Genomic DNA, 68,620 nt, shown 5'->3' with positions numbered 1-68,620 from the left:
CGGCCTCCTGAGTAGCTGGGACTACAGGTGTGCGTCACCATGCCCTGCTAATTTTTTGTATTTTTAGTAAGAACAGCTTTTCACCATGTTAGCCAGAATGGTCTCCATCTCCTGACCTTGTGATCTGCCCGCTTCGGCCTCCCAAAGTGCTGGGATTACAGGTGTGAATCATCGTGCCTGGCCCACAATAACATTTTTAAAAATGCCTTTTATAGAGATCCTCTCCCAGCTCTGGTCCCTTCTTTGCTGTCCCCCAAACTTCATCTAGGCCCCTGAATGGCTCTCCCTTTTGAAGAGCAATCTCTCTCTTCTCCACTTCTTGGGGTCTCATTCTCACTTGCACTACCCTGCTCAGTCACAAATGATTCTCCTTGGCACCTTAGACCTCTTTTCCTTTCATTTTGCACCCAGATCCCTTATATTAATATAAGCACTGATTAATCTTATTTTACCTAGACGCTCTTTTCTTTTTGAGACAGAGTCTTGCTCTGTGACCCAGGCTGGAGTGCAGTGGTGCATTAAGGCTCACTTCAGCCTCATCAGCTTCCTGGGCTCAAGCAATCCTCTTGCCTCAGTCTCCCAAGTAGCTGGGACTACAGGTGCATGCCATCACACCCAGCTAATTTTTTAAGTTTTATAAAAGCAGGTCTCACCATGTTGTCCAGGCTGATTCCAATTCCTAGGTTCAAGCCATCCTCCCGCCTGGGACTCCCAAAGTGTTGGGATTACAGGCGTGAGCCACCACTTCGAGCCTCCTTTTTATAAACAGAAAAATCTCACGGCTGCCCTGATTTTAACATGCCCCCCACTGACAATCCCTCTAGGTACCTGAGTTCTTAGTTCTAGGCCTGGCGTGGCCTCAGGCTCATTCTGGGACCTATGCACATATCCTATTCTCTGGCCTCACTTTTTCTTACCTGTATAATGGAGGGATAGGAGTCAAGGATCTGAAGATGCCAAGCAGGGCAGCGGGGAAATGGAACACGCCCCTTGCCAGTGGCACGCGGAGGATGCAAGAGTCAGTGTCGGGCTCAGTGTGAGGGGGTTCTTTCTGCCCCCAACTCAGCAACCCATTTGAACGGATCTGGCTCCCTGGAGAATTCTAGAATGAAGGGGATGAGAGTCAGGGAAGGGCTGGGAAATATGCAAAGTGCCTTTCCCTCCACTTTCGCGGATGGTACGTGCGCGCTCGCGGTGGCGGCTGCTGCAGCGACCACGTCCCCTGCGGGACCCACGCGGGGAGTGGGTTGGCAGTGCGCGCGTGGCGGCGGCAAACGGACCGTGCATGCGGCTGTGGGGTGGGAGTGGGTGTGCACGCGCCGGCGTGGGCGAGCGGGCCCCGGCTGTGCACACACACGGCGGGAGCGGGCGACAAATGCCGCAGTGCGTGCGCCGGGCCGGAGCGCACAAACGGAAGGAGCGGGCGCAGTGCGCAAGGGCTGGCGCCCCGCGGGCTTGGCATGCGCGCCCCCGCCCAGGGCTATAAAAGCCTCCCCACCTGCTTTCACTTGCCAAGCCGCGCGTCCAGTTGCCTGGAGAAGCCCGTTCACCGCCTCTAGCGGCTGCTCGCCTCGACATGGACCCTGAGCCCTGTCCCTGCCCTTCTGGTGAGCCTCCGTCCCCGCTCCCATCCTGCGGCGCAGCGCGCCCCTGTCCCTGCAAAGAACTCCACGCCCTGCGCCTTCGCTCAAGGACACTTGGGGGAAGGGCTTCTGATTCCCTATTCTTCACCTTGTGAAGGGCGGGCATGCCTGTGTCGCGGAGACCAGGGAGGCTTGGCACCCTATCTCTGCGTGACAGGCGTGGGGACCCCTAAGTTTGTCCACATTAACCCTTTCTGTGGCGTCGCCCTCTCTAGGTGGCTCCTGCACCTGCGCGGACTCCTGCAAGTGCGAGGGATGCAAATGCACCTCCTGCAAGAAGAGTGAGTGTGGGGACCCCTTCCCTCTGCCACCGTCCCCCCTGCTTTGCGGAATCGGTGTCTTACCACGCAGGATGCGGGCCCCGATCCTGTGGTTTCTGACTCTTGGTGGAACAGAACAACCTGGGCAGACCTTAAAATACAGATGCCCCTACCCCATTCCCAGAAATTGATGGCCTAGGCTTGGGACGCTCTATAGATGGCAGCTGGGATTGAGGGCTCCTACGCTTGTCCAGCCTTTCCTGCCCCACCCTTCAAACCCCTTAAAACCCAGGGAAGCCATTAGTGAGGCTGGGGATCAGCTCCGGAGTTCCAGTCCCTTGGTCTTTCTCAGGCCTTATGGATTCCCTCAATCTGACCTCCTCAAAATCTTCCCCAGCTCACAGCAGTGTAATACGCACAGGGAGTAAGAGGTGGGAGGAAGGCTCCCTTCTTCCCTATGTATAAGACTAGGCACAGGTCCCCACCCCATCCCCAAGGCTTTCCTGGGCCCCCTACACCTGCACCATATCTGCCCCTCCCATGTTTATCCTTCAAGACCCCTTTCAAGGTCGTTTACCCTGTGATGCTTTCTCCTTAAGGCCTAGTACCCGCCCAACCTGGGCTTAAGCCCAGTAGCCCCCAGGACTCCCTGGCATCCATCCAAAGGGCCCTGGTCTATTTCCTGGGTACCCCTCTCCTGCAGTGATGCAGGATGCCACTGCTGAGACATAGATGCTGAGTCAAAGCAGGCATGAGACTAGGAAGGGGGCTGAGACCAGCCCCGGCAGAATGAACGAGAATGATTCTCCACCCAGCACCCTTCCCTTCGCTTTGATGGGGAACGATTGGAGGGGGTGTGCACCAGACTGGGCATCTCCCATTTTATCTGCAGGCTGCTGCTCCTGCTGCCCTGCGGAGTGTAAGAAGTGTGCCAAGGACTGTGTGTGCAAAGGTGGAGAGGGGGCCGAGGCAGAGGCAGAGAAGTGCAGCTGCTGCCAGTGAGGATGGACCCCTCCATGTGGAGCACGTGGAGATAGTGCCAGGTGGCTCAGTGCCACCTATGATCGTGGTGAGGTGTGGCTGGTATCCCCTACCCCTGCTGACCTTGGGAGAGTGACAATAAATCCCATCAACAGCATGAGCCAAGGACTGGTCTCTTCTTTTTTTTCTTCCCCCTCCCGTCCCCAAGGACTGGTCTCTTCTTAAATCAGGGAAGGATGTGGAGCAGTAGGGGAGCCTACTTCAAGGGAGCCACCCAGTTAAGAGTGAAACCCTGGCTGGGCGTGGTGGCTCACATCTGTAATCCCAGCACTTTGGGAGGCTGAGGTGGGTGGATCACCTCAGATTAGGAGTTTGAGACCAGCCTGGCCAACATGGTGAAATCCTGTCTCTATTAAAAATACAAAAAATAGCCAGGCATGATGGTGTGTACATGTAAACCCAGCTACCCAGGAGGCTGAGGCAGGAGAATTGCTTGAACCCAGGAAGTGGAGGTTGTAGTGAGGTGGCACCACTACACTCCAGCCTGGGTGACACAGCAGGACTCGGTGTCAAAAAAAAAAAAAAAAAAAAAAAAAAGTGAAACCCTGAGACTTGGCTGGTCTGTTTGGGGCTGGGGTGCAGCCCGGGGACACAGTGAATTCTCCCTACCTTCAGATGGCACCCCACCCTCCTGCTAAGTCAAGTTCAAGTCTGGAGAAACAGAAGAGGCCAGGTTCATCTAGGTTTGTCCCTCTCCAACCTCCTAACTTCACTTTCTTTATCTGTATGTTGGAATTAGGGGGAGTTAAGGCCAGCTTCTAGCCTGTAGGGCCTGTGAATTAACTGTCCACAAAAACAAAACTGTAGGTTAGTTAAGACCAGCCCCTAGCCCATAGGACTGGTGAACTTGGGGATTTTCTAGTTGCTTCTGCAAAGCTGCCTGTTTTCAGAGTTGTTGGAGGAGTCCAGGAGGCCCAGGGGCTTGTCTTGGCTGACTGTCAGCTGCATTCCCAAGGTCACCATCCTGAATAGCCTGTTTCCCCAAAGCAAAGCACATTGTTCTGTTCCCTTTCAAATCTCATTTGTCAGTTTGTCTCCAGCCCTTCTTGTCTTCAAGGGGAAGTAGGGTAATAAGAGCTTTTATCCGTAGTGGTTGTGATCCAGTCCTTGATGAAAGAGAACACTCAGGTTTACCTGGGTGAACTAAGAAGGGAGAAATGAATTCTGGGAGACAAAAGTTTCCCAGTAAGAGGATACAATGCTGTGAACACGTCACTTTCCCTCCAAGTTAGTTTCTGTGGACAGTTAATTCAAAAGCTCACCAGGAGGTTTTTTTTTTTTTTTTTTTTTTTTTACCGAACAGGCTGAGTTTAGAAAAAGAGAAAGCAAGGAAAGCCAAGCCAGCTCCGAAAAGGAACAACAGAGGGAGCTTGCTCTAACCTGCTAGCACCACTCATTCCAAAACTCTGGGAAGTGGTGGAGGGTCAGGAATGGATCAACTGGACAGAGGACAGTCTAAAAACAAACTGCTGTGTTGCTAGAAGTAAGAGATGATCAAACCAGTGGGAAAGTACACACTACTTAGTGAAAGGTGTTGGAACAATTTACATGTCATATAAAGAATACGTTGCAATTGGCATAAATGCCTAGGAGGAAAATTCAAAGCTATAAAATAATTTGGAAGAGGGAAAATAGGAGAATGTTTATTACTTTGGGGTGGAAATAACCCTTTACATAAGAAACAAAACGTTGATAAATTTGAGATTACCTTGTGAGAAGTTTTTTTTTAAGTTCATTATCTTACCTGAGCCTTACAACTCTGTGTGATTTTATTTATTTATTTCGAGACAGTGTCTCACTCCATTGCCCAGGCTGGAGTGCAGTAGTGCAATCATGGCACACTGTAGCCTTGACTTCCTGGGCTCAGATGATCCTCCCACCTCAGCCTCCTGAGTAGCTGGGACTACAGGCATGCACCACCATGCCTGGCTAATTTTTGTAGGGATGGTGTTTCACCACGTTGCCCAGGCTGGTCTCGAACTCCTGAGCTTAAGTGATCCACTGGCTTCAGCCTCCCAAAGTGCTGGATTAGAGGCAGAGTTTTTTTTTTTTTTTTTTTTTTTTCTCTGAGACTGGAGTGCAGTGGTGCCATCAGGGCAGTGTTGACCTCCAGGGTTCAAACAATCCTCTCACCTCAGCCTCCCGAGTAGCTGGGACTACAGGCGAATGCCACCATGCCCGGCTAATTTTGTTTTGTTTTGTTTTTGGTAGAGGCTGGGTTTTGCCATGTTGCCAAGGCTATCAGTATGATTTTTAACTTCATTTTACAGTTTTACAGGTAGGGCAGTAGGAGTTGGGGAAATTTGCATGAGGACACACAGCTAGAATGGTGTGGTATAGCCAGGATTTGAACATAGGCTGTCTAACTAAAGGGTAGGCCCCTAAACTTAAGCATGCATTATTTTCTTGCTTCTGGCTTGCCTTGTGTTACAAAAAGCATAAAAAAGCAAGGCAAAATCACCTCATATACGCTAAGATGGCTAATATCAGAAAAACAAAAAGTGTTGGCCAGAATATAGAGACATTGGAACCCTTGTATGTTGCTGGTAGTAATGTAAAATGGTGAAGTGCTGTGGAAAAGCATATTTCTTAAAGTTAAAAATAGAATTACATATGATTCAGCAATTCCACTTGCAGATATACCCCAAGGAATTGAAAGTAGAGTTTTGAAGAGATATTCTTATACACGTGTTCATAGCAGCATTATTTATAATTGCCAAAAAGTGGAAGCAACCCAAATGTCCATTGACAGAGGAATAAAGTGTGTTATAGACATGCAATTGAATATTATTCAACTTTAAAAAGCAAGGAAATTTGACATATGCTACAATATGGATGAACCTTGAGGACATTATGCTGAGTGAAATAAACCAGTCACCCAAAGACAAATGCTGTGTGATTCCATGCATATGAGACACCAAGAGCAGTTATAGTCTATCTACACAGAGACAGGTGTAAATGTAGGCTGGAAGTTGCCAGCGGCTGGAGGGAAGGGTGATATGGTTTGGCTCGGTGTCCCCACCCAAAGCTCATTTCGAATTGTAATCCCCACGTGTCAGGGGAGGGACTGGTGAGAGGTGATTGCATCATGGGGATGGTTCCACCGGGCTGTTCTCATGATAATGAGTGAGTTCTCATGAGAGCTGATGGTTTTGTGTTTGGCAGTTCCCCCTCTGTTCTCTCTCTCTATCCTGCCACGCTGTGAAGAAGGTGCTTGCAGCCGGGCGCAGTGGCTCAAGGCTGTAATCCCAGCACTTTGGGAGGCCGAGGCGGGTGGATCACGAGGTCAAGAGATCGAGACCATCCTGGTCAACATGGTGAAACCCCGTCTCTACTAAAAATACAAAAAAGTAGCTGGGCATGGTGGCGCGTGCCTGTAATCCCAGCTACTCAGGAGGCTGAGGCAGGAGAATTGCCTGAACCCAGGAGGCGGAGGTTGAGGTGAGCCGAGATTGCTCCATTGCACTCCAGCCTGGGTAATAAGAGCGAAACTCCATCTCAAAAGAAAAAAATGATTAAAAAAAAAAAAAAAGAAGGTGCTTGCTTCCCCTTTGCCTTCTGCCATGATTGTAAATTTCCTGAGGCTTCCCTAGCCATTCGGAACTGTGAGTCAATTAAATCTTCTTTCTTTACAAATTATCCAGTCTCAGATAGTATCTTTTTAGTAATGTGAAAATAGACTAATACAAGGTGGGAATGGAGAGTTGTTTAATGAGTATAGAGTTTCAGTTTTGCAAGATGAAAAGGATTCTGGATATGGGTCACAGACAATCTGTACTCATCATTACTGAACTGCACACTTAAAAATCCTTAAGATGGCAAATTTTACGTCATCATATTTTACAATGTAAAGGAATAAAAAAGCTAAATAATGAAAGACAATAGTTGTTATTAATATACTGTGTGCTGTGGATTTGTGTCCCCTCCACAAAATTCATGTTGAAGCCCAAACCCCCAATGTGACTGTATTTAGAGACAGGGTTTATAATGAGGTAATTAAGGTTAAATGAAGTTCCAGGGGTGGGGCCCTGGAACTACAGGATTAGTGTCCTTGTAGAAGAGTCACCAAGAACTCACTTGCTTATTCTCTCCTCTTGTGCACAAAGAAGAGGTCTAGTGAATGCACCTCTCCTTTGTGAAGATGGTGAGATGGAGGCGGCCTATGAGCCGGGACAAGGAATGTCCTGATCATGCTGGCACCTTGATCGTGGACTTCCAGCCTCTGGAACCATGAAAATATAAATGTCTGTTGTTCAAGCTGCCCAGTCTACAGTATTTTGTTATGGCAGCCTGAGCTAACTCATATAGTATGTGTATATAGTAGTCCCCCTTATCCACAGTTTCACATTCCAGTTACCAACAATCAACTGCAGTCCAAAAATATTACACACAATAAGATGTTATGAGACAAATGAGAGAAAGATCACATTTATATAACTTTTATCACAGTATGTTGTTATAATTGTTCTATTAGTTGTTAATCACTTACTGCGCCTAATGTATAAATTATACTTTATCATACATATGTACACATAGGAAAAAACATAGTATATATAGGGTTCGGTACCATCCACAGCTTCAGGCATCTACTGGGGATCTTAAAAGTATCCCCTGTGGATAAGGGGTACTACTGTCTATGCGCATATTGATCATTTGTACACATACACACACGTTTGACAAAAGATTCATATCTACAATATATAAATAGTTTCTACAAAATTGATAAGAAACAGACAACAATTTAAAAATTAGTCAAAAGGCGTGTGCAGTGGCTTATGCCTCTAATCCCGGCACTTTGGGAGGCTGAGGTGGGTGGATCACATGAGGTAAGGCGTTCAAGTCAACATGGCAAAGCCCCATCTTGACTAAAAATGCACAAATTAGTTGAGTGTGGTGGGATCACATGCCTGTAATCTCAGCTGCTTGGGAAGCTGAGGCAGGAGAATCACTTGAACCCAGGAGGTGAAAGTTACTGTGAGCTGAGATCGCACCATTGCACTCCAGTCTGGGCCACAGAGCGAGACTCCATTTCAAAATAAATAAATAAATAAATTAGGTAGAGGGTATAACTAAGCAATTCATGGAAAAATAAACTTGAAAGGCTAAGGAACAAATGAAATAAAATAGAATGAATGTTTTACTTCATTCTATCAAGGAAATGGAAACTAAAATAACATTTTATCATTCATTTGGCAAAATCATAAGGTTGTTATTTTGTATTAATAGTGAGGGGTAGGGGACTGGTTACATATCTCCCTCCCCTGCTGGAGTGTAAACAGGTACATCTACTTTGGGCTGTGCCTATTTAACAGTAGTTACTCAAATTTAACAAGTATATACCTTCACCCAGGACCGTATTATCATCTGTATCAGCAGAAGTCTCAAAACAAGCTAAATATCCTTTAGTAGAGAAGTAGTTTTCAAAAATAATTATAATGGGCATTGGCTCATGACTATAATCATCATAATGGTGCAGTGGCTCATGGCTATAATCCCAGCACCTCAGGAGGCGGAGGCCGGTGGATGACAGGGGCCAGGAGTTTAAGACCAGCCTAACCAATAGAGCGAATCCCCAACTCTATTAAAAATACAAAAATTAGCTGGGTGGTGGTGCACACCTGTAATCCCAACTACTCAGGTGGCTGAGGCAGGAGAATTGCTTGAACCTGGAAGGTAGAGGTTGCAGTGAGCCGAGATCATCCCACTGCACTGCAGCCTGGACAGCAGCCTTTCTAAAAATAATAATAATAATAATAATAATGAACATCTAATAGAAAGAATGAGGTAAGACTTGGATACTGCAGTGGAAAGATCTGCACAACTTACCATTAAGTGAAAGAAAAAAAAAAAGAGAAGAAGCTATAGAACAGTGTGTATCACACAATGCTATACAATACATACAGTATAAAGCTAATTATGTAAAAAGAGAAATAAAGACTTCACATTTGTTTATATATGAATATAAATGTACAGAAAAGGAATGGAATTTTCCAGGAGAATCGAGGGGGTCTTTAACTTTACACATATTAATGTTTCACTTCTGTTTGACTAATTTTTAAGTATGCAAGGGAATAGTACCATTTACCTTTTTCTCACTCAACAATATATCTTGGCCAGGCACGGTGGCTCATGCCTGTAATCCCAACACTTTGAGAAGACCAGGTGGGAGAATCACCTGAGCCTAGGAGTTCAAGACCAGCCTGGGCAACATAGTGAGAAGTGAGACCCCGTCTTTCCAAAAAAATAAAAAATTAAAAATGAGCCAGGCATGGTGGCACACACCTGTAGTCCTAGCTACCTGGGAGGCTGAAGTGGGGGGATCACTTGAGCCTGGGAGTTTGAGGTAGCAGTGAGTTATGATCATGCCACTGCACTCCAGCCTGGGCAACATAGCACAACCCTGAAAAAAAGGGGAGGAGAGTGGAGGGGAGAGGAGGGAAGGGAAGGGGGAAAGAAAGAAAGAGAAAGAGAGAAAGGAGAAAGAAAATGTCTTGACAATTTTTCCACGTTAGGAGATAAAAATCTAATAACTGCCACAGAAAACATCATGGAATGGTTCTATCATAGTTCATTTTGCAACTGTCTTACAGACTGGTTGATGAGCATTTAGGTGCCTTCCACTTTTTTCAATATGCAGACTTTGCACCTGTGCCAGTGAGTTTCTCTGAGTTATAAGCTGAGATGTGCAATCGCTGAAGCACAGGAAATAGCCCTTATTACTTTTCACATATCCTGCCAGAGAGCCCTCCACTGAGGCTGTTCCAATTTGCATTCCACCAGCAGTGTCCGAGAATTTTCAATGCTTTATCCCTTCATTAGCCCTAGGTGTAACCTTGCATGTTGTCGACCCGGCAGGTGAAATATGACATCCTAGGTGCTAAATTGCATCTTTCCTTCTAGCAGTAAGGTTAAGCATTTTCCCACTGGTTTATTAGTTGTCATTTTCTGTGAACTGCTGTTGCACGTTCTTTGTCCTTTCTATATTAAGTTATTTGTCATTTTCTTATTGATTTGTTGAAGCTCTTTATATATTATTGTCTCTGATCCTCTGTCTTCCATTTGCTTTTTGTTTTTCAAACGTTTTCAAAGTTTCTGGCCTTCTTGGGTTATTCTTTTATTTTTTAACATCCTCATCAATGTATAGTTTACATGTCATAAAATTAACCCCAGTGAGGGTACAATCCAATGATACTAGCAAATTTTTAGAGTTGTGCAACCATCTCCACAATCCAGTTTTGAACATTTCCATCATCTAAAAGTTCCCCTGTGCCTACTTGTAGTTAATCCCTGCTCCGACTTCACCCCTAGGCAACCACTGACTTGCCTTCTGTTTCTATAGCCTTGCCTTTTCTAGACACTTTATGTAAATGGAATCATGCAATATATAGTCTTTTGCTTTTGGCTTCTTTCACTTAACATAATGTTGTTGAGATTCATTCCACTTTGTTGTATGTATTAGTAATTCATTCTTCCTTTACACTACTGAGTAGTGTTCAGATATTGTATTTTGTTTATCTATTCACCAATTGATGGATTTTTGAGTTGCTGTCATTTTTTGCTATTTTGGATGATAGCTATGTTTATAAATGGCTGTAAACATTTGTGCATGAGTCTTTGTATGGGGATATATGTAGGTAAGTGTGTTTTAGAGATGGGAGTCTTGCTATGTTGCCAAGGCTGGCCTTGAACTTCTAGGTTCAACTGATCTTCCTACTTCAGCATTCTGAGTAGCTGGGACTACAGGTGCGTACCACTATGCTCCACTTTGCTGTATATTTTTATTTCTCTTGGGTTGATATCTAGGAGTGGAATTGCTGGGTCATATGGTACTTTTGCGTTTAACTTTTGAAGAAATTGCAAAATTGCTTTTCAAAGTGGCTATACCACTTAACATCTCCACCAGCAATGCATAAGCATTCCAATTTCTGCGCATTCTCACCAACACTTTGCTGTCTATCTTTTTTATGATAGCCATTCTAGCAAGTATAAAGTAGTATCGCATTGTGGTTTTAATTTGCATTTCCCTAGTGACTAGTGACGTTAAGTATCTTTTCATGTGCTTATTAGCCATTCGTGTATTTTCTTTGGTGATAAGTTTATTAGAATACATTGCCCATTTTTTCCCTCTTTTTTGTTGTGGTAAAATATACATAACATAAAATGTACCATTTCTAAGTGTACAGTGCAGTGGCATTAAGTACGTTTACATTGTTGTGAACTGTCACCATCATCCATCTTCAGAACTTTTCCGTCTTGCCAACTGAAACTGTATATCCATGAAACACTGACTCCATCATCCTCCTGCCCAGCCCTGGGGCCACCATTCTACTGTCTGTCTCTGTGGATTAGACTACGATACTTACTTTATATAAGTTGGAATCCTATAGTGTTTGCCCTTTTGTGTCTGGCTTATTTCATTTAGTATAATGTTTTTAAGGTTCATACATGTTGTAAAATGTGTTAAAAATTTTCATTCCCTTTTAAGCTGAATAAATTTTCCACTGCATGTATGTATCATACTTTGTTTATCCATTCATTCATCAATGGACATTCAGGCTGTTTCCACCTTTTGGTTATCATGTGTAATGCTGCTATGAATATTTTATACAAATGTCTATTTGAGTCCCTGCTTTCAATTATTTTGTGTATGTATTTTTGCCAGTTTATTTTTATTTTTTGACACAGAGTCTCGCTGTTGCTTAGGTTTGAGTGCAGTGATGTGATCTCTACTCACTGCAACCTCTGCCTCCCAGGCTTAAGCAATTCTCATGACTCAGCCTCCCAAGTAGCTGGGACCACAGGTGCATGCTACCACATCTGGCTAATTTGCTTTTGTTTTCGAGATGGAGCCTTGCTCTGTTGCCCAGGCTGGAGTGCAGTGACATGATCTCAGCTCACTGCAACCTCTGCCTCCTAGATTCAAGCGATTCTCTTACCTTAGCCTCCTGAGTAGCTAGGATTACAGGTATGCACCAGCACACCTGGCTAATTTTTGAATTTTTTGTAGAGATGGGGTTTTGCCATATTGGCCAAGCTGGTTTCAAACTTATGACTTCAAATGGTCCACCTACCTCAGCCTCCCAAAGTGTTGGGATTAGAGGCAGTGCCCTTTTAAAAATTCCGTTGTTTGTATTATTGAATTTTAAGAGTTCTTTATATATCCTGGATACCAGTCCCTAATCTGAGACAGTCTTCTGAGACTGTCTTCTGATTTTATTAATGATGTCTTTGAAGCACAAAGTTTTTAATTTCAGGAAAATCCAATTTATCAATTTTTTCCTTGATGAATTGTGATTATGTTATCGTATCTAAGACCTCTTTGCTTAACCTAAGGTCGTAAAGATTTCTCCTATGCTTTCTTCTAGGTGTCCTATGTTCTATAGTTATAGGTCTTAAATTTAAGTCTATGATCCGTTTTTATTTAATTTGAGGTGAAAATCTAATTTCTTCTTCTTCTTCTTCTTCTTCTTCTTCTTCTTCTTCTTCTTCTTCTTTTTTTTTTTGCATGTGGATATCCAGTAGTCTCAGTATCATTAGTTTAAAAATTTAAGGCCGGGCGCTGCAGCTCACACCTGTAATCCTAGCACTTTGGGAGGCCAAGGTGGGTGGAGGTCAGGAGTACAAGACTAGCCTGAGGTCAGGAGTTCAAGACTAGCCTGGCCATCATAGTGAAACCCCATCTTAAAAAAAAAAAAAAAAAAAAAAAAAAAAAACCCAAAAAACAAAACAAAAAAAACCCTACGCATTCTCTATTGAATCATCTTGAGAACTTTGTCAAAAATCAATTGACAATACACATGATTCCCTTTTAGACTTTCCATTCTGTTCCATCAATCTATGCCTGTCCTTGTACCAATATCACACAGCCTTGATTACTGTGGCTTATTGTAACTTTTGGAATTGGATAGTGTGAGTCCTCCAACTTTGTTTTTTTACTGGTTGGGTTTTTTTATATCTCCTACATCTAGCCTTTTAATGAATGATCTTTTCTGGCTTTGCATGGGATTGAGCATGCACAGGAGATGTACATAACCACTGAGTCTCAACCCAGCCCTCCACACCGTTTCATCTGAAAAATATTTATGGATGTCCAAAAGTCACCATGCCCTCTGCTGGTCACTGGGGATACATGAAAAGAAACATCTCTGCCTTTCAGGGAGCTCGCAGACTGATGGGGAGGATAAGACCATTGCCAAGGACAACCCGAGTGGAATCCCGGATGCTTTAGAGCTGGAAAAAAAGTCCAGGCCATGCCGGGCGCGGTGGCTCAAGCCTGTAATCCCAGCACTTTGGGAGGCCGAGGCGGGTGGATCACGAGGTCGAGAGATCGAGACCATCCTGGTCAACATGGTGAAACCCCGTCTCTACTAAAAATATAAAAAATTAGCTGGGCATGGTGGCGTGTGCCTATAATCTCAGCTACTCAGGAGGCTGAGGCAGGAGAATTGCCTGAGCCCAGGAGGCGGAGGTTGCGGTGAGCCGAGATCGCGCCATTGCACTCCAGCCTGGGTAACAAGAGCGAAACTCCGTCTCAAAAAAAAAAAAAAAAAAAGTCCAGGCCAAGGCACGTGGGCTGTGTTCATTTGATAGATGGGAAGACTGCAGCTCAGGGAGGGAGGGGAGATGCAAACCAAAATCTCTGGGGGCTTTAAGAAGGGAGAGATGGTTCAGGCACTGTGGCTCATGCCTGTAATTCTGGCACTTTGGGCTGCCAAGGCAGGAGGATCATTTGAGGCCACGACTTTGAGACCAGCCTGGGCAACATAGTAAGACCCCTGTCTCTATAAAAAGCCTTTAAAAATTAGCTGGGCATACTAGGGCATGCCTGTGGTCCCAGCTACCTGGGAGGCTGGGGCAGGAGGATTGCTTGAGCCTGGGGGGTTGATGACATAGTAAACTAAGACAGCACCACTGCACTCCAGCCTGGGTGATAGAGTGAGACCCTGTCTCAGGGAAGAAAAAAAAAAAAAAAAAAGAAGGGAGAGATGTCATCAGGTTGGGGACTCAAAAAAGACTCCTTGGAGGAGGGGGCATTTGGGGATGGTAGAAAAGGAGCAAAAACCTGGAGTGTGTGTTTGGAGAAGGGTGTGGCACGGCAGGGGCAACAGCAGAAGCATAGGGCTTGGGGACCGGTAAGACAGAGAAGGAAAGTTGAGGCCAGAAGGGTGAGGAAGGGATGATGCAGTAGGAATTTAGCTTCTCCCTGACTTCAGGTTTTCCAGGATGGCTCTCCACAAGGCAGGCCTCGCCCTTCGCAGAGTCTCCTTCCAGCTCCTGGCAGGATCCGATTATTTCCATTCCTCTGCATTATTAAGCACCCACCATGAGCCGGGCACAGTGCCGGGTGCCAGAGCTAGGACATTGTACGCAGCAGACACAGCCCACTGCCTCGTGGGAAGACAAGGATTAAATAAAAGCTACACACAGCACAGGCCGCAGGGAGAGGCGGAGAGGCAGAAGGCCACGCTCTCAGGCTCTGGAGCTCCACTGCCTGGTGTGGCCTTTTCCTAGTATGTGACTGTGGCAGTGTTACTGAACCTCTCTGAACCTCAGTTCAAATGTGGATAATAAGAATCCCCATCCTTCAGGGCTAGCAAAAGGATGGAGTTCACATATGCAAATAATTGAACACATGTGATACTGAAAAGTGTTAGCAGGTTGGGTAGATTAGTGGTGATTCACACCTGTAAGCCCAGTGCTTTGGGAGGCCGAGGTGGGAGCATCGATTAAGGCCAGAAGTTCAAGACCAGCCTGGGTAACATAGCAAGACCCTACCTCTATTAAAAATAAACAAAAAGAAAAGTGTTAATGCTTTCTTACTAGCAACTATAATTGCAATACATGCTACAAAGAAGAGATGTGCTTGTAACAGAGGGATTTGGCCTATTTGGGGTTCCAGGAAGGCTTCCCTGGGCAAATTGCCTTTAAACAGAGACCCAACAGATGAGGGAGAGACAGGATTAGGGACAGTATCCAAGACAAACGAAACAGCATATACAAAGAGGCTGAAGTTACACACATACCAGTGCCTTTGCCCAGTGGTAGCCAGATTTTGAAGATGGCCCCAGTGATGCCAGACTCCGGTATTCATGCCCTGGTGTGATCCCCTCCCCCTGAGTACGGCCCGGACCTAGTGACTTGTTTCTAATGAATGGAATACTGAAACAGGGATGGGAGATCACTTCTGTGATGATGTTACAAAAGATGATGACTTCTTAATTCAAATATTGGAAGAAAAAAAGAAGGGAGAAAGTTGTTTTCCAAATAATTTGGGAAAGGGAGAAATACCTATTTTATGGAACAATGAAGAGTACTGAGAGAAGCGAAAATTTACAAAGAAAATTTCTACTATATGGAAACAATCTTCTAGAATGAAAACCTTCATCTGGATTGACTATAGGTTATCAACGGCATAATTTTTCTGATTGTTTGTTTATTCATTTATTTTTGAGATGGAAATTTGCTCTTGTTGCTCAGGCTGGAGTGCAATGGCGCAATCCTGGCTCACCCCAACCTCTGCCTCACAGGTTCAAGTGATTCTCCTACCTCAGCCTCCTGAGTAGCTGGGATTACAGGCATGTGCCACCACTCCGGCTAGTTTTTTGTATTTTTAGTAGAGATGGGGTTTCTCCATGTTGGTCAGGCTGGTCTCGAACTCCCAACCTCAAATGATCTGCCCACCTCGGCCTCCCAAAGTGCTGGGATCACAAGTGAGGGCCACTGTGCCCAGCCTATTTTACTTATTTTTGAGGCGGAGTCTTGCTCTGTTGCCCAGGCTGGAGTGCAGTGGCACAATCTTGGCTCACTGCAACCTCTGCCTCCCGGGTTTAAATGATTCTCCTGCTTCTGCTTCCTGGGTTCAAGTGATTCTCCTGCCTCAACCTCCTGAGTATTTGGGATTACAGGCACTACCACCACTCCTGGCTAATTTTTCTATTTTTAGTAGAGACAGAGGTTTCACCATGTTGGCCAGGCTGGTCTTGAACTCAGGTGATACACTCACTTTGGCCTCCCAAAGTGCTGGAATTACAGGTATCAGCCACCACACTTAGCCTATTTATTTTATTTTATTTTTTTAATAGAGTAGAGTGCAGTGGCATAATCACAACTTACTGTAACCTCAACCTCCTGGGCTCAAACAATTTTCCAACCTCAGCCTTCCAAGTAGCTGGGACTACCGGTGCATACCACCACACCCGGCTACTTAAAAAATTTTTTTGTAGGGATGTGGGTTTCACTATGTTGCCCAGGCTGGTTTCAAACCCCTCGACCTCAAGCATTCCTTCCGCCTCAGCCTCCCAGAATGCTGGGATTACAGGTGTGAGCCATCGCACCCGGTCTAATTTTTCTGATGTTTTAAAATGAAAAATTTCCTCTTCATTTCCTCCCCATATGGCAGGGAAGAGAAGGGGACAGTATCCTGCCCTAGGCTGCTATCATATCACTATTTGGGTGCCATATGATTGAGATCCCATGCCTTGGATGCCTCTTGAATAAATTTAGTATCATCTTTCACTCAGAATGAACAAATAAAAGACCATGACAATACAAAATTAGCCGGGCGTGGTGGCGCACGCCTGCAATCCCACCTACATGGGAGGCTGAGTCAGGAGAATTGCTTGAATCCAGGAGGTGGAGATTGCAGTGATCCCAGATCTTGCCATTGCACTCCAGCCTGGGCAACAAGAGAGAAACTCTGTCTCAAATAAATAAATAAATATAAAAAAATAAAAGACCATGACTTCTCTTTTGCTCCCACCCTTGTTGCACTCTCTTTGGCCCTCTCAGTGGCTGTCCTGTTGTGAGATGCTCTGTGAAGGGGCCCACATGACTAGGAAGGAAGCCACAGCGCCATAGCCTACGAAGAAACAAATTCTGCGGACAACCACATGAGGGAGCTTGGAAGCAGATCCTGTTGACACTTGAAATGACCACAGCCCTGGCTGCTACCTAGATTGCTATCTACGAGACATCCTGAGCCAGAGGGCCTAGAGAACCCTTGTCTGATTCCTGCCCACAGAAACTATGAAATAGTACGTGTGTTGTCTTAAGCTGCTAAGTAATTTGCAATTCAGCAAGCTAACTAATACACCACCAAAATGAAGGCAGGGGCTGTAGAAGGAAGAACAAAGAGCAGATTGCTGGTATGTGCGATGGGAGTCACGGAGTCACAGAATCTCCTGGGGAAGAAGGAAACTAACCTCTTCCTGTCCTCCTATTTAATGCTAGAATCTGCTGGCCTCTGCTGAGATAACAGGGAACTATCTCCCAAGCGGTCCCTTCCACTTATAACCAATTCTGCTTGCAAGAAAGGCCTTTCTGGCTGGGAGCAGTGGCTCACACCTATAATTCCAACACTTTGGGAGGCTGAAGTGGGATAATTTCTTGAGTCCAGGAGTTCGAGGCCAGCTTGGGCAGCATAGTGAGACCCCATCTCTACAAAAAAACACATAAAAATTAGCCAAGTGTGGTGGCACACACCTATAGTTCCAGCTACTCAGGAGGGCTGAAGTGGGAGGATCCCTTAAGCCCAGGAGGTCAAGGCTGCAGTGAGCCATGATCACACCACTCTACTCCAGCCTGGGCAACAGAGCTGAGACCCTGTCTTTAAAAAAAAGAAAGGAAGGCAATGGGAAGAAAGGGGAGAGGAGGGGTGGGGAGGGAAGGGGAGAAGGGGAAAAACCCTTCTACCTGGAACACAACCTTTATTCCTGCAACCTTATCCCACCCACTGTGATTGCCCTGATTCTGCCCTTAGGACCACAGAAAGCAAGACTAATTTCCTCTTTTCAGCGTGACATAAACATGTAGGTATGGGTTCAAATCCCAGCCCTGCCACTTACAAGCTGTGTTACCCTGAACAGATCCCATAACTCTTCAGTGCATCATCTGTAAAATGGAGATAATAAGAGCATCTGCCTTGTAGGGCAGTGTTAGGCTTTAAGTAAGATAAACTCACAGTGTTCTTAGTACAAGTCTTGACTCAGAGCAAGTGCTCAATGTTATTCTCCATGACTACTACAGTGGATTACACATGCCGGAAATTCATTCACTCCTCCCTTCAAGACAGGGGTCTTGGTTCCCTCCTCTTGAATCTGGGCAGGTTCTGCCACTGCTTGGCCAACAGAACGTGGTTCAAGCGACCTGTGCTAGTTTCAGGGTCCAGGGCTTAAGAGACTTGTAGCTACCACTGTCATCTCTTGAGACACTCACCTATGGGACCTGAGCCTAATTGCCCTGAGGCCAACCATGCTGAAGAAGCCACATGTGGAGAGCTCTGGTTAGCAGTTCCAGCTGAGCACAACCTCCAGCCATCCCTACCCAAGCGCCAAACATGGGAATGAAGCCATCTGAGATTGCCCAGAGCAGCCCATCCACCAACTGAGCAGCACCAAGTGACTTCAGCTAATGTCACATGAAACAAAAGAATCGTCCAAATGAGCACCGCTCCAACCCCTGGTCCACAAACCCAGGAAAGACAATAAAATGGTGGTTGTTTGAAGCTGCTAAATTGTGAGTGATTTGTTGCATAGCTGTAGATAACTGGGGCAACCATTGTCAAATATTTGAAGGTAACTGTTCCCTTCCGTATTGAAACTGCCTCTCTCAGCTGATGCTCACATGATAGGGTTTTGGGCCTTAGGATGCCCGTGATCCGCTGTCTTCTGGACAACTGTAGCCCAACAATGAACATAGCCCTCAGGTAATGGGGGTCTGCTCAACTGCGCCAGTTAGGACTCTATCTAGAATAATTTAAGCAAAAAGGAAATGTTGGCTTCAGGCATGGCTAGATCCAGGTGTTCCAAGATATTGTCAAGCTCCATTTCCTTTGTGATTATTTTATTTTCAGGCCTTCTCACAGAGCCAAAAAGCTTTAGAAACTCAATCAACTTCACATCCTCTCAGGTTCAAGTCCAGATGGAAAGTGTATCTGCCATTCCCCCAACATTCCCAGCCATAGTATCCCTGATCCTCTTTGGTTCATGACTGTGTGCCCCAATCAGAGGCAATCACTGTGACTAGGTAGGTGGAATGGCCTAGGAGCTCACAGATGGGACCTACTCCATCAAAACCACACGGACTGGGAATAAAGAAAGGCAATTCTTCAAAGAAAAACCAAGAATATCATCACAGGGGAAGGATGAGTGGATGGCTGGCCAGCACACCTATGCATATCCACCTCTGCAGTTAAAAGGAGAATGAAAAACATAACCTCTCTCATTCTACATGGGCTACCTCTCTTAATGCAACCCAGGGCCACATCGTCATCTCACATTGTTGACTCACGCCAGATATTCAGGGGATGTTTTCCTTATCCAATGTGGCTTGGTTTTACTCCCTCACCCCCTGCCAAGTCAAGGATGCAAATGTGCAAGTGGGTCCTCCCGCTTCACCTCTGTCCCAAGCACAGTGCAGTGGCTCACACCTGTAATCCTAGCACTTTGGGAGGCCGGGGTGAGTGGATCACCTGAGGTCAAGAGTTCAAAGCTAGCCTGGCCAACATGGTAAAATCCCATCTCTACTAAAAATAGAAAAATTAGCCAGGTGTGGTGGTTGCGCATGTAATCCCAAATACTCAGGATGCTGAGGCAGGAGAATCACTTGAATCCGGAGACAGAGTTTGCAGTGAGCCAAGATTGTGCCACTGCACTCCAGCCTGGGCAACAGAGCAAGCCTCTGCCTCAAAAATAAGTAAAATAGGCTGGGCATGGTGGCCCGCACCTGTGAGGCTTCTAGGGGCACGGAGATGAGCAGACTAGGCCTGTGGCCTGCTCCCCCTTCCCTGAATCATTATCCCTCCCTTCCCTCATAGAGTCAAAGTGATTCAAAGGAGACAGCTCAGGCCCAGAGCAAGTTTTACCGCCAATATGGCTGGCACAAACCCAGGGCTAGGACCAATGCTTTTGAGGGCAAAATTAGCCCTTCTGTTTCTTCACGGAGTTGGATTGTTGCCTTGAGTGAATAGGTGACCATCTGAGTTATTAGCAAACAGGGATTTGGTATATAATGTGTGCATACATAAATAACAACAAAAAAATCAGTCCACCGACCAGAGAGTTCTCATCCACAGGGCCACCAGACACCATGAGATTTCAAAAAGGTTGGCTCTAAAATCAGAGGCTATTTGGATATAAATTCGAGCACAAACCAGTCATTTGATAGATGTGTAAACCAGGGTTCAGAAGAGTCCAGGCATGTAATTGCCCCACGGTCACTGAGCAAGTGAGTGGCTGAGTGATCAGTGGAATTTAGTCCATCTGAGAGCTCACCCCTCCTGCCCTGTTTGGTATTTTTACTTAAGTGAGCACACAGGTTCCAGGGTGGTGAAGAGTTGTTTGTTTTCATTTTGTAATCGGCCTTCATACAAGGTGGGGGCTGGGAAGGGAGGAACAGTCCAGGGCATTTCCCCCATTAATTCATTTGACAAATATTTATTAAGTGTCGACTGCAAACTTGGCCCTGTGCTGGGAGATGAAGACACAATTCCGGAGCAGGGCGTCAATGACTGCCCTTGGAATTTCCAGTGATCAGGGGTTGGTGAGGAAGAGCAGAGACATCAATCCAAGAGTCAGCGCAGTTCATACATTCCACAGGCCCGGAAAGTGCCAGCAGGGGAAAGAACAGGATGTTTACCAGCACCTTCCACGGGCAGCCACGGGCATGGGGCCCAGGACAGGGTCCCCAGAGAAAGTGATGGTTCATCTGAGCTTACAGTAAGAGCTGCAAGGACAGCCTGTCCTCCCCCACCCGCCACCTCACTAAACTCCCACTACAGCAACTTGTACTCCCTCAGCCTTCCAGGAAGCTCCCAGTAACCACTTCCTGACTCCTAGCATGACACACTTCGGGCAGTCCGAGGTTGGTGACCTAAGGCGGTAGCACAGCGCCAGACACATGCAGGCAGGGAAACAGGATGTGCCTCTCCAGACAGTCATGTGGATGCCACCTGGGCTCTCCCCCTCAGCCTCGGCAGGGGAAGAACATTCTTGTGGGGTTTTCCCCTTCCAAATGTCTCAGAGCCATTCCAGCTAGCTCCTGCTAGTTCCTTCCTCCCCAAGCTAGAACACAAATCCTTCCCCTCCCTGCCTGGCAAACACCTTCTTACCCTCAGACCCCAGGCAATGGCCCACCTTCTCCCAGGCTGGACAGGGTCTCCTCCTGTCTGTTCCCCCAGCCCCTGAGCTTCCTGAGACCAAGCTTGTGGCTTCTTGCCCTTATCCTCCCTCCTTGATGTCTCTGTGTTGGAGGGCCCTCAGCATCTGCTGGGGCCTGTGCCACTCGCTAGCTGTGTGACCCTGGACAAGTAACTTCTCTGCGTCTGTAGTTTTTCCTCTCTACAGTGAGAATACTGGAGAGTCCTTATCTTATGGGTTGTTACAAGATTAAGTGACATCTCACACACGACACACTTTCTACAGTCCCTGTCGCACACTAAAGCACTCAACATGCAACGGATAGGTCAGCAGTTTACTATGATGCTACTATGGGTTTACTGTGATGCTACACAATTAATTATTAAGCCTTGACTGCTACAGAGTTGTAACCTGTGTGCACTTTGAACCGGTTTACCGTGCAAACAGCATTCCCGAGTTCCCGCTTTCACCTGTGCCCTAACGGCTCAGCTTCAAAAGTACAGGACAGGGGGGAGGGCAGCTGTGCACCCGGCGGAGGGCAAGGGGCAGGGTGCTGGGCGCCCGGCGTGGGCACCCGGCACCGGGTACACTACGTCTTCTCGCTGCACCCAGCCCGGGGCTCACGTGGGCCGGCTTCGGGGAACTGACCGGCCGCGGCCCGTGTGCAGAGCCGGGCGCGCCCCGCCCCATGAGCGCAGTCTGGTGTTTCACCGGGAGCAGCGAGTGACTCAGCGCTGGGCGGGTGCAGGCGGCGCCGGGCCAGGGCTGAGCTTTTGCACTCGCCCCGGATCTTTCCAACTATAAACACAGCTCGCAGCGCTCAGCTCCACCACGCCTCCTCCAAGTCCCAGCGAGTTCGCGTGCAGCCGTGTCCCGTCTCCAGCCGCCTCTTCAGCTCGCCATGGACCCCAACTGCTCCTGTGCCGCCGGTAAGGGGCTGGGGATGCCCTGTAGCGCTGGAGAAGCAGTTTCTGACCCCTTTTTCTTTCTCTGACTACTCAATTTCAGGGCAGGAATTGCTCCTTCCCAAAGCGTTTTGGGGTGTCTTTCTCTCTATTCTAGGTTATTCGGAGCCCCCTTTTTACCGTTAAGGAGATCTGAGTTAATGGCTTGCTCAAGTTTCCAGGAATTGGTTGTGGACAGAGAAACTCGGTCCCAGGCTCCTAGCACGCCGTCCCGGGTTCAGGTATCCAGGGACCGTTCTCACCTCTGTCTTTTCTCCTTACAGGCGACTCCTGCACCTGCGCCGGCTCCTGCAAGTGCAAAGAGTGCAAATGCACCTCCTGCAAGAAGAGTAAGTGGGATCCTCTCTTTCCTCCACCCCTCACTGTCCTCCAGCCTGTCCCCAGCCCTCTACATCATCCTCAGGGGAAGTAAAGCAGTCTGGGGATGCCCCCATTGCATGGGAGTTGTTGCCTCCTCAGTGATTCTTATCAGGGAGAGCAGGAATCCTTCCCTGTGTCCCTAGTACTCATCTCTGCTGCCTCCTTTCTGTCCCCAGGTTGCTGCTCCTGCTGCCCGGTGGGCTGTGCCAAGTGTGCCCAGGGCTGCGTCTGCAAGGGGGCATCGGACAAGTGCAGCTGCTGCGCCTGACGCCAGGACAGCCCTGTTTCCATATGTAAATAACATGACCTCTACAAACCTGGATTTTTTTTTTTTCATGTACAACCCTGACCCGTTTGCTACATTCCTTTTGCTATAAAATAATGTGAGTGATAATAAAAGAGCTTTGACTTGATTCTGCCTCTGGTTTCCTTTACATGCCTTAAAAATAAGGGACTGGGGTGAGGGGTTGAACTAGGAGGGCAGAGACCTGGCCTGTGGATAGAAGCGTGAGCAGCTAAGAAACAGTGTATTCTGGCAAGCCAGACTACCACACTGAGTTTCATCTTCTGTAAAACTGAGTGGTGTTGTGCCAGATCATATGGGGGCAGGAGGGACACATGCATGATCAGTTTCAGTGTCATGTCAAATGTGGCACAGAAACTTCGCCATTCCTCATTTTCACTTTCTGATTTCCCTGCCCAACTTCAGTTCTTCATGGGATTTTAGACTTGAAAGTGACTCCAGGGGGTGATATCCAACTCCCCAGTGGCTAGAATCTGACATCGGATTTCCAAAACTCCCTGCGGTGAATAACCAGTTTTGTTTTGTTTTCCATTAGTCATAGACCTAAATTCTGGTAAGATAACAAGTTAACAAGAAAATGGAAGTTTAAAAGACACAACGACCATTTTTTAGATTCAACAGGAAAATTTCAATAAATATTTGAAGAACAAAGTACATAGGAAAAATAAAAGCATTACCAGCACTACACATTTGTACAGGGGTTTCCAGGTTTGCATACTGGAAACAGTTCTGAGACTGGCCTGAGTGTATGGCTGGCACACCCTGAGCAGCGCTGATCCAGATATCCATGCAAGGAACCATCAGGCTTGGCCTGCCCAGTGTCACTGAAGACACTTGCAGACCCCTGAGAGCTCCCCGTCGTGCCTTGGTTCTGAATCTTTGCGAGTTCCTCCCAAGGTCAGGCTGAATTTACTCCTCTCAAATTTCAGTGGTTTGCTACTTAAACCAGCAAAATGGCTGGGGATGTGATGGGAAATGCCCAGCATGTTCCCAGCAAGATGAAGTGTGTGTGATCGTGGGTGGCAGATGAAGTTCTTCCTGTTTGTCCACACTGGGGGTGATGGCATTCAGCAGTTTGGAGGGCATGGTGGCACTCATTAGAAACGAGTGAAGCTCTGAGTGACTTGTAATTAAAGCCAATGTTAGTCCCCCTGGCTATGTGGAGGGAATGTTATTTGATGTTCAGTCAAAGAGGATGATGAGTCATTTGGCCCAGAAATCAGAAGCATACTTTGCCTGAAGGTGCTCCGTATATAGTTTTTAAGGCAACCTGTGCCACAGGCTTGGGTTTTCATGTCAGGCAGTCCCTAGTTCACAGCCCGCTTCACCACTTACTGGCTGTGTGACTTGGCAAGTCACTCAACCTCTCTGAGCCTCCATGTCCTCATCTGTAGAAAGAAGATGGTATCCCTATTTATGGATTAAATGAGATATTGGCCTGGCTCCTGGGTAGGGTTTAATGACCATTAGGATCACTCTGTTTACATGGACGTTCTTGGAGACAGAATCTCTCTTGATAAGCTCTTGGGGGAAAATGGATCTGGGAAGAATTACTCCGGGTCGGAGACTGGGGAGTGGAGTAAAGCCTTCCTGACTGTGTATCAGGGGAGGGTGGATGACCTCCTACACAAAGTCCTCTGGGATTAAGATGCTGCCACAGCATTTGAACAAACATAAGAACCATTCTAATTCTTCCTATCGTCTGAACACCCCATGAGCCAGTCAAAGAGTGAACGCGCAAGAACGGAAGTGATTATGTCACCTTCCAGAGTGGTTAAGCAACCTGCCCAAGGTCACACAGCTTAGAAGTCAGAGGTCGGAACCTCCACTACAGCTGGCCTCTTGTCTTGGCTACAGCTGGCAGATCATGTTGTCAGTCGGTGCTAAACCCTGCCTCTCAGAGTTCAGAGCTGGGTCGGCTCTTGGTCAGTTAGCCCAATTGTGTCCCTGGCTTGAGAGGTGGCATACTGAAGCTGAGAGGTCACAAAGCTACGCAGAGGGCATGACTGCCAGCTCAGTGTCCTTCCTACTGCTGCCTCTGTGCCAGATGTTCAGTGTCCTTGTTTTTCACAGAATTACAGCTGTGAGCCATGCTGCCCAGCCCTTGTTTAAAATATTTCTGGCCATAGAGAAGTGTTGTTGACATACCTGGGCCAGAGAACGCTTTATCATGGACACTTTCCTTGAAGAGGCTGGCTGGATTTAAATCAGTGCACAACTTTTCATCTCTCTGATGACCAGTCAGTTACTTGAACTCATTTTTTTGTAGTCCTCTGACTAGCAAAACCTATTCATAAACACTATTTCCATTTAGGATTGCTGTGAGGATTCAAAGAATGAAAGTGTTTGAAAGGGGACTAGTGGCGGGGCATGGTGGCTCCAGGCAGTAATCCCAGCCCTTTGGGAGGCTGACGTGGGCAGATCATGAGGTCAGGAGTTCAAGAACAGCCTGGCCAACATGGCCTAACGCCGTCTCTACTAAAAATACAAAAAAATTAGCCAGGCATTGTTGCCGGCGCCTGTAATCCCAGCTACTCAGGCAGCGGTGGAGGCAGGAGAATCTCTTGAACTGGGAGGCAGAGGTTGCAGTTAGCTGAGAGATCACACCATTGCACTCCAGCCTGAGCAACAGAGCCAGATGTTGCCTTAAAAAAAAAAAAAAAGAACTTGTATAGATTTAATGTTATGCAATAATCAGGTATACTGAAGAGAAGTAACTGGATGTCTTTTTAAAAAATTTTTTTAGAGACATTGACTCCCTGTCTTGTCCAGGCACGATTCAAACTCCTGGACTCAACTGATCCTCCCGCCTCAGCCTTCTAAGTAGCTGGAACTACAGCTTCCCGCCACCTCCCCCATCTTGCTTTCTAATTTAAAACAGGGTCTGCGTATCACCTGAAGTCATCTCTCCTTGGGGACATCCCACATGTCCAGAACTGCCATTCCGTAGTGGGGCCGCCCTAAGGCTGTGGGGAGCATGGAGACTTATATGCAAAGGAGGACCTGGAGAAACGCGTCCCCATATCCTCTCAGGTGAGGAGAATGGACTGGAGAGAGAGGCCGACCGGTGTTCCGGTGTTGCTGTGGAGCGGGTCCGAGGTACCTAGGTGTGGACAGGGACAGGCATGGCGGCGGACGAGGGGAAAAGAAAGCCGCATTGCTGGCAGTTGCTCTGCACACAACTCGCTCGCAACCGCACCCTCCCCACTCCTCACTCAGCAGATCCGGGGACGGAGGCAGGAGACTGCACGTGGACTCCGGGACAGGCCGAGATGAAAACCGTGGGGAGAGGAGTGGGGTGGAGACGACCGCGACGCCAAGGCTGGGTTCCCGGATCGCGGGGGGAGGCGGTTGGGAGAGAAGGCAACCTCAGGGAAACTAGGAGAGGCTGCCGGCACCTCGGGGACACCGCGTACCGCCGGGCGCACAGCCCCTCCCGCGCGAGCAAGCGCCAAAGGTGCCGCTGTGTACACCAAGCAGGGCTCAGGGGATTGTGCGCCCAGCCCCTCAGCTGCGCACAGCACAGCCCAGGACCGCGGGCCACTCGAACGCTGCGGAGCGGGTGCAAGCGCTGGGCGGGGCCTCTGCGCCCGGCCCCCTTCCCGAACTCTAATTAAAAGCAGCCGCGGCTGTGGGACTCCACTACGCCTTACACGTGCCTCAGAGTCTCTTGACTTCTCGCTTGGGATCTCCAGCCTCACCGCTGCTCGAAATGGACCCTAACTGCTCCTGCGCCACTGGTAAGGGAAGCCCGACTCTGCGCCTTGAGATCCCCATTTCCCAGACCCGGGACAGAGGGTCTCTGGGTTTCAGGAAGTCGCTTTTTTTTGCGGGGGTTGGGGGGCACCGGGAGGGAGTCCTGCTCCGCCTCCGGGTTGAAGCAATTCTCCGGGCTCAGGCTCCTGAGTAGCTGGGATTACAGGTGCATGCCACCACGCCCGCCTAATTTTTGTATATTTGGTAGAGAACGGGTTTCACCATTTTGGTCAGGCTCGTCTCGAACTCCTGACCTCATGATCCGCCCGCCACGGCACTCCCAAAGGTAGATTACAGGCGTAAGCCACCACGCCCAGCCTGGAGGTCGTATTTGAAGTTCTGAGAGGAAGGGGATTCCTTTACTTCTTTAGGTGTTTTCTTCCTGATCACACCCCTGAGAGCACTACCCTCCTCCCTGAGGCTCTAAGTAAGAGTTCAGGACACTGAGGCTCAAGGCTGTCCTGCTGCAAATCACCCAATTGGTCAGGGGACTGCTGGCTGGTCCCCAATGCTCTGTCCAGGCTCTGAGCAATCACGGTGGATGGGGACTGGAAATCTTGAACCCTCAGGGTTCAGGACAGAAGGTTCTGGCTCTCAATCTCAGTATTCTTGGTTTGTGTGTGCACCTGGGACCTTCCAGGTGGGGTAAAACAGGAGGGCGCTTCCCCTTCCCAACATGAGTGGAGAGGACACAGGGCTTCTGTTCCTCTGTCCTGAGTGGAAAAGGAGCTCTGCGGGCTGGCCCTGCACAGAGGAGGCGACACTGGAGACTCATTGACTCATTGCTTCTGCATCTCACTCACTGCCCACTGCCTTTTCTCTTCCTTGCAGGTGGCTCCTGCACGTGCGCCAGCTCCTGCAAGTGCAAAGAGTGCAAATGCACCTCCTGCAAGAAGAGTGAGTGTGGGGCCATCTCCAGGAATCTGGGGCTGTGGCTAAGGTTGGGAGGGAACCGTAGGCTGGCCCTGAGTGCATCCTTTCGGGGAACTGGGCTTTCTTTGTCCTTATTAGCCATGTCATTTTCTCTCCATGCTTTGTGCCCTGAGTTGGGAACAGAACAGCAAATATTTTTTCTTTTGCAACACAAACCCTAACTATACCACCCATGGTTTCAGAACAGAGTTGCCCCAAGCTGAAAAAACATCCTCTGGGTCTGGGGTCTGAGCTGGAGCCAGGCTTGCTACTGGGGCAGGGAGGTGCCTGGTCAAGTCTACTGCCACCTCTCACTCTCCCCTTCTTCCCCAGGCTGCTGCTCCTGCTGCCCCGTGGGCTGTGCCAAGTGTGCCCAGGGCTGCATCTGCAAAGGGGCATCGGAGAAGTGCAGCTGCTGTGCCTGATGTGGGGACAGCTCTGCTCCCAGATGTTAACAGACCAACCTGCACAAACCTGGATTTTTTTTTTTTAATACAACCCTGAACCATTTGCTGCATTTCTTTTTCTATTAAATATGTGAATGACAATAAAACAGTTTTGACTTGAATCTTACCCTGGTCTTCTTTGTGTGGCCTTGGCAAAAATGGATTGGGGTGGGAGTTGAACCGGGATTTTAGAGACCAGGCTCTGGATGGAAATGTGAGCCACTAACAATGTGAACAGCTTCAGGAAGCCAGGCTACCTCACTGAGTCTACACTGCTGTAAAGTGGCATTGCACTGTGCCACACCACATGGGTGGGGACCATACATGATCGCTTCCAGTCTCATGTCAAATGTGGCACAGAAACTTCATCCCTCATTTTTATTTTCTGATTTTGCTTTTGCTGCCCAACTTCGATCCACATTGGATTTTAGGCTCTAAATTGTCTACAGTGCTGGAACCCAACTCCTCAGTTCCTTGAATCCTACATGGGTGCTATGATTCGGATGTTTTGTCACCAAATCTCTTGTTGAAATGTGACCTCCAATATTGGGTCTAGTGGGAGGTTTGGGGATGATGAGGAATGATCCCCAAAGAATGGCTTGGTGCCATCCCATGGTGAAGAGAGTTCTTCCTCTGGTAGGTCACTCTGCAGCTGGTGGTTTAAAAGAGCCAAGCACTGTCCCCTTCTCTCTCTTGCTCCCTGACTCTCCATGTGATGTGGCGTCTACTCTCCTTTGACCTTCTGCCAGGATTGTAGGCTTCCTGGGACCCTCACCGGAGGTAGATGCCTGCACCACACTTCCGCACAGCTTGCAGAAGCAGAAGTCAAAACAAACATTTTTTCTGTTTAAATTCCCTAGTCTCAGGGATTCCCTTCCAGCAAAGCAAACAGACTAACACAATGGGGCTTTTCAAACACTGTGATGAAGGAACAGTGTTTATTTCCTATCCATCGTAGACTCAAACCTTGGTAAATGTAATCGTATCGATTATGGAGAAAATGAAATAAAATAAAAGATACAAAACCAATATTTAATATTCCACTAGAAAAAAGTTCAATGAATACATGAAGAAATAACAGAAAATGAAAGATGTACAAGCTTTGAACATATGATGATGTTCACTGCAGACAGGAAACAGCAAACTAGACCAGGTGCAGTGGCTCAGGCCTGTCTCTAATCCCAGCACTTTGGGAAGCCATGGTGGGTAGATCACTTGAGGCCAGGGGTTCAAGACCAGCCTGGCCAACATGATGAAACCTCATCTCTACTAAAAACACAAAAATTAATCAGGTATGTCATCATGTTCCAGTAATCCCAGCTACTTGGGAGGCTGAAGCATGAGAGTTGCTTGAACCCCTGAGGTGAACGTTGCAGTGAGCCAAGATTGCACCATTGCACTCCAGCCTGGGCAACTAAGACTCTCTCAAAAAAAAAAAAAAAAAGAAAGAAAGAAACAAACAAACAAACAAATAAAAAAAGAAAGAGCGAGCAAACAGGTCCCAGTGTGTGGCTCACACACCCTGAGCAGCACTGCCCAGCACATCCCCACAAGGGACCATCAGGCTTGGCCTTCCCAGAGTCACTGAGAGGACACTCACTGATCCCTGAGAGCTCCCTGTTGTGAAATGTCTCTGAATATTCGGGAATTTCTCCTAAGCTCAGGCTGAATTTGTTCCTCTTTCAAATTTCGGCCCTTGACTACTTCAAACCAGTAAAGTAACTGGGAATGTGGAAGGAAATACCTGGCACGTTCCTGACACAATGAAATGTGTGTGATCATGGGTTCCACATGAAGTACTTCATGTCTGCCTATGCAGGAATGATGTCTGCCTATGCAGGATTCCTCAGTTTGGAGAGTGTGGTGGTGCTCATTAGGAAGAAGTGAGGCCCTGGCTGACTTGTAATTAAAGCCAAAAATTAGTTCCCCTGGCTATGTGGAGAGAATGCAATTTGATGTTCAATCAAAGAGGAAGACGATCCTCCTGGCCTAGAGGTGAGGACTGGGCTTGCCTACTGCTGCCCTGTGAAGAGATTTCAGAAGGCAGCCTGCGCCTGGGGCATGGGTTTTGGTGTCAGGCTGTCTCGTTCACAGCCCACTTCTCCACGTACTGGTTTTGTGGCCTGAGTGCAGCACAGAAACTTTCACTTCCTTATTTGTAGAAAGCAGATTGTATCTCAATGCAGGGATTAAACGACAGCATGATCTGGCCCCCGACTAGGGTTTAATAAATAGTAATTTAATAAATTATTTAATAAATAATGTAATTAAAAATAGTCATTTAATAAATTATTTAATAAATAATGATCATTCTCTGTACACTGGCTTTTTTGGAGAATGAATCCTGTTCAATAGCAAAGCTAAGAGAACCCTTAAAGGCTTGAAAGCATTGCTGTGGATTGGGTGCTGGGAATGGGATTGCAACCTGGAGGATCCTGCCAGGAGGAGGGTGGATGACCTGCGGAAAGCACTTTGCAATCAGATGCTGCCCCTGCATTTGAGCAGACATAAAACCCTTTCCCATCCTTCATCTCATCTAATCACACGACTTCAGGAAGGAGAGTCACAGGCCTCAAGACTGGGACAGCAAATATGCAGGGCCTGGAGGGCTGATGCTGTCTTCCAGAGTAGTTAAGTAACCTACCCAATGTCACATATCTCAGAAGTAAAGTGCTAAATGAACCTATGCTACACTGGACCTGTCGCCCTGAACACAGCTGGTAGATTATGATGCCACTGGATACTAAACCTTGCCTATCTCAGTTCAAAGATACAGACTCTTTGGGATACACAAATTTGGCTCTTGGCTTGAGAGATGAGAGTGATGCCCAGAGCGATCACAGAGCTGTGTAGCGGGACATGACTGTCAACAGAGTTCATTTCCTACTGCCGCCTCTGTGCTACATTTTCCATGTCTTTATCTTTCATGTGACTTGGTGGCACAGAGTCGTGAGTGAGGGTATCATGGTGCACTCAGCATGCATGAGCGCAAATCCCACCTCTGTTACTTTTAGCTGCATGACATAACCTCTCTGTGGCTCAGTCTCCTCCACTGTAAAGGGGCATAATACTAACCTCTGGCTTACAGCATTACAGGATTTAATACTTAGAAGGGACTTATACTTGTGCGAAGTGGGTGCTCTACAATATTAACTATTGCTTTTTTGGATCACTTTAAGAAACAAAGGGGGTATTTATTTCTTTGCACACAAAGGCCTGGAGTGCTCAGGTGTGTATCCTGTTATTCTCATCTACCACACAAGCATGTGTCCTGTGGTCCAAAGAGAGCCATTCACTGTTCCCACAAACTTTTTTTTTTTTTTTTTTACATGGAGTTTCGCTCTTTTTACCCAGGCTGGAGTGCAATGGTGCAATCTCGGCTCACTATAACCTCCGCCTCCTGGGTTCAAGCAATCCTCCTGCCTCAGCCTCCTGAGTAGCTGGGATTACAGGCACATTGGGATCCCAGCCTCCTGAGTAGCTGGGATTACAGGCACCATGCCCAGCTAATTTTTTTTTTGTATTTTTAGTAGAGACGGGGTTTCACCATGTTGACCAGGATGGTCTCGATCACTCGACTTTGTGATCCACCCGCCTCGGCCTCCCAAAGTGCTGGGATTACAGGCTTGAGCCACCGCGCCCAGCCTCCCACAAACTTTTAATCAACATTAGGGTTATAAATCTATGAGCAAAATTCTGTGCTTTGTGTCAGATACAGAGGAATGACTGCCCTTTCTGTTACCACCTGCACCATCTTTTAGTTAATATTTTACATTGAAATTATTATTTTCTTAAACCTACTTTTACGAAAAGAAAACTCTTTTCCACCAGAGAAAATGAAAATAAATCTTGTCCCACACATAGAAGATAGCCCCAAATTAATGTGTGTGTGTGCGTGTGTGCGTGTGTGCACGTGTGTGTGTATGTGCGTGTATTACACTTACGGTTGTCTTTGCCATGCTACAATGTAGCTGCTAGCTTCCTGTTGTTTATTTGGGAGCTTTTTGGATTAGTTTTTTGAGAGATGGTTTCGTCTTTGTTCCCAGCTGGAGCGCAATGGCACAATCTGCAACCTGCACCTCCCGGAGTCAAGCAATTCTCCTGCCTCAGACTCCTGAGTAGCTGGGATTACAGGTGACTACCACCACGCCCGGCTAATTTTGGTATTTTTAGTGGAGATGGGGTTTCGCCATGTTAGCCAGGCTGGTCTTGAACTCCTGAGCTCAGGTGATCCATCAGTCTCGACCTTCCTCAGTGCTGGGATTACAGGTGTGAGCCAGGCCCCTGTTGTTTAAGAGTTCCAACAATAGAGACATGCTGGCAACATAGCTGGGCCAAAGGAACGATTTATCATGGACACTTTCCTTGAAGAGGCTGGCTGAATTTAAATTAGCGCACAACTGTTCATCTCTGTGATGACTAGCCAGTTATTTGAACTCTTTTCTTTGTGGTCTTCTGATTAGCAAAACGGGTTCATAAATTCTATTTCCATTTAGGATTGTTCTGAGGATTCAAAGAATGAAAATGTTTGAAAAGGGACTGGCGGCCAGGCACAATGGCTCACGCCTGTAATCCCATCACTTTGGGTGGCCGAGGCAAGTGGATCATGAGGTCAGGAATTCAAGATTAGCCTGGTCAACATGGCGAAACCCCGTCTGTACTAAAAATACAAAAAAATTAGCCGGGCAAGGTGGTGGGCGCCTGTAATTCCAGCTACTCAGGAAACTGAGGCAGGAGAATCGCTTGAACCTGGGAGGCGGAGCCTGCAGTGAGAGGAGATCCCCGCCATGGCACTCCAGCCTGGGCGACAGAGTGAGAATGTCTCAACAACAACAAACAAAAACAAAAGAAAACACTGATATGTTATGCAATAGGTATACTGAAGAGAAATAACTAGATGTCTTCTTTTCAATATTTTTTCAGAGAGGTTGACTCCCCACGTTGTTCAGGCATAACTCAAACTCCTGGACTCAAGTGGTCCTCCCGCCTCAGCCTTCTAAGTAGCTGGCACTACAGCTTCCCACCACCTCCCCCATCTTGCTTTCTAATTTAAAGCAGGGTCTGCGTATCACCTGAAGTCATCTCTCCTTGGGGACATCCCACATGTCCAGAACTGCCATCCGGTAGTGGGGCGGCCCTAAGGCTGCGGGGAGCATGGAGACTTATATGCAAAGGAGGACCTGGACAAACGCGCCCCGACATCCTCTTAGGCGAGCAGAATAGACAGTAGAGAGAGAGGCCGACCTGTGTTCCAGTGTTTCTGTGCACCTAGGAGCGGATCCGAGGTACCTAGGTGTGGACAGGGACAGGTATGGCGAGGGACGAGGAGAAACGAACGCCACATGGGTGGCGGGAGCTCCGCACACAACTCGCTAGCCACCGCACCCTCCCAGCCCCGCACTCAGAGGATCCCGGGACGCTAGCAGTAAGCTGCACACGGACTCTGGGACAGGCCCGGCAGAAAACGGTGGGGCGAGGTGTGGGGTGGAGACGACCGTTACCTAAGTCTGGCTTCCCGGAACCCGCAGGGAGGAGGGTGGAAGGCAACCTCGTGGAAAATGGGAAAGGCAGTGGGGACCCCGGGGACGCATCGCACCGCCGGGCGCACAGCCAAAGGGGCTGTCCCGCGATGCGCACGGAGCAGAGCTCGGGATGGTGTGCCAGGTCCCTCTGCTGCGAACAGCCCAGCCCAGGACTGACTGCGGCGCCGACTCAGCGCCATGGGGTGCAAGTGCGGGGCGGGGCCTCTGCGCCAGGTCCCCTCCCTGACTATAAAAGCAGCCGCGGCTGTTGGGTTCCACCACGCCTTCCACGTGCCTCATAGTCTGTGAATTTCTCGCGTGGGATCTCCAGCCTCATTGCGGCTCGAAATGGACCCCAACTGCTCCTGAGCCACTGGTAAGGGAAGCCCGACCCTGCGCCCTGGGATCCCCAATGCCCAGCCCCAGGACGGAGGGTCTCTGGGTTTCAGGAAGTCGCTTTTGGTGGTGGTGGGGGGGGGGGGGCGCGCGGCCGGGAGGGAGTCTGCTCTGTCGCCCAGGCTGGAATGCAATGGCTCAATCTAGGCTTACTACAACCTCCGCCTCCCGGGTTGAAGCGATTCTCCTGCCTCAGCCTCCTGAGTAGCTGGGAATTCAGATGCACGCCACCACACCCGGCTAATTTTTGTATTTGTAATAGAGACGGGGTTTCACCATATTGGTCAGGCTGATCTCCAACTCTTGACCTCGTAACCCGCCTGCCTTGGCCTCTCAAAGTGCTGGGATTACAGGTGTGAGCCATGGAGCCCGACCTGGAGGTCTCATTTTAAGTTCTGAAAGGAAGGGGATTCCTTTACTTGGTTAGGTGCTATATTCCTGATCACACCCCTGAGAGCATTGCCCTCCTCCCTGGGCCTCTAATTAAGAGTTCAGGTTATTGAGGCTCAAGGCTGTCCCGCTGCAAATCACCCAGTTGGTAAGCCCCCGCCCCCGCCCCCCCAGCCCCCAATGCTCTGTCCAGGCTCTGGGCAATCAGGGTGGATGGGGGCTGGAAATCTTGAACCCTCAGGGTTCAGGACAGAAAGTTCCAGCTCGGAATCTCAGTATTTCTGGGTTGTATGTGCACCTGGGACCTTCCTGGTGGGGTAAAACAGGAGGGTGTTTGCCCTTCCCAGCCTGAGTGGAGAGGACATGGGGCTTGTGTTCTTCTGTCCTGATCAGGAAAAGAGCTCTGAGGGCTGGCCCTGTACAGAGGAGGGGGCACTGGAGACCCATTGACCCACCGCTGTACCTTCTGCATCTCACTCACTGCCCACTGCCTTTTCTCTTCCTTGCAGGTGGCTCCTGCACGTGTGCCAGCTCCTGCAAGTGCAAAGAGTGCAAATGCACCTCCTGCAAGGAGAGTGAGTGTGGGGCCATCTCCAGGAATCTGGGGCTGTGGCTAAGGTTGGGAAGGAACACTAGGCTGGCCCTGAGTGCATCCTTTCGGGGAACTGGGCTTTCTTTGCCCCTGTTGGCTGTGTCATTTTCTATCAGAGGGCTTTGTGCCCTCTGGGTCTGGGGTCTGAGCTGGAGCCAGGCTTGCTATTTGGGCAGGGGGCTGCCCGGTCAAGTCAGCTCACCTCTCATTCTTCCTCTTCACCTCAGGCTGCTGTTCCTGTTGCCCTGTGCGCTGTGCCAAGTGTGCCCAGGGTTGCATCTGCAAAGAGGCATCTGAGAAGTGCAGCCGCTGTGCCTGATGTGGGGACAGCTCTGCTCCCAGATGTAAATAGACCAACCGGCACAAACCTGGATTTTTTTTTTCTTAAATATAACCCTAAGCCACTTGCTGCATTTCTTTTTCTATTAAATATGTGAGTGACAATAAAACAACTTGACTTGAATCTTATTCTGGCCTTTTTTGTGTCTTGGAATAAACGGACTGGGGTGGGAGTTGAGCCGGGAGTTTAGAGACCAAGCTCTGGATGGAAATGTGAGCTATTAACAATGTAAACACCTTCAGGAAGCCAGGTTGCCTCACTGAGTCTACACTGCTGTAAAATGGCATTGCACTGTGCCACATCAAATGGGTGGGGTGTTATAGATGATCGCTTCCAGTCTCAATTGTCAAACGTGACCCATTTTTTAGATTCAACGAGAAAAAATTCAATGAACACATGAAGAAATAACAGGAAAAATGAAAGGTGTACAAACTTTGACGATATGATGATGTGGAAGGCAACCTCAGGGAAACTGAGAAAGGCAGCCAGGACTTCGGGGACATGGCGTACCTCCAGGCCCACAACCCTTCCTGCGAGAGCGAGCAGGCGCCAAAGGCGCGGTCCCGCGGTGTGCACCAAGCAGAACTCAGAGGGTGGTGCGCCTGGCCCCTCTGCCGCGCACAGCCCAGCCCAGCCCAGGACCTCTTTCCTTGAAGTAAGCACTTACCATGCTTCTTAATTTAATGCAGAGTCACCACATCAGGGCAAAGATTTCTCCCTTGGTGACGTCCCAAGCTTTGAACGTCCTTGGTCTTGGTGGGCCAGCTAGGCTGTGGAAAGCTAAAAGAAGTTAAAAAGCAAAAGAGGACTTAAGCAACTGTGCCCATCACCCTCTCAGGAGTGGAGAACGGAAGGGAGGGAGGCGGGGCCCTGTGCGTGGCCTTTTGCTGTGAAGAGGAGAAACGAGGCCAAAGGACCTGGATGACTATGTAAGTGGGTCGAAGGTCAGATGGGAAGCCGGTCCTCTGCACCCGACTCCCGCGCTGCGCTTCCGGCCTCGGACCTATCTAGGAACGTGAGCACTAGGCTGGGGTTGCATACGGATTCCCACGGAGGCGAAGTTCAGGTCACTGGTGCCGGGTGCGAGGGTGGGGATACAGCCACCACCTGAGGCTGGGTTCCGGGACCGCCCGGGACAGGAGTGGACTGCAATCTGCGGGAAATTCGGGAGGGCCGGGATTATAGTCAGGACGCCGCGTAACGCCGGGAGCACAGCCCCTCCAAAGCGAGCGAGAGCCAAAGGGCCGCCCTCAGGGTGCCTCCTGCGCCCGGCCCGCCTGCAGCGCACAGCCAGGCCCTGAACCCGGGAGCGGCGCTGACACTGCGCGGGGCGGCTGCCAGACCTGGGGCAGGGCGTCTGCGCCCGGCACCCTGCCCTGACTCTAAAGTCAGAGGCCTGATCCTGGGCTCTGTTCCGCCTCCCACCGGACAGCCTGTTTTTTGTTTTTTGTTTTTTTGTTTTTGTTTTTTTTTTTTTGCCTCTGGTTTAGGAACTCCAGTCTCATCTCACTTCCAAATGGACCCCAACTGCTCCGGCGCCGCTGGTAAGGGATGCTGGATTTCGGGTCTTAGGGTCTTTATTTTCGTACTACAGAATAGAAGGTCCCTGGGGCAGGAGGCAGGTGCATTTTGAGCTCTACCTAAAATGGACTCCTTTGCTTTGCACTTCTCGAGCTTTCTCCGCACGGAGCACCTTCATCACTACTTAGAACACTGCCATCTTCTCAGTGCCTCCCATTTCTGAGGCGAGAGGACAGGTTGAAAATTGCCCGCCTGCAGGTCACCTTCAAGGCCAGAGGTGTGCTGAACTAGGACCCAGTGCTTTGTCCAGCATTTGAGCTGCCTGAGGTAGATGGGAGGCACGACACTCACGCTCACTGCCTTTTTCTTCCTTGCAGGAGGCTCCTGCAACTGTGCCAGCTCCTGCAACTGTGCCAGCTCCTGCAAATGCAAAGAGTGCACATGCACCTCCTGCAAGAAGAGTGAGTGCAGGACCATCTCCAGGAATCTGGGGGCTGGCCAGAGTCAAAGGAGGGATCTCCACAGGCCGGAGCAGACCAATGATGAGCCTCCCACATCTCCTTGCTTCAGCAAATGACTTAGGATCACAGCTGGAAGAACACTAGAGATGGTTAATTCCCAATCTTACCACGGGGGAGCTGACACCAACAGCGCACACCAGCATCCCAAGCACAGACTTGACACTTGAGGACTTTCCTCACTTAGTGTATCATTCTAGGAGACTGTCCTTCCTTTTACTGCAAACAGCATGTCACTCCCTCTCCAGGCTTCTACTATGTCCTGGGCACAGGAGGGGTGGGCAGCTTTTTCATGGCAAGACCCTCACCCCAAAGATTCAGGAGTTGTCTCCTGACAGGCAATGCCACCCTGAACTAAGGGTCCTTGGGGCTGGCGGCAAAGCTTGAGCCAGACCTCTGTTGGGGCAGGGAGGTCTCTGGTGGAGTCTGCTCTGACCTCTCACTCTTCCCTTCTTCCCCAGGCTGCTGGTCCTGCTGCCCTGTGGGCTGTGCCAACTGTGCCCAGGGCTGTGTATGCAAAGGGGTATCAGAGAGGTGCAGCTGCTGTGCCTGATGTCAGATGTAAATAACGCAACACTTACAAACCTAGAGGTTTTTTTTTTTTTTTAATACAAGCATAACCCATTTACTATATCTGTTTTCTCAAGTGAAACATGGAAATGACAATAAACATTGTTGGCCTTATTCCGCCTCTGGTTTTTTTGAGGGGTGTCCTGACATGAAAGACACCAGACCCAGCAGAGCTGGGATCATCCTATATGCTGAGTGACCTAAAGCAAGTTGGGTTACCTGTCTCCGGTCAGTTTCCTAGCTAAAAATGTAAGAGCATCATGCCAGATGATTTGAGGGCACAGGAATCAGTCGTGGACCTAAGCTTTGGTGAGATAAATAGAATGAATGAGTATGAAAAATAAAAATACAAAGTTCATTTTTCATATTCAACAAGGAAATCTCAAAGGGACATTAAGAACAAAATAACAGAAAAAATAACTGGTAATGCTGCACATCTGTTGTAAGGTGTAGTGATATTCAGTAGGAAGGAGGAAGGCCCTGGGTGTCTTCTAATTCGTGGCAACTGTTAGTTATCTGGCTATTTGGTGAGGCAATTGCTGTTTGATGTTCAAAGAGGAAGAGGAGTCACGTGGCCCAAGAGTAAGCATCATGCTGGCTTAAAGTGCTTTGTGAATAAGGGATTTCAGAAGGTAGCCTGGCCGGGTGCAGTGGCTCACACCATCTTGGTGGCTAACGTCATGCTCTGCTCAAGCCAAGGCAGGAGGATTGCCTAAGACCAGAAGTTTAAGACCAGCCTGGGTAATGTAGTGAGAACCCCTCTCTATGTAAAACAAAACATTAAAATAAAACAAGAAGAGAAGGCAGCCTGGCCAAGCGCAGGTGGTTTGGTGTCACGCAAGTAGGTTCACAGCCCACTTCATCCCTTACTGGCTGTGCGACCTGGGCAAGGTGCTTAACTTCTCTGAGGCTGCATTTGCTCATTTGTAGAAAGAAGATTCTATCTCTACTTTGGGATGAAATGTGATAGTGGCCTAGCACCTGGCTAGGACTCGGTGAAGAGTGCTGTTATAATCATTTGTCCACATGGACTTTGCAGACAGAGAATCCTATTAGATCTCATCAAGCTCCTTGGGAAAGGACCACTAGATCCTTGGAAGCATGACTGTGGAATGGAAGTTGGGAATGGGTTTGGAGTCTTGCTGATCTGGTCTTAAGGATATGTGGATGACTTCCTGCACCAACTCTCCAGCATAAGACACTGCTCCAGCATTTGGTCAGAGAACAAGCTTTTCCCACCCTTCAAGTCATTTGATCTTCACACAAACCAGAGAGACAGTGTGTGCAGAGGCTGATTATGTAGGGGAACACTGTCCTCTAGAGTAGTTAAGAACCTGCCCAAGGGTCACACAACTCACAAGGTCATCCAACTGCAGGTTGGATGAACTTATGGTACAGCTGTCCTCTGCAGAGCCGGCAGATCATCGTGTAAGTGGGTGCTAAGCCCTCCCCATCACAGTTCTTAGCTGGAAGCGCCCTTGGTGAGTTGGCCCAATTGTGCCCTGACTGAAAAGAGGCATTCTGATGCCCAGGAAGGTTAAGAGCTATGAAGAGGGATTGATTGCCAGCTCATTGCTCTTCCCTCTGCTGTCCTTGTGCCAGGTTTTCCATGTCCTTGTGTTTTACATGACACAGGGTGGTGGCTGAGGCAATGACGTTGCATGAGTGTAAATTTCAGCTCTGTCATTTATACCTGGGTAACACAACCTCTCTGTGGTTTAGGCTCCTACCCTGTTCCTGTGTATAGTAACAGGGTCTGGCTGGTAGGACCACATCAGTTAATTCATATGGAGAACTTAATATAGTGTTCGGTGTATCTCAAGTAGTCTGTAATAGCTATAATTTTATCTTTATTCACAGCATAGGAACATTTTGGTACCTCCAGACAAATAAGCCAGTCCTGATGGGCTTAGCTGTGTGTCCCATGTTGTTCCCATCAATAACATGAGCATTTGACACATGGATCAGAGAGGGAACCCTACCCATCCACAAATAGGGATCTACACTGCATGTATAAAGCCATAAGCAAGATAGTCTGTGTCCCCATAACAGATGTGAAAGGATTCTTGCCATTTCTGCCAACACCTGCACTGTTATTTTCCTTAACATTTTTCTTTAAAGAATTCTATTTCCTTAATGTATTTACAGAAAAAGCAAACTCTCTGACACTACTGAAAATAAGAATCAGTTACCTCGAAGACATAGAAGGTAGCCACACAGATATATATATATATATATATATATATATATATATATATATATATCCCTCTGGATCACTTCTGTTGCCCTCCGGGTTGACGCTGACATTTGTTTTTGTCTAAAGATCTCAAGCAGTGAAGAGGTGCTGAAGACACAGTGAGGGCGAAGGGAAGTTTCATCACTGACCTCTTTTCCTTGAAAACCTGAGTGGCTTCACACCTGCAGCACTGCTTTCACTCTCTGTCCTCGGCTAGTTACTTATCTCCTTGTGTTGTCCTTGTCTGATTAGTAAGATGCTGTCATAAAGAGTATTTCCCTTGAGGGTTGCTGTGAGGGTTGAAATAGCCAAAGTGACTAAACAGGGTCTGGCCGAGTCTAAAAGCTCTGTAATAGTTAAGAATCCTGAAAGTAATAACTACTTTTCATGCTTCTTAATTTAATGTAAGGGTGAGTACATCAGGAAAAAGATCCCTCCCTTGGGAACATTCCAAGTTTTGGGAAGCCCCATCCTTGGGCTTGCTGGGCCAGCCCCAAGAAGTTACAGCAAAGGAGGATGTGGACAAATGTGTCCATCACCTTCCCAGGAGTGGGGAATGGAAGGGAGGGAAGCAGGGCACTATGTCTGCTCTGTTGCTGTGAATAAGACAAGCGTGGCCAAAGGACCTGGGTGGCAATGCAGGTGAGGCAAAGGTCACATGGGAGGCTGGTCCTCTGCACACAACTCCCTCATTGCACTTCCCCATCTAGGGAGGCGAGCACTAGGCTAGGGTTGCACATGGACTCCAACAGAGGTGAGGCTCAGGTCACTGGTGCTGGGTGCTGGGATGGGGACACCGTGACCACCTGAGGCTGGGTTCCCAGACCATGCAGGTGCAGGAGTGGACCGCAATCTCTGAGAAATTTGGGTGGGCCGGGATTATAGCGGGACACCACCTACCGCCAGGCATGCAGCCCCTCCAAAGAGAGTGGGAGCCAAAAGGCCGCCCCCGGGGTGCGCACCAGCTGTGCTAGGGAGGATCCTCCACTTGGCCCACCTGCTGCGCACAGCCGGGCCCTGAACCCAGGGTGCCTCTGACACTGCGGGATCCAGAGCCAGACCTGGGGTGGGACCTCTGCACCCGGCACCCCTCCCTAACTACAAAGCCAGAGGGGGCTCTCTGTTCCACCTCCCACTGGCTTGCCTGCTTCTTCACCTCTGGCATAGGTACTCCAGCCTCACCTGCTCTCCAGATGGACCCCAATCACTCCTGCGCCACTGGTAAAGTATGCTAGGTTTCAGGGCCTTTAGGATCCCCGATTTTTTTTTTTTTTTTTTTTTTTTTTTTTTTTTTTTTTTTTTTTTTTTTTGAGACGGAGTTTCGCTCTTGTTACCCAGGCTGGAGTGCAATGGCGCGATCTCGGCTCACCGCAACCTCCGCCTCCTGGGTTCAGGCAATTCTCCTGCCTCAGCCTCCCAAGTAGGTGGGATTATAGGCACACGCCACCATGCCCAGCTAATTTTTTGTATTTTTAGTAGAGACGGGGTTTCACCATGTTGACCAGGTTGGTCTCGATCTCTCGACCTTGTGATCCACCCGCCTCGGCCTCCCAAAGTGCTGGGATTACAGGCTTGAGCCACCGCGCCCGGCAGGATCCCCGATTTTTAATGGGGGATTAAAAAATGCAGGAGGCAGGTGCATTTTGAGCTCTACCTAAAGTGGATTTTTTTTTACTTTGTACTTCTGATGCTTTTTTCCTTACCAGGGACCTTTATTATTATCACTGAACACCTTACCATTGCCCCAGTGCCTCCCATTTCCAAGGAGAGAGGAATGAGGTTCAAAACTGCCCCTGCTCCAGGTCACCCATAGGCCAGAGGTGTGCTGAGCTGGGACCCAGTGCTCTGTCCAGCATTTGAGCTGCCTGGGCTGGTACGGAGGTGGGAGACATTGCTTCTTCAAGATTCCCCACTTAAGTCTCTGTGTGGTTTGAAAAAGTGGGCACCTGCCCATCTGAGCCTGTGGAGAGGAAAGGCGGGGCCGGGCTTCACGTGCCTGGATGGAACAAGGTAACAGGTTTCCCATGCAGTGAGCAGGAGGCTGCTGAGGGGCTGCTTCTAACCCTGCACCACACTCACTGCTCACTGCCTTTTTCTCTTCCCTGTAGGTGGCTCCTGCACCTGCACCAGCTCCTGCAAATGCAAAGAGTGCACCTGCACCTCCTACAGAAAGAGTGAGTTCGGGGCCTTCCCTGAGAATCTGGGGGCTGAGCAGAGTCAGAGGAAGGAACCCAGAGCTTAGCAGGCAGGAGCAGGACAGTGACCAGCCTTCCACGTCTCCTTTCCTGGCAACTGATTCAGGATCACAGCTGGAAAAACACGAGATGTTTGATTCCCAACTTTCATTCTTAAAATAGGGAAACTGAGGCCACACAAATGCACCAGCCTGCCAAGCACAGACCTGATACTTCAGGAATTTTCTCACTTAAGCAAATGGTTCTGAGAAACTGGTTTTTCTTTGTCCCTGTAGCCCCAGCCACTGCCTCTCCAGTCTTCTGTCCTCTCCTGGGTATAGGTTGTGCTGGGCAGCTTTTTCACTGGAAGACCCTCACTCCAAAGATCCAGTTGACTTCTGGCAGAGCAACGCTGCCCTGAACTAAGGGCCCTCTGGAGCTGGAGGTAGGGCTTGTGCCAGGCCTCTGTTGGGGCAGAGAGGTCTCCAGTCAAGTCTGCTCTGACCTCTGACTCTCCCCTTCCTCCCCAGGCTGCTGCTCCTGCTGCCCTGTGGGCCGTGCCAACTGTGCCCAGGGCTGCATCTGCAAAGAGGCATCAGACAAGTGCAGCTGCTGTGCCTCACGTCAGGACAGCCCTGCTCTCAGATGTAGAAAGTGACCTAAACAAATTTGGATTTTTTTTCCATACAACCATGGCCTTACTATATTTGTCTCTCTTTTATAAAATACGTGAGTAATAATAAAAGTTGTTGCCTTTATTCTGGCTCTGGTTTTCTTTGTGTGCCTTGGAAATAGGGGGCCCATACTCAACAGAGCTGGCATGGATGATTTCATTGTCCAGAGACGTGGGTGCTGGGACCATGTCCTGTCATCCTGCATGCTGAATGACTTAAAGAAAATCAGGTTCCCTGTCTCAGGTCACTTTTTCAGCCAGAAGAGATTCCTGTAAGATGGTAACATGGTGCGTGTTTTTTTGGTGCCTTTCTATGTTGAGCTACAGAGTCCACTTAACCACTGGTGATGTGAGAGGAGAGAGGAATGAGGGCAGATCATAAAAGTCCACAGCAATCTGTTGCACACCCGAGCTTTGATAAGACGAACTGTTTTAGTATGATAAAATCATAAGAGAAAATCCATTTTTATATTCAACAGGTAAACAAGTATCTACAAACATATGAATATATGAAAAACAAAATTACATGAGAAATAAAAGAATTACAAACACTACCCATTTTTTTCTGGAGTGTACATTTCACACTGGAGACAGTTATCCAATCAGTCCTTGTCCATAGCTAGCACAACTTGAGCACCCCTGGAGGGGACCTTCCCCCAGGACCCATCAATCTTGACCTGCCCCATGCCACTGATGGGAGTCTCCCTTCACCTCGAAACTCCCTCTTGTGACTTGGCTCTGAATCTGCACCTCTCCCAAGGTGAGGCTTGAAATTGGCTTCCCCCAGCCCTTGGTTACTTCAGGCCAGCTGAGTGAGTGGGAATGGAGGAGGAAGTGCCCAGCATTATTCCGGCAAGATGTCTGTAGATAGAAACTGGTTTCCAGACGATGTACTTTGAGTCCACCTGTGCAGGGTGTGATGGCATATTCTGTGGTCTGAAGATGCTTTGCTGTTCGTTAAGGAGGAGTGAGGACTGTGACTGGTAATTAGGCCAACACATACAGCCTTCAGGTGCAGTAGCCAGTATCAACTAGGTGTGTGGGTACGTTCCACGATGTTTGCACAATGACAAAATTGCCCAAAGATACATTTCTCAGAATGCATACCTCTCATTAAGCGACACATGACTGTAATAGGGTTGGACTAGTAAAGATAAATGATTTCATGGATGTAAAGAACTCAGAATAGTGCCTAGTACATGACCAGTGGTCTATAATATTAACCACTATTTTGTTATTATTATTCATGGCTGCTATGGCCTGAATGCTTTTGTCCATCCAATATTCACGTGTTGAAATCTAACTTTCATTGCGTTGCTTTTAAGAGGCAGTGCATCTGGAAAGTAACTATGGTATTCTGGCAAAGCACTCATGAGTGGGATTAGCGCCTTAATAAAGGAGGCCTGAGGGAGCTTGTTTAACCCTTTCCACCATGTGAAGACCCAGCGAGAAAGAGACATCCACGAGGAACGGGGCTCTCACAAGACTCCAGATGCGGGTGCCTTGACCTTGGACTTCCGTGCCTCCAGAACTGAGAGAAATAGATTTCTGTTGTTTTAAAGTACCCAGTCCAAGGTGTCTAGTTACAGCTGCTCAAATGAACTCAGGCAATAGCATACTTGACATTTTTACTCTAGACAAAAAAGCCAGGCCCAGTGTCCCTCCCTGTGTGTCCTCTTTCTTATCAGCCACATGAGCATTGCCCTGCGGTCCTGAACAAAAAGTCCTGCATTCTTCCCACAGAATAGAGATTCACACCAGAAATATAAAGCCACAAGCAAGGCAGTCCCTGTCCCGATAACAGAAACAGAAGGATGCCTGCCAGTTCCACTACCACCTGCACCAATATGTGATGCAACATTTTTCTTTTAATTGATTCTATTTGCTTAGATATATTTACATGAAAAGCAAACTCATTAGCACTGCTGAAAAAAGAATCAGTTCAACTTCCAGACATAGAATGTTGCCATCAAATTCTCCCTATTCATATCCCCTCTGCGTCTCTGTTTTGCTTCCAGGACTGATCTTGATGTTTGATTTTGTTTAGAGACTTAAAGCCGTACGAGATGAACATACCTAGACCAAAGGGAAGCTCCACCACTGCCCTCTCTCCCGTGGGAAGCTGAGAGGATTCAGACCAGCAGTGCCATTTCCCAGCCCTCTGACCCTGGGCTAGTGGCTTGACCTCCTTATATTATCATTGTCCAGATTAGGATATGGGTTTATAAATAGAATGTATGTCCCTTTTTGATTGTTGTGAGGGTTCAAAGATGGACAGTGACTAAACAGGGCCTAACACGGATTAATGTTATGTAGCGTAACAGCAGTATGGAAGGAAATGGCTTTCTAATTGAAGACAGAATCTGCATGATCCCTTTTCTGGGGACATCTCACATTTTCCAAACTGCCATTGTGTAGTGGGGTGCCTGGCTAGGCTGTGGGGAGATCCTGGAGAGATTTACACAAAGGAGGGCCACGACAAATGTGCCCATTCAGCCTCTCAAGAGTGGAGAAGGGAAGGGAGGGAGACAGAGCCCTGTGTCTGTCCTGTTGCTGTGTACAGGAGAAATGTGGCTGAAGCACCGAGGTGGGGACGGACTCAGGCGAGGCTGGAAATCCAAAGGTCACAGCCTCCACCAGTCCTTTGCACACAACTCTCTCCCTATGCTCCCACTACTGCTGATCCTGAAAGTTGAACACGAGGTTGGGGTTGCACATGGTATCCAGGGAAGGTGAAGGTGATGACAGTCCTGAGCCAGACCAGGTCACTGCTCATGGCCCAGCCAAGGACCACGGGCAGTGCTAACTCAGCAGGGTGGGTGCAAGGGCCAGGACGGGGCCTCGACTTTCTTAGACAGACAAATTCTGTTAAATCCCAACAACCTCCTGGAGAAAGGCTCATGGATTTGGAAGCATGACTCTGGATTAGATGCTGGGAATGAGACTGCAGCCTGGTGATCCTACCAGGAGGAATGTGATGTTGGATAAGATGCTGCTGCTTGGCATTTGTACAGACGGCCTTTCTCACCCTTCATATCATTGGATCTTCATACAACCTTGGGAATGAGAGCCACAGGCCTCAGAACTAGGACAGCAAATATTCAGGGCCTGGAGTGCCTCTGTTGTCTTCCAGAGTAGTTAATCAACCTGCCTAAGGCCACGTAGCTCAGCAGTAAAGGCATGAATGAACCTCTGCTACCCTGGCCTGTTGTCCTGGTCACAGCTGGCAGGTGGTGATCGGCTCATCACTAGATGCTAAACTCTGCCTATCCTGGCTCAAATCTAGAAGGATGCTTTGGGATAGACCGATTTTGCACTGGGCTTAAGAGATGAGAACTGAAGCCCAGAGAGGTCGCAGAGCTGTGCACGGGGACAATGACTGCCAGCTGAACAAGCTGCCCACTGCTGCTTCAGGGCCAGATTTTCCATGTCCTCATCTTCATTGCGACTTGGTGGCATAGAGTGGTAAGTGAGGGCATGATGCTGCCGTCAGCATGCATGAGTGGAAATCCCACCTCTGCCACTTAGCCGTGCTTCGCAACCTCTCTGTTACTCAGTCTCCTTCCCTGTAAAAGGGGCATAATAATGGCATCTGGCTTGTAGGATTAAACAATTTAATACATGTAAGAAACTTGGAATGATGCCTGACAAGTGGTGAGTAGTCTGTACTATTAGCTATTGATTTTTTTAAAAAATCATTACACATAGCATAGTGGGTATTAGTTTATTCACGGACAAAGCAGCCAGGCCTGGAGCACCTAGCTGTGTATGCTGTCATTGTCATCTACCACCCAAACACCAGTTCTGCGGACCAAAGAGAGCCATTCACTGTTCCCACAAATACATCATCAATACAGGGCTATAGAGCTATGAGCAAGATGCTGCGCCTCATGTCAGTTACAGAATGACTGCCATTTCTGCTGCCACGTGCACATTTTATCTATCATTTCACATTGAAATCACTAAAGTTTTCTTAAATATATTTTTATGAAAAGCAAACTCTCTTCCACCACCAAAAAAGAAAATCAGTCTTATCCATATGTAGAAGATAGCAAGAAAAGCATATATATGTGCATTTGTATGTATGTATGTATGTGTGGGCGTATACACACACACACACATGCTTATTATACTTATGGATTGCTTTTGTCATTGCCCATGGTTGAGTTGGTGACTTGCCATTATTATTACTAGTAGTAGTATTATTAGTATTATTTTGAGACAAAGTCTCTCTCTGTCACCCAGACAGGAACACAGTGGCACAATTTTGACTCACTGCAATCTCCACCTCCCAAGTTCAAGGGATTTTCCTGCCTCAGCCTCCCAAGTAGCTGGGATTACAGGCTTGTGCCACAATGCCCGCCTAGTTTTTGTATTTTTAATAGAGACAGGGTTTTGCCATGTTGGCCAGGCTGGTCTTGAACTTCTGGCCTGCAGTGATCTGCCCATCTCGGCATCCCAAATAGCTGGCATTACTGGTGTGAGCCACTGTGCCCAGCCTTAAGTTTTTCTTTGAATCTGGGGCTGTGTATAAGGTTATGAGGGAGCCCAAGGCTGACCCTGAGTGCATGCTTCTGGGGGACTGGCCTTCCTTTGTTCCCATAGGCTGTCACTGCCTTTCCAGTCATCTGCCTGTCCAGGGCGCCTATGGAGCTGGGTAGCTTTCTCACTGGAAGACCCACCCAAAATATCCCCCAGTTGTCTCCTGACAAAGCCATGCCATCCTGAACTAAGGGTCTTTTGGGGCTGGAGGCTCCAGCCTGGCCTCTGTTGGGCAGGAAGGTCCCTGGTCAAGTCTGCTGTGACCTCTCACTCTTCCTTCTTCCTCAGGCTGCTGCTTCTGCTGCCCCGTGGGTTGTGCCAAGTGTGCCCAGGGCTGTGTCTGCAAAGGGACATCAGAGAAGTGCAGCTGCTGTGTCTGATGTGAGGACAGCCTTGCTCCCAGATGTAAACAGTCATATTTACAAATCTGGATTTTTTTTTTAATACCACTGTAAACCATTTGCTAAATTCCTTTTCCTATGAAACATGTGAGTGATAATAAAACACTTTAGACCTGATTCTGACTTCAGCTTCTCTTGTGTGCTTTGGAAATCAGACACTGGGGTGGAGGATTGAACTGGGGGTGAAGACTCCTGGGCTCTAGATGAAAACATGAGCCCCTAACAATCTGAGAGCCTTAAGGCAAGTGAGGCTGCCTCGCTGTGCTTCATCTTCTGTAGAATGGAATAGTCCTGCGTCAGGTCATGGGTGGAAATCCCGAACACAAGACCACCTTCATTCTCAAATGTGGCACAGAAACTTCCCAATACCTCCTGTTCCTTCTCTGATTTCGCTGCCCAACTTCAATTCTTCTTTGGATTTCAGGTTCAAAAGTGACTACAGGGGATGGAATCAAACTCCTTAGTTATTTTAATCCTACACGGGGCTTCTCAAACTCCTCTGTGAAGGAGGGGTTTTTAATTCCTATCCATTCCGCACCTAAACCTTGGTAAATGAAATAATATTGATAATGGAAATCATGAGATCAAACACAAAATACACAATCAGGCCGAGCAGGGTGACTCACACCGATAATACCCGTGCTTTGAGAGGCTCAAATGAAAAGATCACTTGACACCAAGAGTTTGAGACCAACCTTGGGAACATAGGGAGACATCTGTCTCTAAATAAATAAATAAATGCTTAGCAAGGTGTGGTGGTGCAAGTCTGTAATCCTAGCTACTTGGAGGCTAATGCAGGAGAATCCAACTAGCTAAGGAATTGGAGGCTGCAGTGTGCCATGATTGCACCATTGCACCCCAGTCTGGCGGAGGCTTCAGACCCTTGTCTCGGCACTTGCAGGGTCTCCCACTCACACACCAAGCTGCCCTCAGGGGACCTTTTGCCTAGCCTGTCTGCTGTGCACAGCCCAGAGTAGGACCTATGGGGGCTCTGACTAGCCAGGCGGGTGCAAGGGCAGGCCGGGGTCCTCTGCGCGCAGCCCCTTCCCCTGACTACAAAAGCAGTGGCCGGCTGTTGGGGTCTGTGAGAGTTCATACATGGAAAGCTACTAGGCTGTGGGGAGACCCTGGAGAGATTTATGCAAAGGGAGGACCCAGACAAATATGCCCATTCAGACTCTCAAGTGTGGAGAATGGAAGGAAGGGAGGCAGGACCCTGTTTCTTCCGTGTTGCTGGGCACAGGAGAAACGTGGCTGAAGGACTGACATGGCAAAGGGGACAGGGACAGGCAAAGCCAGAGATCCGAAGGTCACATCCTCAGCCTGTCCTTTGCACACGACTACCTTGCTGTGCCCCCCGCTCCCGCCAATCCAGACAGTTGAGCCCGAGACTGGGGTTGCACTCGGACTTCAGGAAAGGCTTAGCTGTTGACATGGAACCCGGGGAGACCCTGGGGTGTGGGGCGAAGGTCAGGATCTTGGCTCACGCAGAACGCCAAGGGGCGGGACTAGTAGGTAATTTCAAGGAACTAGGAAGGCCTGGCAGGTGAGAGAAGCAAGACACCCGGGTGCACAGCATCTCCCGCGTGAGCAGGTGGGAAAGGGGCGGCCCCGCGGTGTTTTGCGCTGGGCCTATTTGCTGCGCACACTACAGCCAAGGATCCTGGGCCGCACAGACAAAGCGGGGTGGGTGCAAGGGCGGGGCGGGGTTTCTGCTCCCGGCTCCCTCCCCTGACTATAAATACACCCGCCAACTGTTGAGCTCCACTGCCTCTTCACTTCTCGCTTGGGAACTCCAGTCTCACCTCGGCTTGCTATGGACCCCAACTGTTCCTGTGCCGCTGGTAAAGGACGCCCGGGTTCTGTGCCTTGGGATGCCAAATTCCCAGGCACCGTAGAGTTCCTGGGTTTGAGGAGGTCATATTTTGCGATCTGCGCTGCAGGGGACTTCTTTACTTCGTCCGGGGCTCTCCTCTTGGCCAGGCTCCTAAATGCATTTTCCTCCTGCCTGTGCCTCTATGTCAGAGTTGAGGGTCCTGAGGCTCAAGGTTGTCCTGCTCCACATCACCCCGTTGGTCACCGGCTGCTGGCTGAGCCCTAATGCTCTAACCAGGCTCTGAGCAGCCACTTTAGATAGGAGGCAGGGGACATTGCCGCTTTGGGGTTCAGGACAGAAAGTCGAAGTCACAGTCTTCCCAAGCAGTGCCCGGAGCCTAGGACTTTCCTCTGGAGTGCAAACAGGAGGGTACTTGCTCTCCCCAGCATGAAGGGAGAGGACAGAGGGTTTCTCTTCCTCTGCTGAGTGAGAAAGGAGCTCTGCGGGCTGCCCCTGCACACAGGAGGATGCACTGGAGACTCACTGACCCACTGCTATACTTTCTGCATCTCACTCAGCACTCAATGCCTTTTTCTCTTCCTTGCAGGTGGCTCCTGCACGTGCGCCAGCTCCTGCAAGTGCAAAGAGTGCAAATGCACCTCCTGCAAGAAGAGTGAGTGTGGGGCCATCTCCAGGAATCTGGGGCTGTGGCTAAGCTTGGGAGGGAGCCTGAGGCTGGCCCTGAGAGCATGCTTCTGGGGGATTGGCCTTTCTTTGTCCCTGTAGGCCATCACTGCTTTTCCAGTCTTCTGCCCTGTCCAGGGCTCCTGTGGGGTTGGGCAGCTTTCTCATAGAAAGACCCACCCCAATATCCACCAGTTGTCTCCTGACAAAGCCATGCCATCCTGAATGAAGATCCTCTGGGGCTGGTGGCAGGGGTCAAGCCCAATCTCTGATGGGGTAGGATGGTCCCTGGCCAAGTCTGCTCTGACCTCTCCCTCTCACCTTTCTCCGCAGGCTGCTGCTCCTGCTGCCCCATGGGCTGTGCCAAGTGTGTCCAGGGCTGCGGCATCTGCAAAGGGGCATCGGAGAAGTGCAGCTGCTGCGCCTGATTTTGGGACAGCCCTGCTCCCAGATATAAATAGAGTGACACAAAAAATCCAGGATTTCTTTTTCTACAACCCCGACCCATTGTTACATTCCTGTTTCTCTGAAATATGTGAATAATTAAACACTTAGAAGCCGGGCGCGGTGGCTCAAGCCTGTAATCCCAGCACTTTGGGAGGCTGAGGCGGGTGGATCACGAGGTCAAGAGATCGAGACCATCCTGGTCAACATGGTGAAACCCCATCTCTACTAAAGATATAAAAAATTGGCTGGGCATGGTGGCACGTGCCTGTAATCCCAGCTACTCAGGAGGCTGAGGCAGGAGAATTGCCTGAACCCAGGAGGTGGAGGTTGCGGTGAGCCGAGATCATGCCATTGCACTCCAGCCTGGGTAACAAGGGCGAAACTCCGTCTCAAAAAAAAAAAAAAAAAAAAAAAAAATTAAACACTTAGAATTCAATCTGGTTCTGGTTCTCATTCTGTTTTTTGTGATAAGGGATTGGAGTGGGAGATTGAACTGGGAGTTTAGAGACTGGGCTCTAGATGGAAATGTGAGCCCCTAACAGTCAGAGCGCCTTCAGGCAAGCCTGGTTAACTCACTGAGCTACATCTTCTGTAAAATGCCCCTGCACTGTGCCGGATCACATGGGGACAGGACATACATGATCACCTCCAATCATGTTAAGTGTTGCACACAGCCTTCTCCATTCCTCATTTTTATTCTCAGATTTCCCTGCCCAAGTTTAGTTTGTCATCAGATTTTAGTCTTGAAAGTGACCACAGGACGTTGATTCTAAGGCTGTTGCTTGAATCCTACACAAGACTTCTCAGACTCCATGGTAAAGGGACAGTTTTCATTTTTATCCATCCCAGACCTAAACCTTTGTAAATAAAGTAGTATCAATTATGAAGATAATGAAAGACAAAATACAGAACCCATTTTTTTTTTACATTTTACCAGAAAAAAATCAATAACTATGTACGGAAATAATAGAGAAATTGAAGATTTACAAACTCTGCACATGATTTGCATTGCAGACTGGAAACAGCAGACTGGCCCCACTGGGGACCACACACCTTCGTTCTCATGAGGAACCATCAGGCCTGGCCTACCCAGTGTCACAGACAGCACACTCAGGACACTCTCTGAACCCTGAGAGCTCCCTGTTGGACTTGGCTCTGAATCTTTGCAAGTTTCTCCCAAGGTCGGGCTGTTTCTTCCTCTTACAAATTCCAGCCCTTGACTACTTCAAACCAGCATGCTCTCGGCAAGATGCAGTGTGCTTGTGGGTTGCAGATAAAGTTGTTTTGGAATTTTGCTTTTGATTTCATCATCTCCATAATTAATAATACTTTATTTACAGAAGTTCGCAGAACGCAGCTATGGCAGACCGTGCAGGTTGCTGAGTGTGGTTTAGGAGGGAAAAAGTTCCTGGATGTCTTGTTAATGACAAGTTAATCCCTCCATTTGTGGAGGGAATGCTGTTTGATGTGCAGCACTGCACTCCAGCCTGGGCGAGAGTAAGATTCGGTCTCAGAAAAAAAAAGAAAGAAAAACTAGAAATGTATTGCTTGTGTCCACATATATAGATATATATAATATATAGATATATATATTACACATATGGATTTCTTTTGTCACAGCCCATGGTTGAGCTTGTGGCTTGACATTGTTTAAAAGATTTCCAGCAACAGAGAACTGCTAACGATATACCTGTGCCAAAGCAAGGCTTGATCATGGACACTTTCTCTTGAAAGGCTGGCTAGATTCAAATCAGTGGCAAGTTTTCAGCTCTGTGATGTTGAGCAAGTTACTTAAACCTTTTGTCATAGTTGTCAGAAGAGTAAAACGGGTTCATAAATAGTATTTCCCTTTAGGATTGTTGGGAGTGTTCAAGGAATGAATATTTTAAAAGGCCTGGCACAATCTAAATGTCACATGATAAAACATTGAGGAGAAATACCCACTTCTCTCCTTGATCTTGATTGAAAGCAGGGTCTGCATGTCACCTAAAGTCATCCTCTTTGGAAAGCATCCCTTATTTTCAAAACTGCCATCCTGCAGTGGGGTGGCAGGCAGGCCTGGGGTAGTCCCGGAGAATTATATGCAAAGGAGGACCCGGACAAATGTGCCCGAGATCACCTCCGAGGAGCGTGGAAGGAAGAAAGAGAGGCCGACGCGTGGTCGCCGCGTTCTGTGTTCAGGGGGAACGAGTTAGAGGGTCCTAAGTGGGAAGACTGACAGGTAATGCGGGGGGAGGGCGGGGAAGAAGCAAAAGTCACCTCCGCCGCCGCTCATCTGCACACAGCTCGCTAGGTCTGCTCCCGGCTCCCGCCTAAGCAGAAGGTGAGCACGAGAATGGAGCTGCACACGGACCCGGAAGGCGAAGCGGGGCCGTAGCGAGCGGAGGACTGTGGGGAGGGGAGTGGGTGGATAGCGCGACCACCTGGGAATGGGAAAGGGCCCTCAGGGCGGCGGGGGCACCGCGTACTTCCGGCAGCACAGCCCCTCCCACGCGAGCGGGCGCCAAAGGGGCGGCCCCCCGGGGGCCCACCCTGGGACACTCAGGGGATGGTGCGCCCGGCCCGCCTGCTGCGCACAGCCCAAGCGAGGACAGCTGGCGCTGCGGCTTCCGCGTGGGGGTCGGGAGGAGTGCTCTGCACCTGGCCCCCTCCTCTGACTGTGAATTGAACGCGCGCTGTTCCTAGAATTGACCATGCCTCCCAACTGCCCCGCTGCGTCTTCGCCTCTTGCTTAGAAACTCCAGTTTCGTCTCCCCTCGAAATGGACCCTAACTGCTCCTGTTCCAGTAGTAAGAGATGCCGCGTTTCGGGACTTACGATCTCCGTTTTCATGCCAGAGAACAGAATGTCCCTGGGGCAGGAGGGAGGTGCAAGATAGCTCTTCCCAAAGTGGACTCCTGTACTTTGCATTTCTGGTGCTTTCTTCCGCTCCCCCTCCCCTCCGTCAAGCGCCTTCATCACCACTTAGACCATCTTGCCAGTGCCTGCCATTTCTGAGGCGAGAGGACTAAGACTCAAAACTGCCAGGTCACCATGATAGACTAAGACTCAAAACTGCCAGGTCACCATGATAGACTAAGACTCAAAACTGCCAGGTCACCATGATAGCCAGTGGGGGCCTGGGCTGGGACCAGGGCTCTGGCCCAGCATTAGAGCTGCCTGAGGTGGATGGGAGGCAGGGAGCATTGCCTCTTAGGGATTACTGACATAAGGTCTCGTGGAGTAAAATTAGGAGTGCACCTGCCCATCCGAGCCTGTGGGGGAGAAAATGGAGGCTGGACTTCTCTGTGCCTGCGTGGAACAAGGTACCAGGTTTCCCATGCACTGAGCAGGAGCCTGCCGAGGGGTTGCTCCTAACCCTGCACCATACTCACCATTCACTGCCTTTTTCTTCGTTGCAGGTAGCTCCTGCACCTGTGCCAGCTCCTGCAAATGCAAAGCGTGCACATGCACCTCCTGCAAGAAGAGTGAGCGTGGGGCCTTCCCTGGGAATCTGGAGGCTGGGCAGAGTCAGAGGAGGGATCTCAGATGTCCACAGGCAGGAGCAAGCCAATCACCAGCTTCCCACATCCCCTGAAACGGATTCAGGATCAGACCTGGAAGAACATTAGAGATGGTTGATCCCCACCCAACCTTCATTCTTACAATGGAGAAACTGAGGACACAAGAATGTACCAGCTGGCCAAGCACAGACCTCTTACTTGAGGACTTTCCTCACAGAAGCGTATGGACCTGGGGAATTGGCCTTTCTTTGTCCCCACAGACCCCAGTCACTGCCTGTCCAGTCTTCTGCCCTGTCCTGGGCTCAGGTGGGGCTGAGCGTCTTTTTCATAGTGTTGTAACTGAGCGAGTTAGAAGAAACGCGCCACACTCTGAGTTCCAAATTAAGAGTCTATTAATTAGCCAGCGACCGAGAAGGCTAACGCTCAAAATTCTCTCTCGGCCCCAAGGAAGGGGCCTGATTATCTTTTATACCTTGATTTAGGTAGGGGAGGGGAGTACCTAGCTGAAGTGGAATTTTACAGAAGCAGAAAAGCAGGTTAGAGGAAGGTCTGCAGGCACAAGTGGTTTCCATACAATTACCAAGAAGGGGGCAATCTGGTTCCTTCTAAACAATGATCAAAGGGAAACTTTTTTCTTACACTGGGGGGTGAGGGGAGATACGCCAAGCAGAATACAAGTGTTAAGAACAGTAGGCTTCAGTGCTTCCAAGTGCAGATGACCCAGTTATGCACCCAAAGGGGCTGTGATAAGGAGGGGAAAGTCAGGTTGGAGTTTACAGCTAAAATGGAGTCAGTTGTGCTAGTCCAGGGTAGGTTATTACAATAGGAAGACTTTCACTCCAAAAATTGACTCATTGTCTCCTGAGGGAGCACACCATCCTGAACTAAGGCTCCTCTGGGTCTGGGTGTGAGCTTGGGCCAGTCCTGCTGTTGGGGCAGGGAGGTGCCTGGTCAAGTCTTCTGCGACCTGTCACTCTCCCCTTCTTCTCCAGGCTGCTGCTCCTGCTGCCCTATGGGCTGTGCCAAGTGTGCCCAGGGTTGTATCTGCAAAGGGGTGTTGGACAAGTGCAGCTGCTGTGCCTGATGTGGGGAAAGCCCTGCTCCCAGAGGTAGAAAGTGTCCAAACCCAGAATTGTTTTCCATATAATCCTGACCCAACAGTACATCTGGTTTTTAAAAAATAAAATATGTTAATCATAATAAAAGTTGACTTTATTCTGGCTCTGTTTTATATTATGTGCCTTGGATAAAGGAACCTGACACCAAACAGAGCTGGGATGAGGGACTCTATTGAGACCAGACATGTGTGTGCTGGTACCATGTCCTATCATCTTACACAGAGTGCCTTAAGGCAAATCACATTACCTATCTCAGCTAAAAAATGTAAAAGCATTATACAGTAGGTCGGGCATGGTGGCTCACACCTGTAATCGCAGCATTTTGGGAGGCCAAGGTGAGCGGATCACCTGAAAGTCAGAAGTTCAAGACCAGCCTGGCCAATGTGATGAAACCCTCATCTCTACTAAAAATCCAAAAGTTAGTTGGGAGTGATTTCAAGTGCCTGTAATCCCAGCTATTCAGGAGGCTGAAGCAGGAGAATCACTTGATCCTAAGAGGCAGTGGTTGCAAGGAGCCGAGATCATGCTACTGCATTCTAGCTTGGGTGACAAGAGGGAAACTCCATCTCAAAAAAAAAAAAAAAAAAAAAAAAAGCAGCCGGGCGCGGTGGCTCAAGCCTGTAATCCCAGCACTTTGGGAGGCCAAGGTGGGTGGATCACGAGGTCAAGAGATCAAGACCATCCTGGTCAACATGGTGAAACCCCGTCTCTACTAAAAACACAAAAAATTATCTGGGCATGGTGGCGCATGCCTGTAATCCCAGCTACTCAGGAGGCTGAGGCAGGAGAATTGCCTGAACTCAGTAGGCGGAGGTTGCGGTGAGCCGAGATCGCGCCATTGCACTCCAGCCTGGGTAACAAGAGCGAAACTCCGTTTCAAAAAAAAGAAAAATAATAAGGCATTATACATGTAAGAGATACAATGGCATGGGCATCTGTAACAGACCTAAGCTTTGGCAAAGTTAGGTCAGGTCTGAAGAACTAAAATGAATTGGTATGAAATATAAAAACAAAATCTACTTTTTATATTCAGTAGGCAAATTATTAATACAAATATATGAAAATAAAATACTTATGAAAAACAAATATATGAAAATATATATGACTATATTTAAATACACATATGAAAAACAAAATCACAGAAAAATAAAAGAATTTGCAAACATTGCATATTTGTTTTACGGTGTATATTTCAGACTGGGAAAGGTTTGTAGACTGGCCCCAGTGCATGGATCACACACCTTCAGCAGTGCTGGCCTTGACATGCCCAAAAGAAACTATCAGTCTTGACCTGCCCCATGTCACTAATGGAACTCTCCCTACATCTGAGAGCCCCTTGTTCTAACTTGGTTCTGAATCTTTGGAAGTTTCTCCCAAGGTCAGGCTGCATCTCCTCCTTCAAATTCCAGCCCTTGGTTACTTCAGGTCAGTACAGTGAATAGTGAGATGGAGCGAAGTGTCCAGTATTATCCTGGCAAGCTGACTATAGATAGCAATTAAAGTTCCCAGGTAAAGTATTTAGACTCCACCTATGCAGGGCTGATGGCGTATTCTGTAGTTTGAAGGCATGTGGTTGTCATTGAGAAGGATGAGGACTGATCATTGCTACCAACAGCTGGTGCCTCCAGCTAACTGCTCAGGGAATTGTTACTTGATGTTCAATCAGAAGGAAGATGAGACAGGAGGCCCAGGAGTCAAGATCCAGATGGGTTGCAGGTGCTCTTTGTGAAGAGGGAATTTCAGAAGGTAGCCTGGGCCAAGTGCAGGCTTTGGTGTCATACAACTGATTCATAGCCCGCTTCACTCCTTACTGGCTGTGTGGCCTGCACAAGTCACTTAAGCTCTCTGAGCTTCCATTTCTTCATCTGGATAAAGGAGATTATATTTCCATATAGGGGTTAAATGGGACAGTGGCCTGGTACTAGTGGCCTAGGACTTACTGAACAGTGCTATTATAATTATTTGTCCACGTGGACTTTCCAGACAGACAATCCTGTTAGTTCCCATCAAGCCCCTTGGAAAGGTCCATCTTCATGGAGGTATTATGCGGACTAGAAGTTAGAGATGGATCTGGAGTCTTGCTGATCTGGTCTCAAGGGCATGTGAATGACCTCCTGCACCAGCTCTCCAGGATAGACACTGCTCCAGCATTCAGAGAAAGCCTTTCCCACCTTTCAAGTCATTTGATCTTCACACAGAGACAGTGCATGCACAGGGTTTGGTGAGATGGTACTGTTTTCTAGAGGAGTTGCACTGTCTTCTAGAAGCTTTAAGCAATCTTCCCAAGGTCACACAGTTCAGAAGTAAAGGCATAAATGAATCTATGCTATGGCTGTCCTCATGCCTTCGCCATAGTGGGAGATCATGCTGTCTGTCAGCGGATGCTAAGCCCGGCTCCTCGCAGTCCAGAGCTGGAAGGGCTCATGGTTAGTCAGCCCGATTGTGCGCCTGACCTGACAGCTGGGTAACTGAAGCCCAGAGAGGACACACGGCTATGCAGAGGCTCTGACAGCCGGCTCAGTGCTCTTCTCACTGTGCCTCTGTGTCAGAATTAGTGTCTTCATGTGTCACATGGCAGCGTGACAGAGGGTTGTGGTTGAGGGCATTATCCTATGGTCAGCCTGTATTGTGTGTCATCAGGTATACCTGGGTCACTCAACCTCTCTCTGGCTCAATTTCCTGCACTGTGAAAGGGTAGCATATATTAATACATCATGTGCTGTGTAAGGACATTTTAGTTATAGATACACTGCATATAGCATAGTGGTCCTATAAGATTATAAGGTAATTTTACTGAACCCGTCTATGTTTAGCTACATCTAGATACACAAATATTTACCACTATGTTACAACTGCCTTCAGAATTCAGTACAGTAGCATGCTGTACAGGTTTGAAGCACAGGAGCAACAGGCCGCATCACAAAGCTTAGGTCTGTGGTAGGCCATAATATCTAGGTTTGTTATTATACACTTAATGTTATTTTTACAACCATGAAATCACCCAACAATGCATTTCTCAGAATGTATTCCCATCACTAAGCAGCATATGACTGTAACGGGGTCTGACTTGTAGAAAGAAATGATTTAATAGGTATAAAGAACTTAGAATGGTGCCTTGTTCACGGCAGGTGATCTATAATATTAACTATATTTTGTTATGATTCATGGCTGCTCTGGCTGAAAGGCTTGTGTGCCTCCAATAGTCATGTGTGCAAATCTAATTTTCAATGTGTTGGGATTGAGGTGGTGCATTTGGGAGGTGATTGAAATCAGAGGACAAAGCGCTCATGAATGGGATTAGCGCCTTAATAAGAGAGGCCAGAGGGAGCTTGTTCAACCATTTCCACTGTGTGAAGACCCAGCAGGAAAGAGACATCCATGAGGAATGGGGCTCTTACAAGACTCCAAATATGCTGGTGCCTTGACCTTGGATTTCCAGGCCTCCAGAGCTGAAATAAATAGATTTTTGCATTTTAAGGTACCCAGTCTAAGGTATCTGGTGCTAACAGCCCAAACATCTCAAATAATGGCATAGATAGATGACATTTTACTCCAGACAAATAAGCCAGGCCTGGAGTCCCTCCCTGTGTGTGCTTCGTCTTTCTCATCAGCCACATGAGCATGTTCCTTGGTCCTGACAGGGTCTTTGCCCTCTTCCCACAAAACAGGGATTCACACCAAAAATATAAAGCCATGAGCAAGGCAGTCTCTGTCCCCATAACAGAAACGGAAGGATGCCTGCCAGTTCCACTACCACCTGCACCAGTATGTGACATAACATTTTTCTTTTAAATGATTCCTATTTCCTTAGATACATTTATATGAAAAGCAAACTCATTAGCACCAGCGAAAAAAGAATCAGTTTAACTTCCAGACATAGAATGTTGCCATCAAATTCTCCCTATTCATATCCCCTCTGCGTCTCTGTTTTGCTTCCAGGACTGACCTTGATGCCTGGTTTTGTTTAAAGATTTCAAGCAGTAAGAGATGATACCTAGGCCAAAGGGAAGCTTCATCACTGCGCCCTCTCCCGTGGGAAGCTGAGAGGATTCAGAGCCAGCAGTGCCACTTCGAGGCCCTCTGACCCTGGGCCAGTGCGCTTGACCTCCCTGTATTGTCGTTGTCCAGATTAGGAATATGGATTCATAAACAGAATGCGTGTCCCTTTAGGATTGCTGTGAGTTCAGAGATGCCAAGTGATTAACATGGATTCATGTTAATGTAGAGTAATAGGAATACGGAAGGAAAAACATTCAGGTTTCTTGAATTTTCATTTAATCCAGGATCCACATGTCACCTAAAATTATCTCTCTTCTGGGAGCATCCCACATTTTCCAAACTGCCATCCTGTAGAGGGGTGCCCGGCTAGGCTGTGGGGAGACCCTGGAGAGTTTTACGTAAAGGAAGACCCGGAAAAAATGTGCCCATTCAGCCTCTCAAGAGTGGAGAATGGAAGGAAGTGGGTAGAGCCCTGTGTCTGTTCTGTTCCTAGGCATAGGAGAAACGTGGCCAACAGACGGAGGTGGCGACTGGGACGGAGACCAGCAATGCAGGAGATCTGAGGGTCCCGTCCTTGGCGTCTCGTTTGCACACTGCTCCCTCGCCCGCTTCCGCCGATCCAGGGACGTGATGCAGTGACTCTGGGAAATGCAAAGTTACACACAGTGGAGTGGGGGCTGGGGGTGTGTAGGCGGACTGGATTCCGAGTTTCCCAGCACGCCTAGGAGAGGGAGTGGCAGGTACTGTCAGAGAAATTGGGAAGGCAGGCAGGACGGCAGGGACAGCACGTACTACCAGTTCCTCAGTGAGCGGGGGCCAAAGGGGTGGGGCCAAAGGGGTGGACTCGGCCGCGCACACTGCGCTCAGCTAGTGGGATGGTGCACCCGGCCCGCGTGTTGCGCACAGCCCAGCGCGGGAGCTCGGTCATCGCAGAATCCGCCCGGCGGGTACAAGGACGGGGTGGGGCTTCTGCGCCCGACCCCCTCCCGCGCTATAAAGGGAGCTGCCGGCTCCTGGGCGTCACCACGCCTTTCACCTGTGTCGCAGCGTGTTTGCTTCTGGATTGAGAACTCCCGCTTCTCCTTGCCTCGAGATGGACCCCAACTGCTCCTGCTCACCTGGTAAGGGACACCTGGCTCTGCTCCTTAGGATGGCCGCTTCTCAGGCACAGTACAAGCTGTTTCTGGGTTTGAGAAAGTCGCATTTTAAATTCTGAGCTGAAGGGGACTCCTTTACTTCGTTAAGCGCTTTCTTCCCGATCACGTCCCTGAGACCACTTCCCTCCTCCCTGTGCCTCTAAATCAGAGTTGAGGGTACTGAGACCCAAAGCTGTCCTGTTCCATGTCACACAGTTGGGCAGGGGGCTGTTGGCTGAGCCCCAGTGCTCTGACCAGGCTCTGAGCAGCCAGGGTGGATGGAAGGCAGCGGACCATTGCCTCTTCGCAGTTCAGGACACAAGCTTCGGGCCTCCAGTCCCAGTCTTCCTGGGCTGTGTCTGGGGCCTGGAACCTTGCTTATGGAGTAAAATCAAGAGGATACTTGCCCTTTCCAGCATGCAGGGAGAGGAGATGGGGCTTCTCTTCCTCTCCCATGAGTGGGGAAGGAGCTCTGAGTGCTGGCCCGGCCCCACAGAGGAAGAGGCACTAAGAGTTATTGACTACCGCTGTGCCTTCTGCATTTCACTCACCGCTCACTGCCTTTTTCTCTTCCTTGCAGGTGGCTCCTGTGGCTGTGCTGGCTCCTGCAAATGCAAAGACTGCAAATGCACCTCCTGCAAGAAGAGTGAGTGCGGGGCCTTCCCTGAGAATCTGGCGGAGGGGCCAAGTTAGAGCAGGGAACCCAGAGCTCCGCAGGCAGGGGTGGGCCAATGGCCAACTTCCCCAAACACCTCCCTCTGCACCTGATTCAGGATCAGACCTCAAAGTGCCTTAAAAATGAGGCAGGAGAATTGCCTGAACCCAGGAGGCGGAGGTTGCGGTGAGCCGAGATCGAGCCATTGCACTCCAGCCTGGGTAACAAGAGCAAAACTCCATCTCAAAAAAAAAAAAAAAAAAAAAAAAGAAAAGAAAAAGAAAAAAGAAAAAAAAGAAAGAAAAATGGGTGAGTCCTAGCCTCTCCTTACTAAACTAGAAACTGAGGCCCAGAGACAGTACCAGGTAGTGCTGGGGACAAAGCTGGAACGTGAACTTAGGTCTCCTGCCTCCTGATGCAGCCTTCTTAACCCTACAGGGTCCTGAAGCACTTCAGGCGCAGGATCTTGGAGACCCCGTGTGGTTTCTAAGCTGATGATGCAGCCCAGAGCTACCCTGGCCCTCCCCAGAACTGCTTTGTCAGGGGTTTGCCACCTGTTGGAGTGTGAAGACTTTCCTCACTTAAGTGTGGGGTTTGGGGGAACTGGCCTCCCTTTGTTCTCATACCTGTCCACTCCTCTGCCCCGTCCCGGACTCAGGTGGGGCTGGGCAGCTTTTTCACATAAAACCTTCATCCCAAAGATCCACCAGTTGTCTCCTGACAAAGCCACACAATCCTGAAATGAGGGTCAGCTGGGACCAGAGGCAGGGCTCGAGCCGGGCCTCTGCTGGGGGAGGGAGGTGCTTGGTGGAGTCTGCTTTGACCTCTCGCTCTCTCTTCCTCCCCAGGCTGCTGCTCCTGCTGCCCTGTGGGCTGTGCCAAGTGTGCCCAGGGCTGCATCTGCAAAGGGATGTCAGACAAGTGCAGCTGCTGTGCCTAATGCCAGGACAGCCTTGCTCCCAGATGTAAATAAAGCAACCTGTATAAACCTGGATTTTCTTTTGTACAACCCTGACCCATTTGCTACATTTTCTACAAAATATGTGAATGGCAATACATTCATCTAGACTATTCTGGCTCTGGGCGTCTCATTTGTTGTTGCGTAGATCGCACTTGGTTCTAGTTGGGTTGTAGGGAACCCATATTGTGGGGCATTTCAGAGAGGGGGACCATGGCAGTGGAGGTCTGGGTGCAAGGTGTCCTGCAATCCTGCCAGGCCTTGGCTCTCCTTTGTGAACTATGGCAAACTGGGTTGTTTATTCTACCACCCTCTAGCAACAGTTAACTAGTTGTAGCTGCCCTTTTTGTGTATCCGTAACACGGCCTATACTCAACAGCCACCGATGACACACCTACTGCATACACAGTTAGGCATGGGATTCTCGGTGGTGAGGGGAACAGGGGGCTTGTGGGTTGCTGGGGAGACAGATGATAAAGAATCTTATAAAGAAGAAGGTGCTAAGGCTGGGCACGATGGCTCACACCTGTAATACTTGCACTTTGGGAGGACAAGGCAGGCAGATCACCTGAGGTCCAGAGTTCAAGACCAGCATGGTCAACATGGCAAAACCCCGTCTCTACTAAAAAATTAGCTGGGCACGATGGTGGGTTCCTATAATCCCAGCTACTTGGGAGGTTGAGGAAGGAGAATCACTTGAACCCAGGAGGCAGAGGGTACGGTGAGCTGAGATCGCGCCCTTGCACTCCAGCCTGGGTGACAGAGCGAGAGTCCATCTCCAAAAAAAAAAAAAGTTCTGTGACTGAGTATACTTGGGGTGAGCCTGAATGAAGAACCCTTTCCACTGGGTCTGAGAGCTGCATTCCTGCAGGGGGCACAGCTCTAGCAAGGGTCCAGAAGTGGGGAAGAGCCTGGCGCTTGGAGAACAGAAAGAAGGCCAGTGTGTGATTGGGACTGTGTGAGGGGAGAAGCCCATGTTCCCTTTGGGGAGGGGAGAGCAGAGGACACGGCGTGCCTCCTTCATCTGAGGGACTGCCTCACCGGCTGCACAGTTGAATCACTTGGTGGGGGGGTTGGAAAAGTATGTAAGCCAGTATTCCACTTCCCCCACCCCTGCAGCCCTCTTTTTTATTTATTTATTTTTTTTTTTAGGGTTAAGTGGGCCCAGGGAACTTACATTTTTAATAAGTACCTAGGTTTGAAGCAGTCACATGAAATTATTTGGTGAAATGAAATGGCCTCTGCCAGCCGGGCACAATGGCTCATGCCTGTAATCCCAGCACTTTGGGAGGCCGAAGCAGGCGGATCACAAGGTCAGGAGATCGACACCATCCTGGCCAACATGGTGAAACCCCGTCTCTACTAAAAATACAAAAAAAATTAGCTGGGCGTGGTGGCACACGCCTGTGGTCCCAGCTACTCGGGAGGCTGAGGCAGAAGAATTGCCTGAATCCAGGAGCCGAGGTCGCGCCACTGCACTCCAGCCTGGCACCTGGTGACAGAGTGAGACTCTGTCTCAAAAAAAAGAAAAAGAAAAAAAAAAAAAGGCCTCTGCCAGTTCCTCTCTGGTTTCAGGACCGGGAGATATTTTCCAACCCACTTGGTATTTGGAGCAACTCTCTGACATGCGGCTGCTTGTACTGGTGACCGAGGGAACTGGGAGGTACCCAGCTCCCGGCTGGCTGCAGAGGGAGAGGCGGGCAAGCCTCACCATGCAGCGTGGCAAGTGTCTTCATGGAGACCAAACCAAGCTCAGAGGGCAGATCTGAGCCTCCTTGGGGCTCATGCTATGGAGACACCAGCCCACTGAGGGTGGGTTGGTGCCTGAAGTGCCATTTTCTGGGGAGGGAATCTGACAGAGACCTCAGAAGGCATGAGCAAGGCTATGAGGTGGGCACTGCCCCATTTGTCTGAGAGTTGGTCCAGTGTCAAAGCCACGAATGCACCCAGCCATTGCTCTTGCACAACTCTGTTTTGGGAAATTGCAGCTGCCAAACCTCTCAAGGGATAGGTACAGAATGTTTTTGCCAGGTCCGATAAACTTTGTCATTCAACTTGCGGCTTTTTCTTTTCCAAGTCGTCTGTGCAGTGGTATCCTGTCCCATCCCCCACCCCCAGTCCTGAGCCCCATCTTCCCTGGGGCTGGGTGGGGCATGATTATTGTGGATGTCTGTTGGAGAGATTCACTTAGAGTCAGTCATTCAGTTTTTTTGATGTGGCTGTTACTGGAATGGCTTAATTCCAGAAGTTTCATTGTCAAGCACGCCATCATGAAACAGCCTGGTAAAGCAGTTAAGTGTGTCGGCTCTGGAGCCAGGCTGCCTGCCTAGACCCACAGCCCCACTAGTTAGGCAAGTTATACAGTCTCTGCACCTCACATTTAACTACATGTGGGGACAATAACAAGGCCTATCTAATGGGATTGTGGTGAGGTTGATGTGGCTAGCACAGTCCCTGGAGCCTATCAAGGCCTCAGTAAGTTCGGGCCAGATGTGGTGTCTGGCAATCAGTAGGCAATTCCTAAATGTTCTCTGCTTAATTCAATGAGCACTTATTGGACCCCCTACTATATGTAAACCATTGTACTGCACACAGAGAGGTAAGATAATATATAAATAAGAGTCAATTCCTTTGCTGGAGATCTTATTCAAGTCTCTGTTGAAATCAGGGAGCAATTATTTACCACCACAAGATGCAGCTGCTGAGCTGGGGCAGAGAGCCACATGGAACTAAAGATTTCTACCTCCAGGAGAAGGATCCATTCCACACTGACTCTGGGATAGGCTGAGCATGAGACAGGCTAAGACAGAGGTATGAACACTTTGGGAGGAGGATGTGATTTAGACAGACCAGGAGAGCAGGAGAAAAACATTCACTCGGCTGGGCGCAGTGGCTCATGCCTGTACTCCCAACATTTTGGAAGGTGGAGGGCACATCGCTTGAGCCCAGGAGTTTGAGACCAGCCTGGGCAACATGGCAAAACAATGTCTCTACAAAAATTAAAAAAAGAAAATTAGCTGGGCACGGTGACGTGCACCTGTAGCCCCAGCTATTCAGGAGGCTGAGATGGGAGGATCACTTGAGCCTGGAATGTTGAGTGTACGGTGAGCTGAGATTGTGCCACTGCACTCCAGCCTGGGTGACAGAGCAAGACCCTGTCTCAAAAAACAAACAGGTATTTTTGGTAGAGACAGGGGGGCCTCACCATGTGTCCTGGGCAGGTCTGGAATTCCTGGACTCAAGCCATCCACCACCTGGGCCTCTCAAAGGGCTGGGATTACAGGCGTGAGTCACCACACCTGGTTTAATGTTTTTAAAAAAACGTAGCACCAAATGGACAAGACAAGGGCATTGCCAAAAATGTCAGACTCAAATTTTGTTAGTGGCAACAAGAATTTTTTTGAGGGGGAAACGGATGATGAGGAAAGTATGATTTTGACATTGGTGCCCATTAAAGATGATCGAAATATGGAACAAGTGGAACCAACTGTTTCTTCAACTGCTGATGACAAACAGGAGAAGCCTACTACAATAAAGTTCATCTACTTCAAACAAATGAACAATTCACAGCTCCACAAAAGCTAGATGCGGAATACCAGTCCATCCCCTGCCGACCATTTTGCCTCCCATTAATGAGGTGTGCTGGGACACTTTGTGGAACTGGTGTCAACAATGAGGTTTGAGTCCTAATGGCAAGAAAATAGAAGTTTATCTGAGGGCTGGGCATGGTGGCTCAGGCCTGTAATCCCAGTGCTTAGAATGCCAAGGCTGGCGGATCACCTGAGGTCAGGAGTTCGAGAACAGCCTGGTCAACATGGTGAAACCCCGTCTCTACCAAAAATACAAAATATATGTATATAATATATGATATATATATCATATATAATATATATATCATATATATTATATATATAATATATATATCATATATATTATATATATAATATATATATCATATATATTATATATATAGCCAGGCATGGAGGTGCACACCTGTAGTACCAGCTACTTGGGAGGCTAAGACAGGAGAATCACTTGAAACCAGGATGCAGGGCTGGAGTGAGCCGAGATCACACCGCTGTACTCCAGCCTGGGAGACAGAGCAAGATTCCATCTAAAAAAAAGAAGTGTATCTGAGGCTCCATACACAGCTTAACCCTGAATAACTAATATATTCCTGAAATGTCACAGGAGACCAGATTACAGCCACGGTCGAGGAAATGCAAGGCAGTGACTGTGAAAGCAAGGCTTTAGAAAAGTCGTGAGATGAATGAGAAAGCCGAAGACCCTAATACATTTGAAGTGATAACTTCAGCTCAGGAAGCCATGTTGGCATCATGGGCAAGAATTGCTGTGAGAGCCGTTCAGCCTAAGGCTGCGAATTCATGTTCCATTCCTGCTTCCGGTGAGGCCTTTTTGACGTAAGCCTCTGGTGTTGGGTGGCATGTGGTCCCTGGCAGACTACTCTCGGCAGACCCAAAGGGTTGGGTCCACCTGCAGTTTCATGCAGGTCAGGCCTGAGTGCCTACCATTCACAGGAGGATGATTTCTCTCTTCTTGATACCTGCCTGTACTTTCCCATCCCTAGGCACAGAAGATAATATGTTACACCCCAAATATGCTAAGAGGAATAAGAAGGTGATGAAAAAGATAAATGATGACGGAGAAGCAGCAGCAACCTGTTTGAATACAATGCACTAGAGAAAGAGGGATGTACTTTGAGACCACGTAACGTACTATGAAGGAATGGAAGCAAAGACAATTTGAATGAATCTTCATGATCTACGAAGCAAAATCAGTGATTAGGACTCCACAGTGAAGACAGTTGACAAGTGGCACAGCCTCATCTAAAGAGCCCCTTTCTGTGAGTCTGAAAACCCATTAAAAGAAATTTACTGCAATCAGCCTTAAAAAAAAAAAAAAAAAAAGCCGAGTACGGTGGCTCATGCCTGTAATCTCAGCACTTTTTGAGGCCAAGGCGGGCGGATCACAAGGTCAGGAGTTCGAGACCAGGCTGTCCAACATGGTGAAACCCTATCCCTACTAAAAATACAAAAATTAGCCAGGCATTGGTAGCGCACGCCTGTAATCCCAGCTACTCAGGAGGCTGAGGCAGGAGAATCACTTTAACCTGGAAGGCGGATGTTGCAGTGAGCCGAGATCACGCCATTGCACTCCAGCCTGAGTGACAGAGTGAGATTCCGTCTCAAAAAAATAAAAACGTACTTATTCACTCATTCATTTACTCTCATGGTCACATCTTGGCCCACAGCAGATAGAACATTGATGGGTGGGCTGGACAAGCAGGACAGGGGGCTGTCCTGACACTGCCCACTGTGGATGGTGAAGGCAAACTGAACCACTCAAATCCTCTCTTCTGAGAGACATGGGGGGGCTAGCAGGGCTGCCAGAGCTCATGCCGTAACTGAAGCTGCATTATGAGAACAGTAAAAAGCCCACCCTAAATAGAAGCCACGAGGACAATTAGACCAAACCACGTGCCTGCTCTTCCGTGGGAACTGCTACATGGCTTAGTCCTATAGAGACCCAGAGAAGCTGAACATCTGCTGACAGAGGTCCAAATAATACCCACCTCCCTTTGAATCCTGAAAGCAAACTCTGCGTTAGTCAGGGTTCCTTGGATGCAAGCAACAGAAATGGACTCTAGCCAAATTAGGCAAAACAAATTCATTGGAAAGATACTGGGGACCCATGGAGTCAACTAGATGGATGGAGAACTAGGCTCAGAAAATGAGGTGTTGCTGTGAGTCATCAGGTCATGTCACAGGAGCAGCCTGACTGGGCTGCAGCAGTTTGCACAGCTGTCACCACTGCTTCTGCTGTCCCCAGATAGCCCCACCACTGCCACTGGCCACTGGTACTGTAAATGAGTTCTAAAGGATTCATTGAATTCTTTACCTCCAGCTGGGGATTCAAAGTCTCAGGAAGTCCATCTGGCTGGCAGTGGGAAGGAGAATCTGACCACCTTCAGGTTCCCTAGGGGCACATAGGACTGCACCCCCTGAGACCCACCCTGTGGAGTTTCTTCCTATAGCAGGAGGAGTCCTGGCAGGAGATCTGCGAGTCATTGGGGAGAGTTTAATAAAGGGGTTGTTTAAAAAGGAGCAGAAAGGATTAAAGGAAATAAACAAAAGATGCAAAGACTTAACAACACTGGGGAGCAACTCCCAGACCCAGGCATGGCTAGCCCTGGAACCCAGAGAAAGTAGCTACAGGAGAGGGTGTCCCAACGGGAGCTGTGACCCTCAGGTTGCCACACAACTTGGTGAAAGGGAGTCCATTCAATGACCTCCTCTCCATTCTGTGACGTCCCCTTCTCCTGGTCCGTCTCCTGCCAGTGTGCTCATTGGCTGAACCCAAAGAGATGCTGCCCCTACCGCTCCCTCCCTCTCTCTGTTGGGAGGAGGGTGGAGAGTAAATCCAGAAAATACCCAGCACATCCTCAAATAAGCTGTGTTCCATCACTAAAGACCATGTGTTTATCTTCCTTACACCCTGGGAGACTTGAACTAATCTAAAGATGAATTCAGCTTATGGGATTGGAGGGGGTCAGGGGTGATGGTAGAAGCCATGTATGGTAGAAGTAG

At 48.6% G+C, this 68,620-nt stretch overlaps 6 protein-coding genes and 2 pseudogenes across 6 annotated transcripts; all 8 read left to right on the top strand.

Annotated features, from left to right (window-relative positions):
- Window positions 1-1,213: 1,213 nt before the first annotated feature.
- Window positions 1,214-3,044, top strand: MT3 (metallothionein 3). Its single transcript, XM_010331382.3, has 3 exons — window positions 1,214-1,607; window positions 1,859-1,924; window positions 2,796-3,044. Exons 1-3 carry the CDS (start codon window positions 1,577-1,579, stop codon window positions 2,903-2,905), a joined length of 207 nt encoding a protein of 68 aa, XP_010329684.2. The 5' UTR covers window positions 1,214-1,576; the 3' UTR covers window positions 2,906-3,044.
- Window positions 3,045-21,891: 18,847 nt separating this feature from the next.
- Window positions 21,892-22,816, top strand: LOC101051372 (metallothionein-2). Its single transcript, XM_003943458.4, has 3 exons — window positions 21,892-22,007; window positions 22,307-22,372; window positions 22,580-22,816. Exons 1-3 carry the CDS (start codon window positions 21,980-21,982, stop codon window positions 22,669-22,671), a joined length of 186 nt encoding a protein of 61 aa, XP_003943507.1. The 5' UTR covers window positions 21,892-21,979; the 3' UTR covers window positions 22,672-22,816.
- A 3,509-nt stretch (window positions 22,817-26,325) lies between these two features.
- LOC101052019 (metallothionein-1E) lies at window positions 26,326-27,928 on the top strand. The gene is made up of 3 exons (XM_003943460.4): window positions 26,326-26,447; window positions 27,295-27,360; window positions 27,709-27,928. Exons 1-3 carry the CDS (start codon window positions 26,420-26,422, stop codon window positions 27,798-27,800), a joined length of 186 nt encoding a protein of 61 aa, XP_003943509.1. The 5' UTR covers window positions 26,326-26,419; the 3' UTR covers window positions 27,801-27,928.
- Window positions 27,929-33,567: 5,639 nt separating this feature from the next.
- LOC101053090 (metallothionein-1E-like) lies at window positions 33,568-35,282 on the top strand (annotated as a pseudogene).
- A 5,817-nt stretch (window positions 35,283-41,099) lies between these two features.
- Window positions 41,100-47,675, top strand: LOC101053417 (metallothionein-1E-like). Its single transcript, XM_074398616.1, has 4 exons — window positions 41,100-41,127; window positions 42,015-42,080; window positions 42,611-42,727; window positions 47,584-47,675. The coding sequence occupies exons 1-4, from the start codon at window positions 41,100-41,102 to the stop codon at window positions 47,673-47,675; spliced, it is 303 nt and encodes a 100-aa protein (XP_074254717.1).
- A 1,764-nt stretch (window positions 47,676-49,439) lies between these two features.
- On the top strand, window positions 49,440-50,740 carry LOC101051697 (metallothionein-1L-like). Its single transcript, XM_003943459.4, has 3 exons — window positions 49,440-49,540; window positions 50,120-50,185; window positions 50,530-50,740. Exons 1-3 carry the CDS (start codon window positions 49,513-49,515, stop codon window positions 50,622-50,624), a joined length of 189 nt encoding a protein of 62 aa, XP_003943508.1. The 5' UTR covers window positions 49,440-49,512; the 3' UTR covers window positions 50,625-50,740.
- A 9,390-nt stretch (window positions 50,741-60,130) lies between these two features.
- LOC101052767 (metallothionein-1X) lies at window positions 60,131-62,125 on the top strand. The gene is made up of 3 exons (XM_003943462.4): window positions 60,131-60,384; window positions 60,980-61,045; window positions 61,903-62,125. Exons 1-3 carry the CDS (start codon window positions 60,357-60,359, stop codon window positions 61,992-61,994), a joined length of 186 nt encoding a protein of 61 aa, XP_003943511.1. The 5' UTR covers window positions 60,131-60,356; the 3' UTR covers window positions 61,995-62,125.
- Window positions 62,126-65,372: 3,247 nt separating this feature from the next.
- Window positions 65,373-66,713, top strand: LOC101044260 (developmental pluripotency-associated protein 2 pseudogene; annotated as a pseudogene).
- Window positions 66,714-68,620: the final 1,907 nt, after the last annotated feature.

This window comes from Saimiri boliviensis, chromosome 1 (genome assembly GCF_048565385.1).
Source record: "Saimiri boliviensis isolate mSaiBol1 chromosome 1, mSaiBol1.pri, whole genome shotgun sequence".
Taxonomy (NCBI): Eukaryota; Metazoa; Chordata; class Mammalia; order Primates; family Cebidae; genus Saimiri; species Saimiri boliviensis.
The sequence above is the reverse complement of the archived record's forward strand: the minus strand, read 5'-3'. Positions and strand labels throughout refer to the sequence as shown.

Bases quoted from the DNA above. Each gene is read 5' to 3' on its own strand.
- MT3 (XM_010331382.3), top strand. From the start codon at position 1,577: ATGGACCCTGAGCCCTGTCCCTGCCCTTCTG. The intron at 1,608-1,858 runs GTGAGCCTCCGT...CGCCCTCTCTAG, and splicing joins GCCCTGTCCCTGCCCTTCTG to GTGGCTCCTGCACCTGCGCG. The intron at 1,925-2,795 runs GTGAGTGTGGGG...TTTTATCTGCAG, and splicing joins ATGCACCTCCTGCAAGAAGA to GCTGCTGCTCCTGCTGCCCT.
- LOC101051372 (XM_003943458.4), top strand. From the start codon at position 21,980: ATGGACCCCAACTGCTCCTGTGCCGCCG. The intron at 22,008-22,306 runs GTAAGGGGCTGG...TTCTCCTTACAG, and splicing joins CAACTGCTCCTGTGCCGCCG to GCGACTCCTGCACCTGCGCC. The intron at 22,373-22,579 runs GTAAGTGGGATC...TTCTGTCCCCAG, and splicing joins ATGCACCTCCTGCAAGAAGA to GTTGCTGCTCCTGCTGCCCG.
- LOC101052019 (XM_003943460.4), top strand. From the start codon at position 26,420: ATGGACCCTAACTGCTCCTGCGCCACTG. The intron at 26,448-27,294 runs GTAAGGGAAGCC...TCTTCCTTGCAG, and splicing joins TAACTGCTCCTGCGCCACTG to GTGGCTCCTGCACGTGCGCC. The intron at 27,361-27,708 runs GTGAGTGTGGGG...CTTCTTCCCCAG, and splicing joins ATGCACCTCCTGCAAGAAGA to GCTGCTGCTCCTGCTGCCCC.
- LOC101053417 (XM_074398616.1), top strand. From the start codon at position 41,100: ATGGACCCCAATCACTCCTGCGCCACTG. The intron at 41,128-42,014 runs GTAAAGTATGCT...TCTTCCCTGTAG, and splicing joins CAATCACTCCTGCGCCACTG to GTGGCTCCTGCACCTGCACC. The intron at 42,728-47,583 runs GTAGAAAGTGAC...CTTCTTCCTCAG, and splicing joins GGACAGCCCTGCTCTCAGAT to GCTGCTGCTTCTGCTGCCCC.
- LOC101051697 (XM_003943459.4), top strand. From the start codon at position 49,513: ATGGACCCCAACTGTTCCTGTGCCGCTG. The intron at 49,541-50,119 runs GTAAAGGACGCC...TCTTCCTTGCAG, and splicing joins CAACTGTTCCTGTGCCGCTG to GTGGCTCCTGCACGTGCGCC. The intron at 50,186-50,529 runs GTGAGTGTGGGG...CTTTCTCCGCAG, and splicing joins ATGCACCTCCTGCAAGAAGA to GCTGCTGCTCCTGCTGCCCC.
- LOC101052767 (XM_003943462.4), top strand. From the start codon at position 60,357: ATGGACCCCAACTGCTCCTGCTCACCTG. The intron at 60,385-60,979 runs GTAAGGGACACC...TCTTCCTTGCAG, and splicing joins CAACTGCTCCTGCTCACCTG to GTGGCTCCTGTGGCTGTGCT. The intron at 61,046-61,902 runs GTGAGTGCGGGG...CTTCCTCCCCAG, and splicing joins ATGCACCTCCTGCAAGAAGA to GCTGCTGCTCCTGCTGCCCT.